At 42.9% G+C, this 63,373-nt stretch overlaps 1 protein-coding gene across 2 annotated transcripts; it reads left to right on the top strand.

Annotated features, from left to right (window-relative positions):
- The first annotated feature begins 5,590 nt into the window (after window positions 1-5,590).
- Window positions 5,591-48,572, top strand: DHX8 (DEAH-box helicase 8). Of its 2 annotated transcripts, none has more exons than XM_075846211.1 (24): window positions 5,591-5,776; window positions 11,049-11,207; window positions 14,140-14,225; window positions 15,274-15,346; window positions 15,436-15,521; window positions 18,196-18,305; window positions 18,633-18,956; window positions 19,059-19,203; window positions 20,068-20,271; window positions 21,551-21,638; window positions 21,815-21,912; window positions 22,039-22,186; window positions 23,325-23,506; window positions 37,391-37,585; window positions 38,223-38,408; window positions 38,551-38,761; window positions 39,991-40,172; window positions 40,900-41,040; window positions 45,990-46,145; window positions 46,566-46,703; window positions 46,788-46,916; window positions 47,534-47,730; window positions 47,909-48,088; window positions 48,165-48,572. In XM_075846211.1, the coding sequence occupies exons 2-24, from the start codon at window positions 11,105-11,107 to the stop codon at window positions 48,382-48,384; spliced, it is 3,582 nt and encodes a 1,193-aa protein (XP_075702326.1). In that variant the 5' UTR covers window positions 5,591-5,776; window positions 11,049-11,104; the 3' UTR covers window positions 48,385-48,572. The 2 variants fall into 2 exon arrangements, with proteins under 2 accessions (XP_075702326.1, XP_075702325.1); XM_075846210.1 differs by lacking the exon at window positions 5,591-5,776 and adding an exon at window positions 7,231-7,444.
- The last annotated feature ends 14,801 nt before the right edge of the window (window positions 48,573-63,373 follow it).

Here is a 63,373-nt window from a genome sequence, read left to right as displayed (position 1 = left end):
TATTTACAGGGGTGCTGTATGGCACAATCTACAGGGGGGCATTATCTACAAGGGGGGGGGCTGTGTGTGGCACCCAGGGGATGGGGGACCAGTCAAAAGTTTGCTATGGGGCCCAGTCTTTCCTAGTTACGCCCCTGGTTCAAATACATAAAAAACACTGCTCAAAGCTTTTTGTGTTAAAGGGGTTGTCTTATGAAGACAACCCTTGTCTATACACCCTATGGACATCATAGAAAGGAGCCCCCTTCTTAAAGGGGTTTTCCCATATTCAACATTTTTCTCCGTATAAATGAATGAAGCGGTGGCTGAGCATGCGCAGTACCGCCCCATTCCTTTGGGGGCTCACAATTGGCAAGGTGAGCTGTTTTCTCATGATCGGGGAGGGGGGGAGGGGAGGGGTCCCAGGTGTCGGACCCCACCGATCAGATATTTATCACCTATTCTGTGGATAGGTGATGAATATTGGTTATGTGAAAACTCCTTTAAGACACCCCTCTACCATGAGCTACATGCGGAGTTGCTCTGCGAGAGTGGCTGCTGCTTTGGCGGACTTGAATGGCTGCCATATAATACTACATTTCCCATGCAGCTGTTTCTTAAGAGATATGTCCTGTCAGATGTGGCTAATTGCTGGGGATTAGAGAAGCTGGACCCCACGGCCGAGCATCTATGTTTATGCCAATTGGCAGAGGGTAAAAAGCTACTGCCAGACACCTCTGCATTATATCCCTTAGGAACAAAGGATCGGGCATGTTGAAATAAAATGTTAACGGATGGCCCCCATACACATTATGGTATGTTCATACGCTAAGCAAAATACGTCTGAAAATACGGAGCTGTTTTCAAGGGAAAACAGCTCCTGGTCTTCAGACGTTTTTTAATTAACTAGCGTTTTTGCAGCGTTTTTTACGTCCATTTTTGGAGCTGTTTTTCCATTGAGCCTATGAAAAATGGCTCCAAAAACGGCTCAAGAAGTGACATGCACTTCTTTTTCGCAGGCGGTTTTTTACGCGGCCTTTTCAAAAAGGGCGTGTAAAAAAACGGCCTGTCGGAACAGAACGCTGTTATTTACCATTGAAATCAATGGCCAGATGTTTGGAGGCCCGAAAAACGGCAGAAAATAAGCCGTGTGAACATACCCTTCGAGTGTTAACCGATCCAGCTGAAATTGGCTGAGTTTTGTATTTGGGTATGTTTACACGCAGTGTTTTCAGGCGTATTTCGAGGCGTTTACGCCTCGAAAAACGCCTGAAAAACCGGAAGCTGAATGCCTACAAACATCTGCCCATTGAAATCAATGGGAAAAACAGCATTTAGTTCATACGGGGTGTCTTTTTACGCTGCTGTTTTAAAAAACGGAGCGTAAAAAGACGCTCCGTAAAAAGAAGTAGCTTGTCACTTCTTGAGGCGTTTTTTTGGAGCTGATTTTCCATTGAAGGGTATGTTCACACGGCCTATTTACGGACGTAATTCGGGCATTTTACGCGTGGAATTACGCCCGAAAATACGGCTTGAAAGCGTTGACAAACATCTGCCCATTGAAAGCAATGGGCTGACGTTTGTCTGTTCACACGAGGCGTATATTTACGCGTCGCTGTCAAAAGACGGCGCGTAAATAGACGCCCGCGCCAAAGAAGTGTCATGTCACTTCTTCAGACGTAAATGGAGCCGTTTTCCATGGACTCCATGGAAAACCAGCTCCAGTTACGTCCGTAATGGAAGCGGCGTTCAAGCGCCTGCACATGCCGTTATGGCTGAAATGACGGGGCTGTTTTCTCCTGGAAACAGACCCGTAATTTCGGCCGTTACGGACGCCTCAAAAAACACCTCTAAAAGAAACCTCAAAAGAAGCTCCAAATAAAGAAGCTTAATTTTCAGCTTCAAAAACACCTGAAAATCAGAGGCTGTTTTCTCTGAAAACAGCTCCGTATTTTCTGAAGTTTCTTGTTAAGCGTGTGAACATAGCCTAATGTGTATGGGCACCTTTACACTTGGGCTATCGGAGAAATGATTTGCTGTGTGATCTGGGCCTGCGTGTGTTGTGTTTGATCTCACATAGCACTTTTTTGCTATAGGAAGAATTAATAAAATACACAGCAGTGAGACAACAGTGGCACCAAATTAAAAATTATTAGAGGACCAGAGGTTGCAGTTGCAGCTGGGCCCTAGGATCTGAGAGAGCCCAAAGTACTGTACTGCGTCATCATGTCATCACTGTTTATTATCCCTGTATGGTGACATCATGTCATTACTGTTTATTATCCCTGTACTGTGACATCATGTCGTCACTGTTTATTATCCCTGTACTGTGACATCATGTCATTACTGTTTATTATCCCTGTACTATGACATCACTTATTATTATTTCTGTACTGTGACATTATGTCATCACAGTTTATTATCCCTGTACGGTGACATCATGTCATTACTGTTTATTATCCCTGTACTGTCTCATCATGTCATCACTGTTTATTATCCCTGTACTGTGACATCATGTCATCACTGTTTATTATCCCTGTACTGTGACATCATGTCATCACTGTTTATTATCCCTGTACTGTGACATCATGTCATCACTGTTTATTATCCCCGTACTGTGACATCATGACATCACTGTTTATTATCCCTGTACTGTGACATCATGTCATCAATGTTTATTATCCCTGTACTGTGACATCATGTCATCACTGTTTATTATCCCCGTACTGTGACATCATGTCATCACTGTTTATTATCCCTGTACTATGACATCACTTATTATTATTTCTGTACTGTGACATTAAGTCATCACTGTTTATTATCCCTGTACTGTGACATCATGTCATCACTGTTTATTATCCCTGTACTGTGACATCATGTCATCACTGTTTATTATCCCCGTACTGTGACATCATGTCATCATTGTTTATTATCCCTGTACTGTGACATCATGTCATCACTGTTTATTATCCCCGTACTGTGACATCATGTCATCACTGTTTATTATCCCCGTACTGTGACATCATGACATCACTGTTTATTATCCCGATACTGTGACATAATGTCGTCACTGATTATTATCCCTGTACTGTGACATTGATGATGATTATTATCTCGTACTGTGACATCACTGTATATATTATCCCAGTACTGTGACATCACTGTGTTTATTATCCCAGTACTGTGACATCACTGTGTGCATTTTCAGGGGCATAGGTACCGTATATGAGGTGCAGAGGTTGCAGTTGCACCTAGAAGCTGGTTCCTGAGATTGTCCAATAAGAGGATACCAATGCTATAAAGTTGGGGGCCCTGTTAATGATTTTACTTTAGGGCCTAATCAGACATTAAAACGCTGGCACTAGCTGTCTCATATAAATCTGTCCTGTTATCCAGATGTGCTGCTATGAGAGGTATACTGTGTACTACTGTATTATTCATTCCCTTTACATTACTTACAATGCAAAAAGCTTTGACAAGATCCCAAGAAAAACAGCTGATGAAATATGACGGGAAACTGGACTCGATTTGTATAACATTGTTAATAAGTAGTGTACAGTAAACAGCGGCCTGGGCCTTCTTCTGAGCGGTAAACAGAGTGCAATAAACCAATGAGGTGCGGCTGCAGATGACGACCGTATCTTACCCCTCTCCTATGCGAACAGTAGTCAAAGAAGATAAGATTTGAGGTGTTGCTTGTGGGGTCTTCACACTGAAGTGGTCACCATTAATATTTTCTTGACTAATAAAGTAGAAAAAAAAAGCAAAAAAATAGCTTTTTTTTTTTTTAAACTATAACAGTGTATTTTAGTGTTTTGTGCAACTTTGTAATTTTATTTTTATTCAAAATAATTTTTACTTTTTCAGATACAGCTGCTTTGTATCCTGGATACATAGAATCTGTATCATGCGCTTAAACCTGAATCCGTCAGGTCAGCGGGACTAACTGCTTCGGTGACAGCGGGTCCTGTTATCCACTTGTTATCGATCACATCTAACTTCATAACACGTAGGACCCGCTGTTCCCGAACCCGTGAGTCCCGCTGGCCTGATGGTGCCACGTTTCAGCACTCGATACAGATTCTATTTATCCAGGATACATAGAAGCTGTATCTGAAAAAGTAAAACCTATTTTTTATGAAAAATTTTTACTTTGAGGGGGGCTGCCTGGCTTTATCTAAGGGGGGGCGGGCTGTGTGGCTTTATCTAAGGGGGGCTGTGTGCCACTATCCACAAGGGGAGGGGCTGTGTGGCACCATATACAAGGGGTGGCTGTGGTACCATATACAATGGGGGCTGTGTGGCACCATCTACAAGGGGGGGGGGGGTGTGTGGCACCATCTACAAGGGGGGGGGGGTGTGTGGCACCATCTACAAGGGGGGTTGTGTGGCACCATCTACAAGGGGGGGTTGTGTGGCACTATCTACATGGGGGGTGGTACCATCTACAAGGGAGGGCTGTGTGGCACCACCTACATGGGAGGATGTGTGGCACAATATACATGGGGTGCTGTGTGGCACCATCTATAAGGGGGGGGGGGGGGGTGTGGCACCATCTACAAGTGGGGAGCTAAGGGGCACTATCTACAATGGGGGCTGTATGCAATTTCTACAAGGGGGGCTGTCTGTGGCACCATCTACAAGAGGGGAGCTGTGTGTCAGTATCTACAAGTGAGCGGGGGGGGGGGGGTGTTTGACACTAACTAGTGGGGGTTGTGTGTGGCCTCTTTAATTAATTTTCTTTTGACTTATTGTAAAAAGTACAAATGGTTTTATGCTCGAGTTGCATTAAATAAATGTTAAAAAAATGACACCTCATTGATTGGTAGAGAAAGCAAACCTGACGAGGGGGAAGGTGATGTCGGGAAAGAGATTGAGGGGCGGGGGCGCCAATCTGAATCTTTGCTCCGTGTGCAGGAGAACCTAGGTACACCTCTGGGTGCGTGGCAAATATTTTCACTAGCACTGAGGTCCTCTCTGCCTACTCCCAGCATCTTAAAGGGATTGTTAAAGGGGTTGTCCAGGAAACTTTTTTTTTCTAAAAAGTGTCCCTCAGCCTTGGTTTGCCTTCCCTAATACCCCCTATTAACCTTCTAACCAGTTTCTGTTTGATCTCCATCGTCACTGCTGCTCTTTCTGTTTGTTTACATCCCTCGCTTCTGGTCCTGACTGTTTCCTGTCTTGTAACCCACCATACCCATGATCCCCTGCTGCATCTGAAGAGAGTTGCACCCCCCCTTCCTCCGAAGCATCTCAGCTATTTACATACTGCCACGCCCCTCTATGTTCACAGGATGTTGCAGACAGTAATTAGGCTAATAAAAAAAAAAAAAGGGGCCATTAGCGATAGGAGGACAATAGAGGAAGAGGAGGAGGGAGCGTGGAGGACCAGATAAAAGGAGGAGGAGGAGGGGGGGGGGGTGTGTTAGGGAAGGGACAAGACGGCCAGGCAGTGCGGGAACTACGAGTGTGAAGAGGGCTGAGGAGGCGTGGACCGAGATAGGAGGGGGCGTGTACTAAGACTGATGACGCTCCGTGTCTTTGCTCAGCCAGCACTTCCTGCTGTGTAAAGACACGGCGCGTCATCAACTATATCTACAGGCGGCGGGGCCAGAGGAGGCAGAGCTCATGAAACATCCGCCCTGTCCACTGCCTGTAAATGTAGTTGATGACGCGCCATGCCTTTCTCATCCGGCAGCGCTGGCTGAGCAAATACACGGTACCTCACAGGAAATTAAAAATTAACCCTTGGTGCGGTCACGTGACGGCAGATCAGAGCAGGAGAACGCTGGCCCAGGTAAGTAGACACTATATTAGAAATGTTTTTATATATGACTAAGTTAAAATTTAAATAAAATGTATTCCCGGACATCCCATTTAAAGAGGTTCTGTCACCAGATTATCAAATCCCTATCTCCTATTGCATGTGATCGGCGCTGCAATGTAGATAATAGTAACGTTCATATCATCATATGTCCGCATCATACACTTCTATTCACAACACCCAGCTAGTAAAACAAGTAAAGAAGCCCAGATGTTACAAACACAATTCACGCCCAGTTGTCCATAAGAAAGGCTCATTTGCATAAATATAAAATTGCTCATAACTTGGCCAAAAATGATCGTTTTTCAAACAAAAAAAAAACGTTACTGTTATCTACATTGCAGCGCCGATCACATGCAATAGGAGATAGGGATTTGATCTGGTGACAGAGCCTCTTTAAGTTTAGAGTCTAAACTTTAGACCATCCCCTCTTGATAGAAGGGTCTCCTGACAATAATCTTATCAGAGAGTGTCCCATTGCTGGGACCCCCAGCAATGAGCCGCAATATAGGGGGAATCCAGCATCAAGTGTTCATTTCCACTGCAACAGGTGAACCTCAATGGGCTCTTTGTATAATGCACGGACATGCCAGATATTCCAAAGCAAGAAACAACTTATTTAAAGAGGACCTGTCACCTCTCCTATTTTATTATAACTATACGTTGTGCAGGTCCTCTGTTATTCCTCCTAGTAATGTATGAATAAATTGACAACTGGGTATCACCAGTTGGGGGTGTGTCCCTATACAGACTGATACTGTCCAATCAGTGCAGACTGGTGACACTGTAGGGACACACCCATTTTTAATTATCCATTTATTCATACATTTCTAGGAGGAATAACGGAGGAACTGCACAATACAGATTTCTAAGAAAAGATTCTCCAGAATTATTATTTCATAGGGAATACATGTATGTACTATAATAGACATGTCCGGAGAGGTGACAGGTCATCTTTAACAAGAAATAATTTTAACAGCAAGTATATTGAATAGTGGTGATGGGAAGGAGAAAGACCCTTTGGGTGACCAGATTGACGACAAATTTAGTCTGGCTGCTAATGTCAGCTAGCTACCTTCTGTCTTTCCATTACATACACCTTTATCACTGCCTATTGTCCAATCACATACCATAGGGTTTTCACACCTCTACAATACACCCCTAGACATCCTGGAGCCAGTGAACCCCCAATACTAAAATGATGACTGTTAAATGGGTTCTGTGGACCCACACACATTTTAAAATCAAATGGATTTCCCCTTTATATTGTGTACTGTACCCTTTAATGATAAAGTATCATTTAAAATCGATCTAGGACTACGACTCCACCCAGTAATATGTTATAAAACATTATTTTCGGATTAGATCTGGTGCTAACACTAGAGGGCGCTGCAACTCCCTGTGTAAATCGTGTAAAGTTTTAGTCTCACTGGTGGCGAAAGTGATGTAACGTAGAGAGGAGGAAGTGATCTCGGCCATGTCGTAGGTGGCGGAAGAAGGGACATAATTAGGTTCAGTAGCAGCGTGATTACGAATTTACGAGCATTTGACGTAACCGGAAGAGCTGTTAACAGTGAAATGGATGGAAACAGTGATCTGAAGTAAGAGACGCTGTGAAGCGGAGATCGTACGGACCGCCGGGTATGTATGCGGAACACATCGCAGTCTGTAGGGATGGACGAGTCTCCCGGAGCAGCCGCCATTGTGTCTGCAGGACTGTATATTATGTGTGGGCAAGAGAGCAGGGACTGTGTATTATGTATGGGCAGGAGAGCAGGGACTGTGTATTATGTATGGGTAGGAGAGCAGGGACTGTATATTATATATGGGCAGGAGAGCAGGGACTGTATATTATATATGGGCAGGAGAGCAGGGACTGTATATTATGTATGGGCAGGAGAGCAGGGACTGTATATTATATATGGGCAGGAGAGCAGGAACTGTATATTATGTATGGGCAGGAGAGCAGGGACTGTATATTATGTATGGGCAGGAGAGCAGGGTCTGTATATTATGTATGGGCAGGAGAGCAGGGACTGTATATTATATATGGGCAGGAGGGCAGGAACTGTATATTATGTATGGGCAGGAGAGCAGGGACTGTATATTATGTATGGGCAGGGGAGCAGGGTCTGTATATTCTGTATGGGCAGGAGAGCAGGGACTGTATATTCTGTATGGGCAGGAGAGCAGGGACTGTATATTATGTATGGGCAGGAGAGCAGGGTCTGTATATTATGTATGGGCAGGAGAGCAGGGACTGTATATTATGTATGGGCAGGAGAGCAGGGACTGTATATTATGTATGGGCAGGAGAGCAGGGACTGTATATTATGTATGGGCAGGAGAGCAGGGACTGTATATTATGTATGGGCAGGGGAGTAGGGACTGTATTATATATGGGCAGGAGAGCAGGGACTGTGTATTATGTATGGGCAGGAGAGCAGGGACTGTATATTATGTATGGGCAGGGGAGTAGGGACTATTATATATGGGCAGGAGGGCAGGGACTGTATATTATGTATGGGCAGGAGAGCAGGGACTGTGTATTATGTATGGGCAGGAGAGCAGGCACTGTATATTATGTATGGGAAGGGGAGCAGGGTCTGTATATTATGTATTAGCAGGAGAGCAGGGACTGTATATTATGTATGGGCAGGAGAGCAGGGTCTGTATATTATCTATGGGCAGGAGAGCAGGGACTGTGTATTATGTATGGGCAGGAGAGCAGGGACTGTGTATTATGTATGGGCAGGAGAGCAGGGACTGTATATTATGTATGGGCAGGGGAGCAGGGACTGTATATTATGTATGGGCAGGGGAGCAGGGACTGTATATTATATATGGGCAAGAGAGCAGGGACTATATATTATGTATGGGCAGGAGAGCAGGGACTGTATATTATGTATGGGCAGGAGAGCAGGGACTATATTATGTATGGGCAGGAGAGCAGGGTCTGTATATTATGTATGGGCAGGAGAGCAGGGACTGTATATTATGTATGGGCAGGAGAGCAGGGACTGTATATTATGTATGGGCAGGAGAGCAGGGTCTGTATATTATGTATGGGCAGGAGAGCAGGGTCTGTATATTATCTATGGGCAGGAGAGCAGGGACTGTATATTATGTATGGGCAGGGGAGCAGGGACTGTATATTATGTATGGGCAGGTGAGCAGGGACTGTATTATATATGGGCAGGAGAGCAGGGACTGTATATTATGTATGGGCAGGAGAGCAGGCACTGTATATTATGTATGGGCAGGGGAGCAGGGACTTTATTATATATGGGCAGGAGAGACGGGACTGTATTATATATGGGCAGGAGAGCAGGGACTGTATTATATATGGGCAGGAGAGCAGGGTCTGTATATTATCTATGGGCAGGAGAGCAGGGACTGTATATTATCTATGGGCAGGAGAGCAGGGACTGTATATTATCTATGGGCAGGAGAGCAGGGTCTGTATATTATCTATGGGCAGGAGAGCAGGGACTGTATATTATGTATGGGCAGGAGAGCAGGGACTGTATATTATGTATGGGCAGGAGAGCAGGGTCTGTATATTATGTATGGGCAGGAGAGTAGGGTCTGTATATTATGTATGGGCAGGAGAGCAGGGACTGTATATTATCTATGGGCAGGAGAGCAGGGACTGTATATTATCTATGGGCAGGAGAGCAGGGTCTGTATATTATCTATGGGCAGGAGAGCAGGGACTGTATATTATGTATGGGCAGGAGAGCAGGGACTGTATATTATGTATGGGCAGGAGAGCAGGGACTGTATATTATGTATGGGCAGGAGAGCAGGGTCTGTATATTATGTATGGGCAGGAGAGCAGGGACTGTATATTATCTATGGGCAGGAGAGCAGGGACTGTATATTATCTATGGGCAGGAGAGCAGGGTCTGTATATTATCTATGGGCAGGACAGCAGGGTCTGTATATTCTGTATGGGCAGGGACTGGATATTATGTATGGGCAGGAGAGCAGGGACTGTATATTATCTATGGGCAGGAGAGCAGGGACTGTATATTATGTATGGGCAGGAGAGCAGGGACTGTATATTATGTATGGGCAGGAGAGCAGGGACTGTATATTATGTATGGGCAGGAGAGCAGGGACTGTATATTATGTATGGGCAGGAGAGCAGGGTCTGTATATTATGTATGGGCAGGAGAGCAGGGACTGTATATTATCTATGGGCAGGAGAGCAGGGACTGTATATTATCTATGGGCAGGAGAGCAGGGTCTGTATATTATCTATGGGCAGGACAGCAGGGTCTGTATATTCTGTATGGGCAGGGACTGGATATTATGTATGGGCAGGAGAGCAGGGACTGTATATTATCTATGGGCAGGAGAGCAGGGACTGTATATTATGTATGGGCAGGAGAGCATGGACTGTATATTATGTATGGGCAGGAGAGCAGGCACTGTATATTATGTATGGGAAGGGGAGCAGGGACTGTATATTATGTATGGGCAGGAGCGCAGGGACTGTATATTATGTATGGGCAGGAGCGCAGGGGCTGTATATTATGTATGGGCGGGAGAGCAGGGACTGTATATTATGTATGGGCGGGAGAGCAGGGTCTGCGCGTGGTACGTGGGCGGGAGAGCAGGGTCTGCACGTGGTACGTGGGCGGGAGAGCAGGGTCTGCGCGTGGTACGTGGGCGGGAGAGCAGGGTCTGCGCGTGGTACGTGGGCGGGAGAGCAGGGTCTGCGCATGGTACGTGGGCGGGAGAGCAGGTACTGTATATTATGTATGGGCAGGAGAGCAGGGTCTGCGCGTGGTATGTGGGCGGGAGAGCAGGGTCTGCGCGTGGTATGTGGGCGGGAGAGCAGGGTCTGTGTATTGCTGTATATGGGACGCCCCTGTCTATAGGTCCTGTGTGTATATTTGTGTCTCTATTGAAGAGCATTTACACCTCATTGTGTAATTCTTACAGCTGTGTTCTCCAAGCTGTTGTTTTTCAGAACTACAACCCTCATCATGCCCTGACCGCTGCCCTTCGCAGTGGTTGTCACTTTTTTCTCCTCTCCCTTGCAATCTCCATAAAGTGCTGATTATAAGTAGAAGAGGTCTTCTTTCCGGAAGGTGACTTGCCGCTCAGTGCTGCCCCTGTGGTAGTCAGGGGTAATAATGGCGGTATGAACAGGATGATGCTTGTCCCCGTGCACACACATGTATATGACCCTCGTCTCGTCTTTTTTCTGAATGTTGTTCTCATGTCGTTCTAGATCACACTGTGCGGTCACTTTCACCATCGCGCCGTGTTCTTCTGCGAACAGCAATTATGGCGGATTTGGAAGAACTGCACAAACTTGAATATCTGTCTTTGGTTTCCAAGGTTTGCACAGAGCTCGATAATCATTTGGGGATCAATGACAAAGATTTAGGTGAGACATTTTATTGATTTTACCTGTGGAAGTCAATACAGTCGGGGAGGGTTTGAAACCACTTAAAATGTTTTCTCATGGGTGAACTCCTATAGGACTGTGCTCCACGGGGACAATTGGTTGAGCACGAGCTGCAGAAAAATCATGCGATTATTTCAATAAAAACATTGCGGCAATTACACAATTATTTTTTAATATTTTTTTTTAGACTTCTTTTTTTCCATTTTTGTTAGAGCAAGTAAATGTGTTCATGCCCGGGCCATATGTGACAGATCGCGTATATATGTATGGGGGATGTTGTGGAGGAACTCTCTTGTGCTCCGCTACAGAACAAGCGTGTTTGGTGCTAATATACAATGTCGACCTACATATTTTAAAGGGAACATCCACCCAGACAGGTTAAACCATCACGTTGGACTTGGACTATAACTGATTTCTTAAAGGTTTTCCAGCAATGATCCACTGGATAGGCGATACATTTCTGATTCGTGTGGTCTGATCTCTGGTATCCTCAAAACAGCTCCGTATTTTCAGACGTTTTTGACTCGGCATGTGAACATACCCTAAGGTTGTCACTATACAAGAATTTGGACTTCGATACCGATACTTTGTGTAGTATTGCATTTTTCGATACCAAAACGACACTTTGCCAACAGTAGTAAAAAAAAATAAGTTCTTCCATTTTCTGATGTGAGGAGCGAGGTGTGATGAGTTTTGAATATCCCTCACATTAATAGTAACCCCATCCTGTTCCTCAGTCATAATGGACAACATTGGGTTAATTTGTAAGGTACATGAAGGGGTTAATTACTATTAATGTGAGGCACTTGGAGGTTAAATTCATCACACCTCGTGCCTCACATTAATAAGTGAATTTTTTTTTTGGGGGGTTTTCTTTTTTTATAGCGCACACATCATAAAAGACGCAAAAAAATTGTTGTGCAGGTGTACGGCCGCGCCAATACTGAATGTGTGTATATTTTATATATTGAGACTTATTTTAATGTTTATTGTAAAAGAAAAAAAAAATGTGTATGTATTTTTTTTTTTAATTTAACATTACTTTGTTTTTACTTTTTTTTTATTTTTAAGCTTTAATGTCCTGGCATATATCTATATACTGATAGTACACAGGCAGTTGTTAGGACATAACTAGGTATGCCCTAACAGGAAATATAGTCAGACAGCCATGGGGTCCTTCAATGGACCCTGGGCTGTCTGTCCATATATGGTATGTTCCTCAATCGTGTCACAGGGATTCCGCGATCCAAGGGGCATCGTCTCTTTTTATTTACCCCTTTAATGCTGCGTTCATGTTTGATCACAGCATTCAGGGGAATAGCGGCGGCGATGAGCGGTTTCTCTGATCTCCGCCGTTAGTGAGGCAGCGGGTGGGGAATACAGCCATTGCCCCGCTCCTGACAACAAGTGCACGCGCGGTCAGCATGTGGTGATGCGATCAGTGCTGCACTAATGAGTGGCGGCGCCGGCACTGAAGACAGAACATGGGGGTGTTTTGCAGTGCTCCCGCCATGTTCTGTCTTCAGTTCCGCCGCACATTAGTATAGTGCTGGTTGGATCACGTCATGTTGACCGCGCGCACACTTTTCAGGACTCGGGAGCAGGGCAATGGCTGTATAACACAGCCGCAATCCCGCGCTCATACATTCATGTGTTACAATGCTAACTATTAGCACAGCTTAGTATCGAAATACATGAAATAACAGTATCGAACCGTTTGAGGGTGCACAGCATTGAAACAGTATTGAAGTTTCGATGCATTGTGCATCCCTAGTTCGGACCCCCCCCCCATCACTCACTCCTGTGCTTCATTTCACGGTCCCATTCTCCACCTGGAAGGCTTAGTAAACAGAGAATGGCGCCATCGCTCCATAGCTTTCAAAGATTGCGACGGTCAGGTTATTTGGCACTGGCACTGAATGCTTTTAGCTAATGGGTAAATATAGGAGATGCTGCCCGTATCTGCACGTCCGCTGAGTTCAGCTATGGTTCGGAGGCGGTGCAGAGACAAGACAGCCGTGGAGACGGTCACGTGTCCGAATCACCAGACCGCCGCCATCTTTGAAAGCTCTGGATGGAAAAAATTGTACCGTTTGTTTACTAAGCCATTCAAGAGCGAGAAGCGGACCCTGAAATGAAGCGCAGGGGTGAGTGATGGGGTATTTACAGTTGCCTGTGTCAGAACATAGCAATTTGGGGCATTTTAGAAATTTCATTAGAAAGCGGCCATCCTCTTAGTGTATGTTCACACAGGGCGGATACGCTGCGTAAAAGCACACAGCGTATCCACCCTTGTTGGCCTAGACTAAGAACAACAGAGTTCTGGGTATGTATAAGATTTTTGCTGTGGAATCTGTTTTTCTGCTGCAAAAATCGCAACATCTGCTATTTGTTGCAGGTTTAACCTCCATATTAAATTCAATGGGGGAAAACCCGCAACAAAAAAAGCAGCGATTACGCAAATACAATTGACATGTTGCAGAATATGTCTAATTTTTTGAGGGTTTTTTCCGCTTATCATTTATGCAGCATGTGGATGAGATTTGTTTGGCTCATCCACTCTGCTGCTACTGTATTATGCTGCAGTATTTACCCTACGTGTGAACCCGGCCTTACAGTGTATGTCAGTCTTAAGGTGGGGTATAGTTTTTATGAGACCAGACCAGACCTCCATGGACCCTTACTGTCCCCAGTAGAACAGGTTTGAAGCGTCAACATTGGAAGCAGGTGACCCCCGACACATGGAGGGACAATCCTCCTGCCTGGAATATTACAGTGATGTTTATGAGGCTGTCAGATATAAGAAGTAATAATCTGAAAATCCTTAGTTATACAAATAGTAAAACCTAAATATGACTGAGCTTGTCATTGCATAGATGTAGTAATACAGAGCCACTCTTCCCTCTTGCAGCTGAATTTGTCATCGATCTTGCAGAGAAATCCACTACTTTTGACTCTTTCAAGTCTTCCCTGGAGAAAAATGGAGCCGAATTCACGGTAAGTTTTTCCTCATTGGGTTACCTGTAACGTCCGATATATTCTACCTGGTGTAGATGTACAGATCTGTGTGTTGCTTTACTTCATTACTCTGCTTCCTGCTTTACCTCCCAACATTCCAATCTCCACTTAATTTAAAAAGGATCTGCCCTTTCGTAAAACTTTTGACATGTCAGAAATTTCATCTGTAAGTTCCTGGTGCTGCTCGCTGAAGCCAACGGGCAGAAGCACTCAGCTGAAGCTGCCATAAGTTTTATAAACGGGCAGTTACTCTATTAGCTCCGCCTCTGATTCATCTGTGAACGCCCACAGAACCTCCTAGAAAGGTGCATTGTGGGTCTCATTTACATAAGCCCTGCCCCTTCTAATAGTGATAACTGCCTGTGGAGATAGAGGAGTTTGTCACCGCTTGGTTTAGTGCACTTTTATATCAGGGAGTTCCATCTTGAGCAATTTCCTAACATGTTCTCATAGGAATTGCTCCCTATATGTGGAATGATTTAGTAGTGGTTCGAAAGTGGGGGATCAAATACACTACTTCTTCCCAACAGGTAACAAAGAATAATGCAAATGCTGCTTACACTGAAGGAAGTTGGCATGCTCGAACCCATTAATATTGTATGCTGAGAGACCACTATATATGTAAACCACTTTGGACAATTTCTGCTTGTTAGAGGGTCCCTTGACTGTAAACAAATCACCAAGTGTCCCCCTGCTGGGACCCCGAACCATCTGCTGTAATCTGTGGGGAAGCCTGGCAGTAAGTGTTAAATTTCCCTGCAGCACCACCACAGGGGAAATTAAGCATTACACGATGCCCATTCAAATAGGTTCTCTGTGTAATACAGGGCCGGTCCTCCAACGTGATAGACGCACTTTGTAACCGCTCTCCACTCTGTTCAGGATCCTCATCTCTTGGCCAGAGGACCCCCCCCAGTCTATTAACACCGAATTTCCTGATAGTGTGAATGAAAATATATATATATTTTTTTTAACGTGTACTTGCAGGTTGCATTGATTATTCACAGTTCTGTTTGTTTCTCTCCAGGATTCGCTTGTTAGCAATCTACTGCGTTTGATTCAGACCATGAGGCCACCAGCAAAGCCAACGACAAGTCAAGGTTTGTTCCAAGTCTGTTCCTAGATTTCTGTCTGCAGGGATGGTGAATATCCTCATGACTTTGATTTTTCTCTTTTTTCGTTGTTTTAGAAGCAACATTTAAGTCCAGACCTGAAAAAGAGAAGATGAAAGACTTATTTCCAGCACTTTGCAGACCAGACAACCCCCATGTTCGGGTAATGCTATATATATATATCGGTGTGGCTTTTATGTATAGGTTGTTTACGAATACAATTCCTTCCTGTTAAAATGCTTGTTTGTTTGGAGCTAACCTCAAAAGTGGGGGGAATCTCCTTATCGGGACCCGCTACTGTTATCAAAAGCATGGCTCTCTTCGAAGGAGGACCACAGACATTTATCGAAACTTTAAAAGACAAAGGATTTGTTTAGATCACAAAGATAACGGTCTGCTCTTCCAGGAACCGCGCCACTCTTGACCATGTGGTCTGTTTTGGTATTGCTTTTTAATCACTTAAAGGGAAGGTGTCATGAATATTTTTTTTTTATATCATATTGCATTTAATATGATAACATAAATTTTATTTATTTATATTCTCGTGTTCTACTTTTTACTTTGTTCTTTCTTTTACTTCTGTATGGGGGCTGATATTTTTTTTCATCTCTGTATGTGTCGATTAACGACCCATACAGAGATGGAATACGGTACATACAACCCCATGGAGAATGTGAACGGGAGCCGTTCCATTCACTGCAGCGTACGCCGTCTGTGTGGGAATGGCACATGCGCCGCTCCCACACAGACCAAAACGAAGCTCGTTCGCAGAGCGAAATCTGGCGCCATTTTTATGTGGACCGGAAGCCGCTGCTGGACAGTAAGATGACGACTTCCGGTCGCGGCTTCCGGCCATATGTTCAAGGAAGCGAAGGCGCAAGGAATAGGAGCGGAGGCGGCAGGAGCAGGTAATTTATGTTCGTGTTATACTGTCTCCTGACCACTGTATCTAATCCTCCTACACTGTGCAGTCGCTTAGAAAATGGCGGCACACAGTGTAGGAGGTTTGACGATTCAAACTCCTCCTTCTCCTGGCACTAGCCAGGATAAGGGAGGGGGGGGGGGATTGTGTGAGGACACTAGAGAGTGTGTCTACCCCAAATTTGCAGCATAAAGCAATGAGGTTGCTTTACCACATTGACCATGCTGCAATTTTGAGAATTGCTCCCTCTAGTGGCCAGCATATGGAAATGTTATAAATTAGAATCTAATTTATAATATTTCCTGACTTGTGACAAAATGAAAACAATGTGTAATCACTTAAATAATAACAAAAAAAAATAAAAAATCTAGCGACACATTCCATTTTAAAGGGTTTTTCTGGGCTTAAAAAAATAAATAAATTCTGGGAGATGCCTAGATAATAATATAACAAAGAAATGTTGCAGCTGGCTTTTCCAGTAGTTGTGGTGCTGTAGTCATGTTACCTCTGTATGGAGAATAATGTACAGAGTATGCTGCAATGGGGGAAAGGAAGAGAATTCATTTTTAGTTATTTATAATTGTCAAATTCAACAAGTATTCAATAATAAGCAAAATTATTTTGTATCATTTTAAAAACGGCAAAACAAAAACTGATAAATCCCGAACAACCCCATTAAAGGGTCATTTCAACATTAGACATGTCTTATAGATGCGGCTTCCAACTCTGGTACCTGTACCTATCTCCAGAAAGGACATAGTCGGGTAATGCCCAATCTGGTGAGGCGAATGGTTAGGTGGCCTTGCCTATGCATGGCTTTCTATTCAGTTCTATGGGAGTGAGGGAGGCAATCCAGCTAGCAGGCACGTGTGCGGCCACCTTTTCTTTTCCAAATGGGTTTTATTAGTTTTACAGGCAAAGGAACAAAGGAAACAAAACTTGTGTCATAAAAGAGAAGTAAGATAATATGGAATAACATCGCCAGTTTAGGCAAAAGCCATATTAACAAGTTTAACAAAATAGGTGTATACAAAGAATCTATGGTGCAGCCACCTTTTTCTTTACTTCTCCGCTTTGATGCGGTGGCCACCTCACCAGGTGGGACAGGGTCATGTGATCCCCATTCTGGAGATAGTTGCAGGTCCCAGAGTTGTTACCTGCATCTATCAGACATGCCATATCCCTTGGATCTTCCATAAATTTCTGTTTGGAATACCCCTTTAAGACGGGGGGTGCTGTAGATTAAACCTAATAAAGTCTGAATCTTCATTAGTCTTAATTTCTGATTTTGGGAAAACCCCTTTATCACCTATACATAGGATAATTTTCTGACTGCTGGGGGCCCCGCCACTGGGACCGCCAACGATCGTATGAACGGTGTTCCAGACCCCTGTCACTGCACCCCCTCAGTATGGAGGAGCTTGATTAGAGAAGCTGTCGAGCATGTGCCCGCTGCTCCTTTCACTGTCTGAGAATGACGGAAAACAGCTGAGCACTGTGTTAGGCTGTTTCCGTCACTGCCATAGTCCTTAAATGGAGCGGCAGGCACATGCTCGACCGCTTCTCCATTCAATGTCCTCCTTACTGTGTGCGAGTAGTGAGGAGGATCTGGGGCCCCCAGCGATCAGAAAATTAGTACCGTGGACTGTGCCTGAATACATTTGGGCTGTTGCCTAGCAACAGGTGCATCATTGAGGAGGTGACTACACAGGATAGCCTTCCCCCTGTGGAGATCAGCTACTATTCTATAGAACTCCGGTGCCACCCATTGATGACCGACCTCCAGACTTCTGGCCTCTGCATCTCAGATATGTTTATCATGCAACATACCGGAGACTGTTTGTTTAAAAAGTATTTCAGCACTTTGTATGCAGCAGAATTTAGCTAAAAGGACCATTCTATGTAATCTCTACAGACGATGCTGGATCCAGAGGATGTTAAGGTGGCAGCAGATGTCCTGGAACAGCTTGAAGCGTTAAAGCCCAGCATGGAGGGCAAGGAGAAAGAGAAGAGCAGTAAACACAAGTAAGTATCTCACACAAAATCTGTATAATGGCAGTTAGAAAAGCTGGGAGACCACTAGTACAACTCACACCGGGTAGTCACCCAACTTTCCAAAACTCCTGAACGGTAAATCTTATTCACTATGCAATGATACATCCTCTGCCTCAGTATTGCTACATGGGCAGATTTTGGCCATTCACAATTTTAAAGGGATATGGGTGATCATTGTTAAAGCTGTAATGGCGGTCATATTGGTTATCATCCAGCTTTCCCAGAGACTGCTTGTTGAGGATTTTGGGAGGGAATTGTTTTAAAGTATTTATCTTTACAAATATTATATTCTCCTAGGGATAAGAAGAAAAGAAGCCGCAGCAGAAGCAGAGAGAGGAGTCGAAAGCACAAGCACAGATCCCGCTCTAGATCCAGAGAGCGGACAAAAAAGTCAGGTAGACCCAGGTCAAGGAGTCGCAGCCCTATCCGAAATAGACACCGGAGCCCTATTAAGGAGGAACACTCCAGCAGAAACCAGCGATCTGAAAAGAACGATGAACGCTGGAGGGAGAAACATGTGGACAGGCCCCCTCCTGAAGAGCCCTCGATCGGGGATATCTACAATGGCAAAGTAACCAGTATCATGCAGTTCGGGTGTTTTGTTCAGCTAGAGGGTTTGAGGTAAGGTTAAAGATCAGATTATGGTCCGCAATTGTCTTGTCTTATTTATTAAGATTGTTGACTCATTTTGAAATGGATGTAATGGATTATGATGTTCTACAGGAAACGCTGGGAGGGCTTGGTGCACATATCTGAGCTAAGAAGAGAAGGACGTGTGGCAAATGTTGCGGATGTGGTCAGCAAAGGTCAAAGAGTAAAGATCAAGGTGCTGTCCTTCACTGGATGCAAAACCAGCCTAAGTATGAAGGTGAGTGTGAACGACCCGGACTCGTGTTCTTTGCTTCTGTGGTATAGTCCGAGCCTTTAACTCCTTCCCGACATTTGTCGCATGGATACGTCATGGAAAGCCAGTGCTTCCCGCATTTTGCCGTGTCTATACGACAAATGGTGGTGGACACCGTCTCATTACCGGAGTCGGTGTCTCCATCGCCGGATGTCAGCGGTATGTGACAGCTGACATCCGGCTGTAATGGCGGCGACCGAAATTAGCTTCGATCCCTGCCATTAACTCCTTAAATGCAGCGATCAAACGCGATCGCTGCTTTTAAGCTGTTTGCAGCTCATCGAAACCCAAGCAAAGAAATTGCTGGGGTTCCAGTGGTTGCAATAGCAACCAGAGGCCTAATACGGATTTCCCGGTGTGCCTAGCACTGAGGCCTTCCAGGACTCGTCCATTGGCGGAGCCTGAAAGGCTTCCGTAGCCGACGGCAAGATGGTGCTGGTTCTGGAGCTGAGCCGGTGTCATCAGCGGTGGATGTCCGCTGTATGTTACAGCTGACATCCACCTGTAATGGCAGGAACCGGTGCTAGCTCTGATCCCTGCCGTTAACTCCTTAGATGCAGCGATCACTGAAATTTTTCACTGAATTTTGGTGTTTTTCACAATTAAATAATGAATGTATCGAGCAAATTTTGCCAGTAACATAAAGTCAAATATGTCACGAAAAAACAATCTCTGAATCGCTTGGATAGGTAAAAGAATTCCGAAGTTATTACCACATAAAGTGACTCAGAGTTGAAAAATGAGGCCATGTCAGGAAGGTCAAGAGGCCAAAGCGGGAAGGGGTTAATGTATGAGGGTAATCTTTTACTACTTGTTTCCTGACTGCAGGATGTAGATCAAGACACTGGGGAAGATATGAACCCCAACAGGAGGAGGAACCTTGTAGGTGAGAGCAATGAGGAAGCTTCAATGAGGAACCCCGACAGACCCAGTCACCTCTCTTTGGTAAACGCCCCAGAGGTTGAAGATGACACCTTGGAAAGAAAACGTCTCACCAAAATTTCTGACCCGGAGAAGTGGGAGATTAAGCAGGTGCTGTATCTACATTAGTGTTAAGATCTATATTGTAGAGGTAAATGACTGTACAAGGAACCAATTACACAAATAGTATCCGAAATAAAGCCCTTCATTCTCATATCCATATTATTGATGCTTACAAGCGATCTTGAGATTGAAGGGGCTGCAGTGCAGGTTTAAGTGTTTGGCCCCTTTAAAAGTTTTTTCGGGAACTGCTGTGAATGCAGTCCTGATTGTAGAACTGTATTTACTTGAATAGAGCCGTGCTGCTGTTGTGTAAGGGAAAAACTGTGACCCCCCCCATTCTCAGGACCGGTGGGGGACCTGACATTTGGGCCTCCACTCTTTTTAGAAAGCGCATATACCATCAGTCTCTCTGATGGGAAAAACCTTTTAAGATCTAGAGCCTGATAGGTCTCTGAAGACGAGCCGTCAGACCTCACATGTTTCTGGGTCAGAATCTTTAGTACCACAACACTTCATTTCTGTAAAATGGGGTTCCTGGGAAACCTGTTCAGCCTATTAAAGGACTTGCCCCAATATCAAATACTACACTTCTCTGTTAGATAAGGTAACGCAAGACTTTTAATTGTAGTAATAAAAATCTGCTCCTGTCTACTTATTGCTGTTACATACTTGTTATGGTCCCCGTGTGTTCATAGTAAGAGGAAGCCGCTTCTAGTGCACAGATTCTTATCGGCTGGCCTGCACGATGGAAAGCGTCACGCCGCCACCATGTGCGAGAGGATCTGTGTGGTGTGACAGATGTGGGACCACCGGAACTCATTAGGTGGATGTGCTTAGATGAAATTGTAAATAAAAATAAATAAACACCAGGGGGCGCCATGACAAGTATGTAATGGCAATGTCTAGTAGCGTTTTTTTATTCTAATAGAAAAATACATTTTATATTTAACTGTGGGTGCATGGATGTGATGTCGTACTCCGGACCATCTTGGCTAGTGCGGCGAGCTGATAGAGGAGCTCCTGCCCTGAAGGATTAATTACACATTGTGGATATTATAGTATTTGCATCTCTAACCCACAGCAATCGGCAGATCACCCGTGGTTTGTGGTAGGGAGAGGCTGACCACTTTATTTACTGTAAATTGTATATTCTATGATGTTGAAGCACTGACTCACTGCTAGGAATCCTGCAAATGATGAGCGCCTTACTGGTCCGATGTAAGGAATCACCTGTTTGCACATCCAGACCAATAAAAACTATTTTTTTTTTTTTTTCCCCAGTTTGATTATTAGACGCAAATGTTTATTTATTTATTTTTTTTCTCAGATGATTGCGGCCAATGTCCTTTCTAAAGAGGAATTTCCTGATTTTGATGAAGAGACTGGTATCCTGCCCAAGGTTGATGATGAAGAAGGTTTGTAAGATGGTTTTGTAGCACACACTTCATTATTTTGCCAGATGCTGTATTCCAGGCTGTCGGCCCGCCACCGCACTGTTTGTTTTTTCTTGTGTTTTTGTCCATATGTCTATTCTGATTTTTATTTTTTATTTTTTTGCCCTATATTTACTTAACCTTTATTTTTGGAACAGATGAAGATCTTGAAATTGAACTTGTGGAAGAGGAGCCTCCATTCCTAAGAGGACACACGAAGCAGAGCATGGACATGAGCCCAATTAAAATAGTAAAGGTATGGAGTCGTGTTTATTAGTATCAGCGGTTTCGACAAGTCACGTTTCAGCTGCCATTTACTTATTGATAAGTATTTGTTATGGAAAATCTTTGGCCTGAATTTCTAAAAAATGTCTAATTCCAGAATCCTGACGGCTCCCTGTCTCAAGCTGCCATGATGCAGAGTGCTTTGGCGAAGGAGAGAAGAGAATTGAAGCAAGCGCAACGTGAGGCCGAAATGGACTCCATCCCGATGGGACTAAACAAACACTGGGTGGATCCTTTGCCTGATGGTTTGTATTGACTTCTATGTTCTTTGTCTTGATGCCAGCCATAGCTTATCTATAGAACAGAAAACACTTATAAATGGGCACTTTGAAAAGCAGGTTATGCCCAGCACTTGTGTAGGTGGCACTATAGGAGTGGTGAATATCGTGATTTTTCTTCATTTAGTTCATTTATTCAAGATGGCAACGTTCATTTTGAAGAAATGGGTAATCTCTCAAGTAATGCTATAAAGCGTCTTACCCGCAGCTTGGTGTTGCTGGCACTTTGCAGATACAGGGAGCATGGAAGATGTGCTTTAGGCGCTGTTCACACCTTCTAGGTGTACTTACAGGCAGGACGTATGCAACTATGCCATCGGTTGCATGTGTCAGCCATTAACTGGCAATTGGAAAAAAAAAAAGTTGAAAGCACTGTTTTTGCCGGGTACGTTTGTGTTGAAAAGTGTAGTTAACTTTGCTGTTCCAGTACAGTTAAAAGGGTTTTCCCATGAACGTTTATCACCTCTCCACATTTCTGAGCGCTCCACGTTTATGAGCTCCTCTCATTGTGACTGTGCAGTGCGGACAGTGTTAAATAGAGCGGCTGTCATTCCTGAGCACTGACTATTCAATGCCTATGGGGCTGACAAACAGCCGAGCGCTGTACTCTGCTTCATAGACTTTGTATACGTGAGCGCTGTGCCACTCAAGCTCCTCCTCACTTCGATCGGGCAGTGAGGAGGATCGTGGAGCTTAAGGAACTCATTCTAGTTGATCAGTGACGATCCCAGCGATCATACATTATTTCACATTTACATTTTCCTGTAGATAGGTAATGAATGTTCTTAGTGGGAATCCCCTTGGACACTTGGCCAATGTCTGTTCCATAGAAGTCTATGGCTATGTTTGTTGTATAGAAGTTTGGGAGCATTTCCTGGCATATATGGCAAACGTGCGTTAAAGTAGTGTGAACAGAGCCTTAAAGTTGATGCTGGAATTGCTGACAATGCATTCATATAGTGACCTATAACAAGGAAAATGCAATAGCAGGTTTGTATCCTCCGTGGCTTTATTATCACATGTATGTACCATTAGACTGGCGCAAGTGTAGAAAGATGCTTTCTGTATATAATCACCTTACTTGTCTTGATCTTTTGTTTTATAGTTGATGGGCGACAAATTGCTGCTAATATGAGGGGTATTGGAATGATGCCTAATGATATTCCTGAGTGGAAGAAACATGCTTTCGGGGGTAATAAAGCATCTTATGGGAAGAAGACACAGATGTCAATCCTTGAACAGAGGGAAAGTCTGCCTATTTACAAGCTGAAGGAGCAGCTGGTGCAGGTAACCGATGAGTCTTACCCTAGAAGAGAACAAATTCAATGTAAATGTTAGTTTCCTTGTAGTTTTCCCTTGAATTCAAGACTAACATTCATGATTTCATATCACAAGGGATATATTGTATTACCATCTAACTGGTTCATTTATCATCTTGGCATGAACAGATTGTGACAATAATATGCCTATTTCTAGTGCCTGTGCACTTTACATTGACACCATAGACGTAGTAAGGTAGATCAAAACATTTTGAATTTCTGCCTGTCTGAATAAAGTGGAATAGTAAGCACATCCACTACACTGATGACAAAAATCTATATACAAAAATATTAAAAGGTGAAATAAAAAAAATTATCTCTATCTCTCTCTCAAGAGACCTTTTTATTCAGACAGGCAGCAATTGTTTTTTTTTTTTTTTTTTTTTTTTTTAAATCTACCTTACTACGTCTATGGTGTCAATGTAAAGTGCACAGGCACTAGAAATAAAGGCATATTATTGTCACAATCTGTTCATGCCAAGATGACGAATGAACCTATAAGATAATAATCTGCCTCCTCGTACAGTCTAGGCTAGCAGTCCCTGACAGTAAGGAGATAGCTGGACTTGCTGCGCACTGAAGAACGCAGGGCATGAAGTATTAAGTTGTGACAGGGTTATTGGTAATGTCTTTAAAAAGGCCATATATGCTCACGCTCCACATCTACCCCTATATCCTATGCGGCCTTCAGTTAGGCCGACTATCCTAGTTGACCGATCAGCTTTGATCATGAAATTAAAGGGATTCTGGCAAATGCATTTCATGCACTTTAACCCCTTAACGCTCCATGACCTACTATTAGGTCATGCTAACTGTAGCGTTCGCGCTCAGTGACCTAATAGTAGGTCATGGAGTAAACACGGCGCCGTTCGCGCGGGGCGCGTTCATGAGCTGTGATAGCTGCTGTTTCCGACAGCAGACTATCACTGCTCAATGTGCCGGGACCGATCGCGGAGCTCCCCCGCCGATTAACCCCTCAGAAGCCGCGTTCAATAGCGATCGCGGCTTCTTAGGGGTTAATCCGCCATCGCCGGCCTGCTACACGATAGCGGCCGGCGATGGTGACTATGGCAACCGGACACCAAACAATGGCGTCCGGCTATGCCATAGACGGAAGCCTAGTGGGTCCTGACAACGTCAGGACCCACTATGCTTGCTGTCAGTGAGTAGCTGACAGCTCTAATACACTGCACTACGCATGTAGTGCAGTGTATTAGAATAGCGATCAGGGCCTCCTGCCCTCATGTCCCCTAGTGGGACAAAGTAATAAAGTAAAAAAAAAAGTTAAAAAAAGATGTGTAAAAATAAGAAAATAAAAGTTTTAAAAGTAATAAAAGTAAAAGTCCCACTTTTTCCCTTATCAGTCATTTATAATTAATTTAAATATATAAACAAACAAATAAACTATACATAATTGGTATCGCCGCGTCCGTAACGGCCTGAACTACAAAATTATTTTGTTATTTATCCCGCACGGTGAACGCCGTAAAAAAATATATTAATAAACCGTACCACAATCACAATTCTTTGGTCACTTCACCTCCCAAAAAATGGAATAAAAAGAGATCAAAAAGTCGCATGTACCTAAAAATGGTACTGATCGAAACTACAGTTCGTTACGCAAAAAATAAGTCCTCGCACGGCTTTATTGATTGAAAAATAATAAAGTTCTTGCTCTTAGAATAAGGTAACACAAAAAGTGAATGATTGTTTACAAAACGTATTTTATTGTGCAAACGCCATAAGACATAAAAAAAAACTATAAACATCTGGTATCGCCGTGATCGTATCGCCGTAATCGTATCGCCGCGCAGAATAAAGTGAATATGTCATTTATAGCGCACGGTGAACGCTGTAAAAAAAAAAGTATACAAAAACAATAGTAGAATTGCTGTTTATTAGTCACCACGCCACTTAAAAATGGAATAAAAACTGATCAAAAAGCCACATGCACCCCAAGAAAACTACAATGGATTCCTCAAGGGGTCTAGTTTAAAAATTGGGGTAACTTTTGGGGGGTTTCCAATGTTTTGGCACCACAAGACCTCTTCAAACCGGACATGGTGCCTAATAAAAAAGAGGGCTCAAAATCCGCTAGGTGCTACTTTGCTTCGGAGGCCGGTGCTTCAGTCCATTACCGCCCGAGGGCCACATGTGGGATATTTCTCAAAACTGCAGAATCTGGGCAATACGTATTAAGTTGCGTTTCTCTGATAAATCATTTTGTGTTATTAAAAAAATGGTATAAAAAGAGTAAATTTCACCTCTACTTTGCTCTAAATTTCTGTGAAACACCTAAAGGGTTCATAAACTTTTTAAATGCTGTTGTGAATACTTTGAGGGGTCTAGTTTCAAAAATGGGGTGTTTCATAGGGGTTTCTAATATATGGGCCCCTCAAAGCAACTTCAGAAATGAACTGGAACCTAAAAAAATAAATAAATGAGGCAATTCTTCATTTCTTACATTATACTGATAATGAGCCGTGCCCACCCCGAGATGACCCCAGTTTTGACCGTTTGTATAAATGGAGACCCCTATTAGACCGTTCCAGTGCCCGGTTTTCCCAAGCATTCACCCCCGAGAAGTGTTTTTCTATTGATGAGTCCCTGGTACATTTTAAAGGGAGGGTTCAATTCCGCGAGTACCTGCCGGGTAAGAGGGCAAGGTATGGCGTGAAGATGTATAAGCTGTGCGAGAGGGCATCAGGGTATACCTATAAATTTAGGATATATGAAGGAAAGGCCACCCGCAAACCAGACTGCATCCTGGACTACAATAGGTACATGGGAGGGATGGATTTGTCATATCAAGTCCTGAAGCCCTACAGCGCCATGCGGTGTGGTGTAAGAAGCTGGCCGGGCACATCATACAGATGGCTTTGTACAATGCGTACGTGCTACGTCGATGTGCAGGCCAGAGGGGAACTTTCCTGGAATTTCAAGATCTAATCTTTAGGGACCAGGAAGGGGGGGCACCCAGTACTTCTGGAAGCGAGGCCACACGCATCGTACCAGGGCAACACTTTCCAGGAGAAGTTCCCCAAACCGGTGGAAAGGGAAAGAGTCAAAAGAGGTGCAGAGTCTGCTATAAGAGGGGGATAAGGAAGAACACAATATACCAATGTGACACGTGTCCCGAAAAACCAGGGCTCTGTATAAAAGATTGTTTTAAAATGTATCATACATCCCTTGATTTTTAATTTACCCTGATGCACTCCGCACAGCTTACCCCCTCATCTTTCCCTTCTGAGCCCTGCCGTATGCCCAAGCAGCAAATAACAGCCACATGTAGGGTATTGCCGTACCCAGGAGAACCCACATTACAATTTAAGGGGTGTATATCTCCGGTGGCGCATGCTGGGCACAATATATTGGACACTGAAATGGCATATATATATATAAAATTGCAAATCTCACACTGCACCATCTGCTGCGCATTATCTTTTACACAGTACCTGTGGGGTCAAAATGCTCACTACACCTCTAGATGAATGTCTTAAGGGGTGTAGTTTTTAAAATGGGGTCACTTCTCGGGGGTTTCAACTGTACTGGTACCTCAGGGGCTTCTGCATACATGACTTAGCACCAGAAAAGCTCCAGTAGGCCAAATGGTGGTCCTTTTCTTCTGAGCCCTCCCATGGGCCCAAACGGCAGTTTATCACCACAAATGGGGTATTGCCGCACTAAGGACAAATTGTGCAACAAAATGGGGTATGTTGTTCCCTGTGAAAATAAGAAATTGTGATCAAAAATGACATCTTATTGGAAAAAATATCATTTTTTTCATTTCACAGCCCAATTCAAATAGGTGCTGTGAAAAAACTGTGCGGTCAAAATGATAACAAAAACCATAAATGAATTCCTTGAGGGGTGTAATTTCCAAAATGGGGTCACTTCTGGTGGGTTTCCATTGTTTTGATACCTCAACACCTCTTCAGACCTGGCATGCTGCCTAAAATATATTCTAATAAAAAAGAGGCCTCAAAATGCACTAGCTGCTTCTTTGCTTCTAGGGCTTGTGTTTTAGTCCACGAGCGCACTAGAGGCACATGTGGGACATTTCTAAAAACTGCAGAATCTGGACAATACATATTTAGTAGTATTTCTCTGGTAAAACCTTCTCTGTTACTAAAAAAAAATTGAATAAAATTGAAATTCAGCAGAAAAAATGAAATTTGCAAATTTCATTTCCACTTTGCTTTAATTCCTGTGAAATGCCTGAAGGGTTAAAAAACTTTCTATATGCTGTTTTGAATACTTTGAGGGGTCTAGTTTTTAAAATGGGGTGTTTTATGGGGGTTTCTAATACATAGGCCCCTCAAATCCACTTCAGAACTGAACAGGCACCTTCAAAAAAAGGCTTTTGAAATTTTCTTAAGAATTTGAGAAATTGCTGTTTATGTTCTAAGCCTTGTAACGTCCAAGAAAAATAAAATAATGTTCAGAAAACGATGCCAATCTAAAGTAGACATATGGGAAATGTGAACTAGTAACTATTTTGGGTGGTATAACCGTCTGTTTTTCAAGCAGATACATTTAAATTCTGAAAAATGCTATTTTTTGTAAATTTTCTCTAAATTTTGCAATTTTTCACAAATAAAGACTGAATATATCGACCAAATTTTACCACAAACATGAAGCCCAAAGTGGCACGAGAAAACAATCTCAGAATCGCTTGGATAGGTTTAAGCATTCCGACGTTATTACCACATAAAGTGAAATATGTCAGATTTGAAAAATGGGCTCTGAGCCTTAAGGCCCAAACTAGGCTGCGTCCTTAAGGGGTTAAAGAAAGCGACAGCAGATTTTTTTTTTTTTATTCCAAAGCTGCTCCATCATAAAGATTGTGTGCTCTGTCAGCATTATAAGAGGGAATATGAAATGATGTCCTCCATCAAAGCTTCTGCTGGCAAAGGCCGTCTGCTGCTTTGATATTGGAGTCATTTGCTAGAAACGACTATATTAAGTACTACATACAGTAAGATGTCTTTTATCTGGATTATGTTCACATTTCATAAGACAGAATCTATTTGACTGAGATTGCAAGAAACCAACACGCCGAATATATTATTGCTGACTTTTAACCATATCAAGCTGTCGATTTTGTTGAAGAGGTTTTCCCACAAAACACATGTATCTCTCTATCCTGTAAACTAAACCTGCAGCGAGTTGTCCTACAGAACATTGTGTTAAATAACCCAAACCTTTCAACTAAAATTAGTTTTTTATTGAGACATGATTAAAAATACAAATAGTAGCATCAAAGAAAATTAAGAGTCCACACAGTGAGGAAGTACTGAGTGGGCTACTGGCCATAACATCTATACCATAGTATAGCACATTGTAGATAATCAGTAATGGTAAGTCGGGAGACACATTTAGAACTAATGAGATGGCCATTACTGTTTATCTACTATGATGGTCAAAGTAACCAAGAAATGAAAAACAAGTAACATACCATGCAGATACACACTGAGGTAAAGAGTAGTGATGTGCCTGGAGCCCACTTACATCCAACATGTTTCGCCACCAGGCTTCATCAGGGGTAAAGATCTTTTGATCGGTGTGGGTCTGTGCACTGTGACCCCCACCGACACCAAATCGAAGTGGCAGATGCACTCGGGTGCTTACTTAGTTTGGTGGGCGGCCAGCGATTGGAGGAGTCCTGGTTGTTCCAAGCTTCTTTCATTTTAGAACTCTGAAGGCCACTGTGCTCTTGGAAAAGATCTTTCCCCCCGACTAAGCCTGGTGGCGAAACGCGTTGGGTGTAAGGGGGCTCCTGGCACATCGCTACTCTTTACCTCATTGTGTATCTGCATGGTTTTTTTCCATGTTTTTCAATTCTTTGGTTACTTTGCCATCACTGTTTCTCTACTATGATGGTCAATCTCATTAGTTCTCATTGTTATGGCCAGTAGCCCACTCAGTACTTCCTCACTTTGTGGACTCTTTTAAAAGTTTTACTTTGATGCTACTATTTGTATTTTTATTCAGGTCTCAATAAAAAAAACTATTATTTTCAATGTTTGGGTCATTTAACACAACGTTCATATTTGTGTTTAAGTTATGACTTTGGTGTTTGACCAGTTATATATTGGGGCACATTCTCTTTGCAGTTATCCTACAGCCAGACATCGAATGGTGAGGAGGGGGCGGGGGTCTACTGGGACACAGACTATAAGGGGAGAATTGCTGGGATGTTTTTTATAGTTATGTATATGCTTAGTGTTCCTTTTAAAGAAAAATGCGTACAGCAGCTCCATAAACGCTGCTGTTTGGTTCTGTATAAGCGAATACTTCTTACCTGTACAGTAGTAGCAAGGACTGTATCAAAGGGGTTTTTCCAGAAAAGTAAACCGTGAACATTTTCTGATCGCTAGGACCTTCACTAATTGTGAGAACAGGGGTCCCAAACCCCCAGGTCCTCCTCACTTCATTCCTCAGTGAGAAGCATCTCGAATGGAGCGGTAGTCAAGCATGTGGTAAGGAGGGACGGGAAGATTGGCACCCCCCATTCTCACAATCGGCGGTGGTACCAGGGATCAGACATTTTTCATCTATCCTGCGGATAGGTGATTTATGATTCTGGTAAGACCTCTTTATTTTTTTTTTAAATCTTAAATTTTTATTGAAAGATTTTTATACATTACAACCAAACAAAAATACACATAAGTAACACACACAATAATGTTCGTATTAGAATGACACTCCATATAAGTAAAACACATCTCAAATTAGCCATTTAAGATCATAATTAAATATAGTATTTTGAATGAGTCCAAGAATTCCATCTCTTTACATTCCGACCATGAAGAACTAAATCATAAACTAAATAAGTTTCATGATAACATTGGCTATTAACTCTTCTAATGACCTCCTGGATAGAGGGGGAAATCGGAGATTTCCAAGATTGTGCGATGGCCATTCTAGTGGCTATAAGAATATGATGAATAATTAATCTATCTAGCTGATCTATTTCCTCCAGATTAATATCCAAAATTGCTATGGCAGGGGATAACGGCACAGGAACCTGTACGAATTCCGAAATAAGTGTAAATACCCGAACCCAAAGGCCAGACACTGATGGACACGACCACCACATATGTAAAGTGGATCCTATTTGTCCACAACCTCTCCAACAAAGTTTAGAAGAACCCGTGATGATATGCGCTAGTCTAGAAGGTGTTAAATACCACCGCAGGTGAATTTTCCGCATTAATTCAGTATGGTTTACACATTTAGAGTGTTTTGCGGCCCAATTTGAAGCTTTAATCCAGGTATCTTCAGGAAAAACTGAACCCAGTTCCCTCTCCCATTTTAACATGTAACTTGTTTTACCCTTATTATCCAGAGCAAGGATCAAATCATAAAACTGTGGTAAACCCTTTGAATATCCCTGCCCTTTATGTAAGAATTTGTGGAATGACGTGAGATTAGTAGGTGATTGGGGAAGTTTCATGGATTGGATACAATGTCTGATTTGCAGATATTGGTAAAAAAGGTTATGGGAGAGTTGATAAACCTTCTGTAAGTCTTCAACTGTCTGAAAAGTGTCAGAGTTATAAAAATCAGAAATAACCTTCATACCTGAGGCAACCCAAGGAGACATGGAAATATGAGGAATAAAGAACTCAAGAACAGAAAGTGGAATACAATCTTTCGACACATGAACCCACTTATTTTGGCAAACATATCGTACCCACACCTGTAAAGAGTCGGCCATAGAAGTCAAAGTAAATTTTGGTATCTTAGCTCCTAATAAAGTCGCTATAAGAGTAGATTTAAATGAAACGTTAGGGTGACTATTCTCTTCTAAGACAGCCCACAGAAAAGGGGTCGTATCATTCCAAAAGGGATATAGTTGGTCTGCGATAGCCGCTACGTTATAGGCTACAACATTTGGTACACCCATCCCTCCATTTTTTATTTTGCGATAAAGGAGATTCTTAGCTACTCTAGCTCTCTTCTTATTCCAAATAAAATTAAGAAATAAGGATTGGAGTGGTGCTGTAATAGAACCTGGAAGGATATATGGAATAGTTCTGCATAGATATAAAAATTTGGGGAGCAAAAACATCTTAACTAATTGAATTCTAGCGAACCATGAAAGATGAAGATTTTCAAATTGTATACAATCCTGTTTAAGAGCCTCAATAAGAGATGAAAAATTAGTAGGGATTACCTGAGAAGGGTTGGGAGTGAGCGTAATCCCCAGATATTTCAGACCCGATTCCGCCCAAGTAAATTTAAATTTAGAGATAGACGCTCTCATTTGTGGGGAAATATGAATAGGCATCATGGAGGATTTAGCAACATTCAATTTATAAAAGGAGACTGCTGAATAAGATTCTATAACTTTAAGAATTGCGGGAATCGTTGTTAGAGGCGATTTACAAAATAACAGGACGTCATCCGCATACAACCTGATTTTGTGCTCAATAGGGCCGACCTGAAGGCCCTGGATATCAGGGGAACTACGTATACATTCAGCAAATGGTTCCATGCATAGGGTAAAAATTAATGGGGACAACGGACACCCTTGTCGAGTGCCATTACTGATTTGAATATGTTTTGAAAAGAAACCAGACGTAAAGATCTGGGCCGATGGGGAGGTATATAAAGACAGGATTGCATCCTTAATAAAGGCTTGAAAACCAAATTTGTCCAGGACCGCTTCTAGAAAATGCCATTTAACCCTGTCAAAGGCTTTTTCCGCATCCAATGAAATCAGCACCGCAGGGACCCTCAGGGAATGCGCAATTTGAATTAGATCAAGACTCCTCCTAGTTCCGTCTCTGGCCTGACGGCCTGTAATAAAGCCCACCTGGTCTGAAGCAATCAGAGAAGCTAGGCACCTGTTAAGTCTCGAAGCCAGTAATTTAGCAAAGAGTTTTATATCATTATTTAACAGTGAAATCGGCCTAAAATTAGCCAGAGAATCGGGGTTTACCAGGTTTAGGGATAGTAACAATTATGGCTTTCAACATTTCCGCGGGAGGAGAGCCATTACGAGCTATATTATTTACCAAACCCATAAAGTACGGGGACAGAACGTTAATTAAAGTTTTATAATACTCATTGGGAAGACCATCTGGGCCTGGGGTCTTATTTTGTTTCGAGGATCTAATAAGTTTCCTGACTTCCTGCTCTGAAATAGGGTTGTTTAGGCAGTTCAATTGCTGATCAGATAGTTTTGGTAAGTTCAGGGCTGACAAAAATTCCCGAGCCTTTTCTAAAGTTACTTGTGGAAGAGAAGGATCTTCCTTCAAATTATATAACTCACTATAGTAGTCTGCGAACGCATCTGCTATTTTTTGAGGATCATAAGTATCAACGCCATCTTTCGCTTTGAGGTGAGAAATTTTAGCTTTAGCGGATTTCTTTTTTACTCTATTCGCCAATAATTTGCTAGGCCTATCGCCCTGAGTGTAGAAATTCCATTTCATTCGTTTCAAATTAGTTTCATAATAGCCCAAATTCAAGGATTTCAACTTATTTTGTAAATTTTTCAATATATCAATATACCCTGGTAAAGGACTTTGTTTCATTAAACCCTCATATTGTTGGATTTTATGTAAGAGATCATCTATTTCTCGGGTTCTTTCTTTTTTGGCCCTAGACGCTACTTGTATAAATAAACCTCTCACAAAGGCTTTGTGGGTACACCATAATAATTCCGGAGAAGAAGCAGAGGGAGCATTAATTTAAAAAAACTCAGATAAGCCCTTTTCAATGTACGTTTGAACCTTTGGGGACTTCAAAAGGTGAGTTCCAAGTCTCCAAGGGGATCTAGGGGGTAAGTCATATTTGTCAGAAATTACTAGCTCAATAGGGGCATGGTCAGACCAAGTTATAGTTCCAATTTCCGAAGATATAGAATTTAAAAGCATACCTCTATCCACCAAAAACATGTCTATCCTTGAATAAATCTGATGAGGAGAGGAAAAGAAGGAATAGTCTCTCTCTGAAGCATGCTGGTATCTCCAAACATCATGGAGGTTTTCTTCTAATAAAATATCCCCTATATCACGAGACCCTCTAGCAGAGGCTACAGATCTATCCAAACGAGCATGCGTAACTATATTAAAGTCTCCACAGAAGACCAGCCCCCCTTGTTGGATAGCTTTAGCTTTTTTAATCACTTTTCTGATAAAGGAATGTTGTCTAGAATTAGGAGCATACACCGATACAATAGTGAAAGTAATGGCATTAAGTTCACAAATCAGGATCACGTATCTACCCTTTGGATCAATGACATTTTTCACATGTTTAAACGCAACTGTGTTTTTAACAGCTATGGATACTCCCACCTTCTTCTTATCAATGGAAGCGGAAAAAACATGAGGAAATCTAGAATGTATCTTTAGCACACAAATGAGATTCTTGGATACATAAAACATCACATCTAGATTTAACTGCTTCTTTCCAAAGAAGCGACCTTTTAAATGGAGAATTCAAACCATGGACATTTAAGGACAGAAACTTAATTCCCATCAATGGTACTGCAAAAGAATCAGGAAGTAGTCAATCTTATTCTCAACACACAACAGTATATAACTGATGAACAGTAGAACCAATATCCCTCTTTCAGGGAAAAAACAACGGAGGCAAAAGTCCGTGGAACTTCTTTACCCTCTGACAAAGGGCCACAAAGCGAACCAAGCAGAAAGTTACACACTTATGTGAAGCTCAGCCATCTGAAAGTGAAGTAGACATGGACAGTTTCAATCCTCAGCTCTGCACTTAGAACGAGTAACCTTTTCAGACCAGAGAGGAGTCATCATTTCTGGTCTTGTGCCTTGATTATGAATCGGACTGTTAGGTGGGGTAGAAAGGAGACCCCAGGTGTGAAGAAGATTTCTTGCTTCCGCCGGAGAGAAACACACATGTTGAGATCCATTCCTTGAAATTATTAGCTTGACTGGAAATCCCCATTTGTACAGGATACGTTTTTCTCTCAGGAGTTTGGTCATAGGTAAGTATTCCTTTCTACGTAACATAGTAGCTGCCGATAGATCTGGGTAGATTGATACCTCCTTTAAATTTATCCGGAAGGTCTGGAGAGGTTTTTAGAGCTTTCAAGAAATCATCCTTGACATGGTAGAAATGGATCCGAGCAATAGTATCTCTAGCAAGGTGGGCAGCAATATGTCGCGGCTTGGGAATCCGATGAATTCTATCAATGGTGAGGTCAAGCTCAGATCTTTGAGGAAGGACCCTGGACATAAGCTCTTTCAGGTATGGAGATAACAAATCCGGAGTAATAGATTCTGGGATGCCCCGAATTCGTACATTGTTTCTTCTAGATCTGTCTTCCAGATCTAGAACTTTGGTAGAAAGTCTCTGAACTTCTTCTTCTAAGGTAGCATTAGCATCAATCAAGGAGTTGTGAGATTTAGCAAATACCGCCATCTTGTTTTCGATATGATCTGTACGAGTAGCAATGGATTGAATGTCCGCCCTTAACTCCCCCAAGGCTTGTCTGATATCCGTTTGAAGAGAATCTCTCAGCGAGTTTAAAAGCTTTTTAATCACTGCTTCTGACACAGGGTGAGAGTCCAGGGGATCATGCATCTCCCCATCTAGAGAGTCTGCTCTAGAGGAGGGGGTAGGAGAGGATGGGGGAAGTGATATACGCCTATTCACATCCAAGGACTGAGATGAAGAATGTTGAAAGAACTCTGAGTTTCGTGGGTTTGGACTTGGTATTTTTCTTAGTTGTACCACCCATGGTGAAATGAAAACGGTAGGTCTTCAGACCGAGAGTCTGTTAGATATATAATATGTGACTTGTAAACTGGATGATTTCTCGCATTCAAATAATGACTCCAGCAGGAAGGAGTAGGACAAGACCGGTGTATTGCAGTACACTGGAATAACTTTAGGTAACAGACGCTTTGTATTGCAATGCAGACAGGTATAATGTGAGCAGACAGTGCCAATTCAAAATGTCTCAGTGCTGCATGAGAGATGTACTCACTGTGGGGATGAGGAAAGCTGTGTGGTGTTCAGTAAGACAGCAGCTGCTGCAGGCAGAGGTAAGAGCAGGGGGATGTCAGTCTCTGTTAGCCTGGAGATGGTAGTCTGATAGCAGGGGGGATGGTAGTCTCTGTTAGCTGTGTCTGCTGATGCAGAGCAGCAAGCACACTGCTCAGTGCACTCACCAAGGGCTGGTCTACAGCTCCACTTTAGTCCCTGGTTTCCAAGTGTCTGAGGCCGCAGTCACACAGAGAGGAGCTGACAAGCAGGAGAAAGCTCTGAATCACGCTGTCTCTTCACTCCACTCGTACCCAGGTAATCCCTGGTTGATATTGTCTGTCTACTTCCACTTTTGTGGTTTAGATGAGCCGTTTTGTGCTTCACTTAGAGGGAGAGAAGTAACCTAAGCTTCTGCTCTCATGCTTGTCCAGGCCACGCCCCATGGTAAGACCTCTTTAAAGAGACTCTATCACCACATAAGTGCCGTGAGATTACGCTGTAAATGCGCCGCTGTAAGTCCCACAGAAAACGTAATGAAGTGTTGGGATTGTGAATAGACGTCCTGTCCTGGCTGGAAGGAATGTTTATTCACTGTCTAAATACTTCAGTAACGTTAATATGTCAGTATAAGACAGCACATCACTATGCGCTGACTAAATGAATGGGGAGAAGTGCATCACGCTGATTGGTCACTGATTGGTCAGCGTGATACACTCCTCTGTACAACCGCCCACTTGGTCTAAAGTAAAAACACACCCACTTGGGCATTAAACTATTAGGCATAAAGCTAAAATCACTCCTAATGTGGTAAAAATTGATAGTTTTTCTAAATAAAAAGCACTGCGGTCACCTACATTATAGCAACCATGTCCTTATGTAGGAGATAGGGCACTTATAATGTGGTGACAGTCTCTTTAAAGAGGCTCCGTCAGCACATAAGTGGGAGATCTTGGTGTAAAAGACAGCAAGCGTGATGTCGCGTAAGTGACACACATTAACGTTACCGAAGTGTCGAGTTGGCTGGAAGCGATGTCTATTTACTCTCATGACGCTTCAGTAACGTTCATGTGGGTGGAAGTGACAGCATACTCTGTACTGTTTAAATGAATGGAGAGAAGTGTATGATGCTGATTGGTTACCGATTGGTCAGCGTCATACACTTCTCTCCGCAACGCCCACTTGGTCAAAAGTAAAAACACACTTAGTTGGGTATTAAGAAAGTCATTAGCATAAAGCTAAAATAGGTCATAACTTGGTGAAAATTTATTGTTTTTCGAAATAAAAAAACATTGTTACCTCCATTACAGCGCCGATCTCATTATGTACAAGATAGGGAACTTATAATGTGGTGACAGCCTCTTTAAGCTTTATAATGTAAATTGCAAATTAACGCTTCTTTTTGTACCCCTCTATTCTAGAATTATTTTCTTTGCAGTGCTATTTTTTTACCACTGTGTCAGATCCTGCCCACATGCTGGAAATATTGGAGTGAAATATTTTTTTTTTTACATTTTAATAAACTTCTAAATAAGGATCAGCAAAAAGTGACGTACAACACACTGAACTTATTTTCTTTTGAACCTCTATGGATAATTGCAGGACTTTGTTGGCTCCGATTCCTCATTTGATCAATGTTCTACGTTTGGATGTGAAATTATGTTATTTGTTCAGGCTCCGGTTTAATGGTTATAGATCGTTATAAAGGCTTTCTATTTTATGAACTAGTTTTGACAATGATTTCCACATACAACCCATCTGAATGTCCCAGTTTTTATAGTACAAATGTAGCATACCTGTAAAAAAAACTGCACCATACCTGTACTTTACAATGTTTTATTAATATATATGTTCTGTTTTATGTTTTTCCCACAAGGCTGTTCATGACAACCAGATCTTAATTGTCATTGGTGAAACCGGTTCAGGAAAGACCACCCAAATTACCCAATATTTGGCTGAAGCTGGTTACACTACAAGGGGTAAAATTGGATGCACTCAGCCCAGAAGAGTGGCTGCAATGTCTGTGGCAAAGCGTGTGTCTGAGGAATATGGTTGCTGCTTAGGCCAGGAGGTAAGTTGTGCTATTTTATATTTCTCTTATGATGGCAAGTCTTGGCTTTTTAAATTAGATCTGTCCCAGGAATTAGCTGATTGGCACAGGTTCATCTTCCGAAATCCCTGGCAATAACCTAAAGTTGCTGGGGGAAAATGATGGCCGGCCACACACTTCAGATGAAGCATTACCTTTCACCCATTAAAATGGTTTGGCAACTTGATTGGACTCTTTCCTAGTGGCTGTCTGCCCCCTTCTACTATCCAGCGTAATCAATCTGAGATTATTTGGGGTCTGACCACTCCAGTGGGAGCAGTGGTACTTTCAATGTTTATCTATGCCTTAGCAGGTTATGTATATGTGGCTGTGCGGCCCCTTCATTCTGCTGGTCCTGGGGGCTGAACCACCACTAATCAGGAAAGACCATCAATGTACAAGTATATATTTTTTTTTTGTCCCTTCTATCCTGGACTCCCTAATCTACTATTCATCTGTTTTCCCTTCCTCCTCTAACCTTTCAGTCGTTTTTCTACCTTGCCAATCCACTTCTTCCATGGTTGACCTAGCTTTCCACCAAAGATCTTTGCATTTCTGACCACTGCATGTGACCAGTTTATCTACCTGGTACGATCACACATTTTCTTTGTCCATGTAGGTTGGATACACCATTCGATTTGAAGACTGCACAAGCCCAGAAACTGTCATTAAATACATGACAGATGGTATGTTGCTTAGAGAGTGTCTGATAGACCCTGATCTGACCCAGTATGCCATTATCATGCTTGACGAAGCGCACGAGAGGACCATCCACACTGATGTCCTGTTTGGTCTCCTGAAGAAGGTATGAATCTGCGTTATGTTCTCCCTGTCTTACTGTGGAACCTGAAAGCAATGAGGCTTTTAATGATCCCTGGGTGGCAAATATTTATTGTTCTTTGTTTCTGCTTCTTCTTAAGCTTTTCTTTTCGTTGTCTCTCCCGTAGACGGTACAAAAACGGGCCGATATGAAACTGATTGTTACATCTGCCACTTTGGATGCTGTGAAGTTCTCTCAGTATTTCTACGAGGCTCCTATTTTCACCATTCCTGGACGAACTTACCCGGTAGAAATTCTGTACACAAAGGAGCCTGAGACCGATTACCTGGATGCCAGTCTCATCACAGTCATGCAGATCCATCTGACAGAACCTCCAGGTTTGTAGTTGGTTGAAGTCAATATATATAGATTTTTTTTTTTTTATAGAGAATAACTTTGTTTAAATTTTCTTTGATTGGTTGTCAAAGCCCCAGAAATGGTTGTAGTTGGGGTGGATTTGACAAGTGATATGTAACCTTCCACCTCTTAGTAGAGGTTCTCAAGCCATAGGTGGTTAAAGGAGTTATCTGGGATTTAACTTTTTTTTTTTTTTTATTGGGCTGGAAATGAAATAATAAATAAACCAAAAATACAATACTTGTCTATCTTTGCCCCCGCCAATCCTGCCCTGTTGCTCCTGCCCTGTTGCTCCTGCCGTACTCCATGTGGTTGTTTACATGTACGTAGCATGTGACGGGTGAAGGCAAACGGAGATCTCAGCTGGATCGCCTGGGCAAGGATAGGTAAGTATTGCTTTTTTGGCTTGTTTCATTTCCATCACCTACTAAAAGAAAAATTCACATTCTGGAAAACCCCTTTAAAGCAAGGACTATCATGCCCAGTCTTTCCCTTACCTGTGGTGTTTGATTACGAATACATACCTGCATATTAATCTTGGTGTTGATATTGCTTTACCTTGGAATGGATGGCGGTGTGGCTTATGAGAGTCTTGCATGCTGCTCTTGTTATACGGTTGCTGTGGCTTTCCTCGAAGACCTAAAAAAAGGGCACCACACCTGATATCCCCATAACTCTGATGAATCAATGGGTGAAGTAGGTAATAAACGCCTTAAAAGTTGTGCTTAATACAGGTGCAATACAGTTTGGAGGCACAAAAGGTAAAACAAACAAATCAGTTTGCAGCTGCTTTCAGACAAGGGTGTATATAGAATACCACTGTAAAATAATGGTTTCAAAATCGGAAGCAAAAAAAACTCTACTGATCCACAAGGACAAGCTCCATATAGGCTTTCTCGGCTTTACTGGTGACGTTTCCAAACTGAACCGATGTCTTTATACTATAAAAATTCTAGTCTGTGCTGATGACTCCTTTTCTTCATTGAAATGTGTCCCCCAATGAAGCCTTGAAAATCTATATGGAGCTTGTGTTTGCGTATCAGTAGCGCCTTTTATCTCCCAAATTGTTATGCCTTAATCATATGGATACTGTGGTTAGAAGTATCATTATGATAAGTCGCCATGTAACGCCGCAGTTATTCAGTGTAAATGCCTCCCTGGAACTTCAATGATTGTTTAGTAAAACTTTTTTTTTTTTGTCTAAATTTAGGTGATATCCTGGTTTTCCTTACCGGTCAAGAGGAAATTGACACGGCTTGTGAAATCCTTTATGAGAGAATGAAGTCACTTGGTCCTGATGTACCTGAGCTGATCATACTGCCTGTGTATTCTGCATTACCCAGTGAGATGCAGACAAGGATTTTTGACCCAGCTCCTCCGGGTAGCAGAAAGGTATCGTCAATTTTAACTTTGAGTTTTACGTCTATTTGTTGACTTAATAAAGTAACTGCACCAGAATAGCCGTTTTTAGATTGACAGGCTGGTCAAAACATGTTTTGCCCAGCATCACCCAGATTCACCCAATAACTTGCATGTTCTGCCAAACATTTATTCTAATTTCTGATAGTGCAGTGTTCTGTTGCTCTCCAGCTATTAGGGTATGTTCACACGAGGTCATTACGTCCGTAATCGACGGACGTATTTCGGCCGCAAGTACCGGACCGAACACACTGCAGGGAGCCGGGCTCCTAGCATCATAGTTATGTACGACGCTAGGAGTCCCTGCCTCGCTGCCAAACTATGATGCTAGGAACCCGGCTCCCTGCACTGTTTTAGGTCCGGGACTTGCGGCCGAAATACGTCCGTCAATTACGGACGTAATGACCTCGTGTGAACATACCCTGAGAGACCTATAACTCCAAGCATGGAAAATTATAGTGTGGCACTACTTCAAAATAGGAGTTCACCCTCTAAGGGACACTGAGGTAATTCTCACCCGCAGAGCTCTATCCAGGGTATAGGATGGCAGTAGAGCAGCTTTTCCATGTTGTGTGGGTTCCCATTTTCATTGATCCTACATCTAGTGTATGTGTAGAACATATCTGGAAATTAAGTCGCACTGACTTTCACAATTCAGTTTGTATTTCTTTGTTTCTCACTTGTGTTTTTATGTTTCCAGGTTGTTATTGCCACAAACATTGCCGAGACCTCGCTTACTATTGATGGCATTTACTATGTGGTTGACCCGGGGTTTGTAAAACAGAAAGTCTACAACTCTAAAACTGGAATTGATCAGCTTGTAGTGACTCCGATCTCGCAGGTGAGTAATGGGTGTTATGTGACATATGAGCTTATTAGCAGCCATATAGAATGCTCTGCCTTATTACTTCTACATATGAACAGCAGATAATTCATAAATGGCATGGATAATTCTAGTCGACCGGTCAGAGAAGAATGTTTAATAGTCTCTAAAATAAATTTCCAAAGGTGGAGTTTTTCTACAATGCTGTTCATGTAATTATATGTTTACTAGCTCTTAAAGTGGTTTTCCGGAACCAATTAACTAATTTCTATTTCACCGCAGATATAAAAATAATGTCGTATACTTACAAGATTAAATCAAAACACAACATCCAATTCCAGCACTGGTCACGTAATGCTTCTCCAGTAGCAAAACCCTTCTGGTGCTAGCCTGTCCACGATCTGAGTTCCGGTTTCCAGTTGGCTCAATGTACGGGTACGTAATTTCTGACGTACCTGTATACTGACGGAAGTGGTGGACCGAATACTCCCTTTCTTTTGATAGTTTCCGGTCTACTGCTATGGGAGAGAAACATTACTAGTCTCTGACCATGTGTGATTAATACACGCAGTGTTTACCACGCCTGTCTACTCCTGCGTGTCATTTTCTCCACCCTAGCAGCAGACCGAAAACTACCAGAAGAAATGTGATGGCAGGAGCCAGTTGCTAGTAGCGCTCTGACAAGGACTCCGGCACTGGGGTTAGAGCCGGAGTCTCGGGCAAAGCGCTAGTATAGCCTCTGCTCCAGGACTCTGGGGAATCCCCTGACATCACTGTCCATATATGTACAGTGATGTCAGGGGATTCCAGAGAGTCCCGGAGCAGAGCCTATACTAGCACTGTGCCCTGCTCTGGGGTCAAATGACTCCTTTTTTTATTTTTTAATCCATTCTGTAAGTGTGTTTGGTACAGCACTGATATGTTGCAGGTTTATAGTTGGCTCTCACCGATCTAATGAGAGCAGTAAAATTGCAATGGAGATGGTCTATAGCTGGGTGTAGTAGGCGTGATGAGTTCCTGCTGCCGGCACATTGCATGCTGGGTACTGTATGACCGGAAGAGCAAGACAACAAACACACAGAAGTAAACAAAAGAGAATAATGGTAAATTAAAAAGTAAAAATGTAGATGATGATATTCAGGGGGCAATTGATAGTTGTAGGGGATTCTATAATCAGGAAGACGGATAGAATAATTTGTCGCCAAGACCGCCTCAACCGAATGGTTTGCTGTCTCCCTGGTGCCAGGGTTCGGCATGTGGTGGAACGGGTGGACAAATTGCTGGGAGGGGCTGGTGATGATCCAGCTGTCGTGGTCCATGTCGGTACCAACGACAGAATAAATGGTAGGTGGAGGAGCCTTAAGAATAATTTTAAAGAACTAGGCTACAAGCTGAAGGGAAGGACCTCCAAGGTTGTATTCTCAGGAATACTGCCTGTGCCATGCGCATCACAGGAAAGACAGCGGGAGCTTAGGGAGTTAAATGCATGGCTGAAGTCTTGGTGTAGAGGAGAAGGATTTGGGTTCCTAGAGCACTGGGCTGACTTTTCATTGGGGTACAAACTGTATTCTGCAGATGATTTGCACCTAAATGGAAGGGGGTCCGCTGTGCTGGGGGAGAGAATTCTAGCTGGGGTGGCGGAGTATTTAAACTAGGGCTGAGGAGGGAGGTCAATGTAGAAAAAAAAGGGGTAGCCAGGTTAGAGAGGGGTCAGACTATATTGGTGGGGGGAGAAACAGAATGTGGGGAGAGGACTAGACAACAAGATAAGGAGATCCTTTCGTTGCAAAACATCAGTGTAAATAAAAAGGACCGATTAATGTCAAATCACATTTCTGATAATAAAAGTGAAAAACTGACAGGCAAGTTAAAGTGTATGTTCACAAATGCCAGAAGTCTAGCAAGCAAAATGGGGGAGCTGGAGGCCTTGATACTGGAAGAAAATATAGATATAGTTGGTGTTGCTGAAACATGGCTGGACTCTTCACATGACTGGGCTGTAAATCTACAGGGTTTTACACTTTTTCGTAAAGACAGGACAAATAGGAAAGGTGGTGGTGTATGTCTGTATGTGAGAAGTGATATGAAGGCGAGTGTGAAAGAGACAATAGTGGGTGAAGACTGTGAGGAGGTTGAAACCTTGTGGGTGGAACTAGAAAGGGAGGTAAACACTGAAAAAATTACTTTTGGTGTAATCTATAGACCCCCCAATATAACTGAGGAGATGGAAGGTCAGATATATAAACAGATGGAGCGGGCTGCACAGGCGGGTACTGTAGTGATAATGGGAGATTTTAATTTCCGGGATATTAATTGGTGTCATGGTTCGGCTTCAACTGCAAAGGGGAGACATTTCCTCAACCTGTTGCAGGAAAATTTTATGGGCCAGTTTGTGGAAGACCCGACTAGAGGTGAAGCTCTGTTGGATCTGGTCATTTCTAATAATGCAGATCTTGTTGGGAATGTCAATGTTCGTGAAAACCTCGGTAACAGTGATCATAATATAGTTACATTTTACCTATACTGTAAAAAACAAACGCAGGCTGGGAGGGCAAAAACATTTAATTTTAAGAAAGCCAATTTCCCCAGGATGAGGGCTGCAATTCAGGATATAGACTGGGAAGAACTAATGTCAAATAATGGAACAAATGATAAATGGGAGATTTTCAAATCTACTTTGAGTTATTATAGTGCAAAATTTATTCCTACAGGTAATAAGTATAAACGACTCAAATTAAACCCCACATGGCTTACACCTTCTGTGAAAGGGGCAATACATGACAAAAAAAGGGCATTTAAAAAATACAAATCTGAGGGTACAGCTGTAGCCTTTGTAAAATATAAAGAGCTTAATAAAATCTGTAAAAATGTAATAAAATTAGCAAAAATACAAAATGAAAGGCAGGTGGCCAAGGATAGTAAAACAAATCCTAAAAAATTCTTCAAGCATATAAATGCAAAAAAGCCAAGGTCTGAACATGTAGGACCCCTAGATAATGGTAATGGGGAGTTGATCACAGGGGATCAAGAGAAGGCAGAGTTACTAAATGGGTTCTTTAGCTCTGTATATACAACAGAAGAAAGAGCAGCTGATGTAGCCGGTGCCAGTGCTGTTAATATATCAGTTGATATACTGAATTGGATGAATGTAGAGATGGTCCAAACTAAATTAAATAAAATAAATGTGCACAAGGCTCCGGGACCAGATGGGTTACACCCTAGAATTCTTAAAGAGCTTAGTTCAGTTATTTCTGTCCCCCTTTTCATAATATTCAGAGAATCTCTAGTGACTGGTATAGTGCCAAGGGACTGGCGCAGGGCAAATGTGGTGCCTATTTTCAAAAAGGGCTCTAGGTCTTCCCCGGGTAATTATAGACCAGTAAGCTTAACATCCATCGTGGGGAAAATGTTTGAGGGGCTATTGAGGGACTATATACAGGATTATGTGACAATAAATAGCATTATAAGTGACAGCCAGCACGGTTTTACTAAGGACAGAAGTTGTCAAACTAACCTAATCTGTTTTTATGAAGAGGTGAGCAGAAGTCTAGACAGAGGGGCCGCTGTGGATTTAGTGTTTTTAGACTTTGCAAAGGCATTTGACACTGTCCCCCATAGACGCCTAATGGGTAAATTAAGGACTATAGGTTTAGAAAATATAGTTTGTAATTGGATTGAGAATTGGCTCAAGGACCGTATCCAGAGGGTTGTGGTCAATGATTCCTTCTCTGAATGGTCCCCGGTTATAAGTGGTGTACCCCAGGGTTCAGTGCTGGGACCACTATTATTCAACTTATTTATTAATGATATAGAGGAAGGGATTAATAGCACTATTTCTATTTTTGCAGATGACACCAAGCTATGTAATATAGTTCAGACTATGGAAGATGTTCATGAATTACAGGCAGATTTAAACAAACTAAGTGTTTGGGCGTCCACTTGGCAAATGAAGTTTAATGTAGATAAATGTAAAGTTATGCATCTTGGTACCAACAACCTGCATGCATCATATGTCCTAGGGGGCGCTACACTGGCGGATTCACTTGTTGAGAAGGATCTGGGTGTACTTGTAAATCATAAACTCAATAACAGCATGCAGTGTCAATCAGCTGCTTCAAAGGCCAGCAGGATATTGTCGTGTATTAAAAGAGGCATGGACTCGCGGGACAGGGATGTAATATTGCCACTTTACAAAGCATTAGTGAGGCCTCATCTAGAATATGCAGTTCAGTTCTGGGCTCCAGTTCATAGAAAGGATGCCCTGGAGTTGGAAAAAATACAAAGAAGAGCAACGAAGCTAATAAGGGGCATGGAGAATTTAAGTTATGAGGAAAGATTGAAAGAATTAAACCTATTTAGCCTTGAAAAAAGAAGACTAAGGGGGGACATGATTAACTTATATAAATATATTAATGGCACATACAAAAAATATGGTGAAATCCTGTTCCTTGTAAAACCCCCTCAAAAAACAAGGGGGCACTCCCTCCGTCTGGAGAAAAAAAGATTCAAGCTGCAGAGGCGACAAGGCTTCTTTACAGTGAGAACTGTGAATTTATGGAATAGCCTACCGCAGGAGCTGGTCACAGCAGGGACAGTAGATGGCTTTAAAAAAGGGTTAGATAATTTCCTAGAACAAAAAAATATTAGCTCCTATGTGTAGAAATTTTTCCTTCCCTTTTCCCTTCCCTTGGTTGAACTTGATGGACATGTGTCTTTTTTCAGCCGTACTAACTATGTAACTATGTAACTATGTAATAGACAAATTGAGACGCGTTACAGTGATTTAAAAAAAATAAAATAATTGGAAAACCCCTTTTAAGTCTAGTCTGAAACACTGACACGTGTAAGACGAATTTCCTCCAAATCTGATATCACGTTTTAGGTTGAACAGAATATGAGTTAGGAGACCTTTGCCTTGTTTATTTCAAGTTGCTGTAGCTGCTTCACTACTACTCTTTCTTATAAAGGCCCAAGCCAAACAGCGAGCAGGGAGAGCTGGGAGGACCGGTCCTGGGAAGTGTTACCGCCTTTACACCGAGCGTGCTTATCGTGATGAGATGTTGACTACCAACGTGCCTGAGATCCAGAGAACTAACTTGGCCAGCACCGTCTTGTCTCTCAAGGTACAGTAGACCTCGTGTGCTTCATTATATATAAAGTTATTACTTTTATACGGCGCATTGGAGTTCCAACCTTTAAGAGGTTGTACGATTAGGACAACCCTGTCCTTATAACCCTAATAGGGGCAGAATGGGGAACTGCTGCAGTGGCCCTAATTATATTATGCTGTACCTCCAAATTAGAGGTACCTTTAGCTTGCTAGGGCCCTTTTTATATAGTTTACTATTTCGTTCAGTCGAGTAATGTTTGCATGGTTGGCCTTGTCTGTATAATAATGGTATGATGATTGTGAGGGGTCCCGCACAAGTGTAGAGCATTTGAGAACTTTGCTCTTACAAACAATAAGTAGGTGGCAAAGAGACATGCAATGCTACCTACCGCTTCTTTACTTCACTTACTAATGCATTTTGTTTTACATGAAGGCAATGGGCATCAATGATCTGCTGTCTTTCGATTTCATGGATGCTCCACCTATGGAGACTCTCATCACAGCCATGGAGCAGTTATACACACTTGGAGCCCTGGATGATGAAGGCTTGCTAACACGCTTGGGAAGAAGGGTAAGCCTGGCTTGTAAATGTGAATTCTCTGCTATCTGCTGTATCCTTTTTAGATGTCCATGTTCTCATGTCCATTCTTTTCAGATGGCAGAGTTTCCCCTGGAGCCTATGCTGTGTAAGATGCTGATCATGTCTGTACATCTCGGCTGCAGCGAGGAGATGTTGACCATCGTGTCTATGCTGTCTGTGCAAAATGTGTTCTACAGACCAAAGGTACAAAATTCTAATCTTTTCTGTTGTAGCGTTACATGCCACGGCTTGTGTGATCTATAACTTAGGCTCTGTTCACATCCGTGTTAGGGGTTCCGTTCTGGCTTTCTGTCGGAACGGGACCCTGAACAGACGGAAGCCAGAGGTTTCCGTTTGTCACCATTGATTTCAATGGTGACTGATCTTGTGCCCGTGGTTTCCGTTTTTCTCTATTGTGCACCGGACCCGTCGTTTTGCCGGAAGCAATAGCGTAGTCTACTAAGTTATTGCTTCTGGCAAAAGATGGGTCTGATATACAACAGAGATAAATGGAAGCCACGGGCACAGGATCGGTCACCATTGAAGTCCATGATGATTGAAACCACCTGACATCTGTTCAGGATCCATCAGAACGGGACCCCAACGCAGATGTGAACAGAGCCTAACAATAGTACTGCTAGGATTTCATGTTTATTATATAAGCTCCAAACAGTAGTGAATACTGTAACAAATACCACTAAAAGATTCCTGTTTATCCTAGTAACAAATGCAGAGAACTTTTGTTTTGTTTGGAGGTTGTGCTGCATTATGTTACTCCCAGCTCTGGATTTGTCATTCACGATTGATCCTTCTCCATGCAGGATAAACAAGCACTCGCTGACCAGAAAAAGGCCAAGTTCCACCAGACAGAAGGCGACCACCTAACTCTGCTGGCTGTGTACAATTCGTGGAAAAACAACAAGTTTTCTAACCCCTGGTGCTACGAGAACTTTATTCAGGCTCGCTCTTTACGGCGGGCACAAGATATCCGCAAACAGATGTTGGGCATTATGGACAGGTGTGTTGGGAGAAATAGTACGGTGTATAACAATCCACTAGTCTGTTTTCTTGTGCTATGACAGCCACAATCTATGGGTAGCCTCCATATGTATCCTAGATTTATACAGTCTAGGTCTAGTGTTATACGTGCCCAATTGAATACGATTGATGGTGCAATGCAAAATCTCTTCTTACAGACATAAACTGGATGTCGTTTCATGTGGAAAAGCAACAGTGAGAGTACAAAAGGCTATATGCAGTGGGTTCTTCCGAAATGCTGCCAAGAAAGACCCCCAGGAGGGATACCGGACCCTTATAGACCAACAAGTGGTATATATTCACCCATCCAGTGCCCTGTTCAACAGGCAGCCTGAATGGTAAGTCTAACCCCCTCTACCCCATTTACCCCCTCTTTAAAAAGCCTGTTCCCATCCTTACTTTGTTTCTCTACAGGGTTGTGTACCATGAACTAGTCTTAACCACCAAGGAATACATGCGGGAAGTGACTACCATAGACCCCCGGTGGCTTGTCGAATTTGCTCCTGCCTTCTTTAAAGTCTCTGATCCAACCAAGCTGAGCAAGCAAAAGAAACAGCAGCGTCTAGAACCCCTTTATAACCGCTACGAGGAACCCAATGCCTGGAGAATTTCCCGAGCTTTCAGACGCCGGTGATTTTGCTGCAAGTGGGGAAAAAACAATCCTGACCACTTCAAAAGATTACACAGGCCATGTGACAAACTTTATATTAAACAATGGAGCTTTTATATATAGATCAATTCACAACTGGACCAGAAATTGCGTTTTTTTTCTCCTTCATGTGTTTGACCCTGTATAAAATAAATATATTTTTTAAATAGCGATTTATTGTTTAGATTGGGCTTCACTGGTTTTATAGGACATCCTGCTACAGATGAAATAATATTATGATCTCAGCAAAGTCAATTATATATTGGCACTTCTTGAAAGCAATAGGTAATGTAATTCTCACCAGGACAACGCCTTTACATGTGAGGGGGGACACCCACACTAGGGAACCCCTTCTATATACAAATTAATGTGGACAATGCATTTAACCTGCAGAGGTCACAGGGGAAGTGTATGGTCGACCAATAATCTGATTGACCAGCCTTCAATTATAAAAAAAAAAAAAAAAAAGAGGTGGTTTTGTTTCAGACAAGCCCCTTTCTGTCCTTTGCATGTTAACCGCTGTGTAAATGGTACAAACAGGCAGATCAAATTCATACAAATCCTCTGAATCTTAAGGAAGAGGTTTCAGGAATATTTTATAATTTAAGTGTCATGAACAGTATTGTCAGTGTTGGGTATAGTATTGTAGATTTCCAATGTTCTATCTATCTAATTCATCTACCTATCCTTTCTTGGCAGGACCAAATACACATTAGCATTGTCAAAGCAAGTAAGAATGAGGGATAGGGACTGAGGGGTTGGGAGATAGGGACATATCTAGGGTCGACGTATACAAGTCCATGGCATGCAGTGACATATTGTGCCGCTATGCCCATTGTGTTTTCCTCTTGTGTATAGTTTCTCTTCCTCTTCCATGGAGCTGAAGTCCGGTAAGAGATCAGAGAGTCTCCTGAAGTGAGTGTCCCTCACTGCTGAGTATTTGGAGCAGTGTAGCAGGAAGTGGGCCTCATCCTCCACGGCCTCCTGGTCGCACTGTTGGCTCTCCCTGGGCTTGTAGGTCTGTCTGTGGCGCTCGCATTCAATGACCAGGTTGTGGGCGCTCAGTCTGTAGCGGCTCAGGATCGGTCTGTCTCTGGGGTTTGGCAGTTTCTCCAGATATGGCGCCAGTTTATATTCTCTGTATGTTGGCAGTTTCTGGGATGTCTTTATGTGGTTCCTCCAGTCACCGATATACTCCTCTTGGCACTCGTTTATAGTCTTCTTGATTTTGGCTTTTGTTAGGCCGCGTTGAGTGATATTTTCATTAGGCCGGGTCAGGGTGAAATGTTTCGGGGGGCCTGGTTTACCTGGGACCCCTTGGTGTAGCAAGGCTTTATAGCGATAGCAATTTTGCCTGCTGCTATGTAGATGGGCCCAGAATGATAGCGCCCTCTTCTGGATTGTGAGGTGTATTGGGAATCTGCCCAGTTCGGCTCGACAGGCACTATTTGTGGTACTCCGACGGACTTGGAGAAGGTGTTTGCCGAATTCCATGTGGAAAATTTCTGTTGATGGAATTCCACCTTGACCAGTCTGGGTATGTGTCCGGACCCCAGACTTCACTGGCATACAGGAGTATTGGGGAGATGGAGTCAAAGATTTTAAGCCAGACCGTCACTGGTGGTTTGAGGTGGTACAGTTTTCTTCTGATGCCATAGGTTTTGCACGCATTGCCTTTCAGCATCTCAATAGCTTGCTAAAAGCTTCCCGATTGGTTGATTTCTCGGCCCAGGTAGGTGTACCTGTCGGTCGCTGTAAGTGTGGTGTTATTTAGTGTGAAGGTCGGGTGCCTGGGGGATTTTGAGTCTCTCCTCCCACGATGTTGGTTTTCTTGGCATTGATGGGTAGTGCCCACGTGCAGCGGAGTTTGTCTAGGATTTGCAGGTTGTCTCGGAGACCTTTCTCGGTTGGTGATAGCAGCAGAAGGTCATCTGCATACCACAGAAATGTCACCTGGGTGTTATGGAGGGTGAGACCTGGTGCCGAGGAGGATTCCAGAGCTGTGGCCAGTTCATAGATGTAGATGTTGAAGACTGTTGGACTGAGGCTGCAACCTTGTCTAACTCCTCGGCTCTTCTGGAAAGCAGCCGTTCTTTTCACCTTCACGCTGCATCTGTTCTCTGTGTAGGAGCTTCTGATGACATCATCGGTTTTACCTCCTATTCCGCTTTCCAGCAGTTTGAGGAATAGGCTCGGGTGGCACACTGGGTCGAAGGCCTTCTTAAAGTCCCCAAAACAGGCGTATATCTTCCCATGCTTTGTATTGTGGTCAGTGGTGCGGTGGTTTGGCATGAAGTCACCTTGGTTTTGGTTGGGGACATTGTGCTGGGTGAGGAAGCATAGGATTCTCTTATTTAGGATGCTGTTGACCGGTTTCTCCAGGTCGCTGCTGACACATCCCTCGCTAGTTAGCTGGGTCCTACCTGTCCCCACTCTTGTGGATTGGTGTTATAAGGCCTCGGTTCCAGATTTGAATAGCCGGCACTCAGCACCATATTGAATAGTATTGCTATTTTGGCCTGTATTTCTGTCGGACTGTGTTTTAACATTTCTGGTGAGATTCTGTCTACGCCGCTGGATTTTTTTTACACCTTACGTCTGACATTCTCTGTTACTTCTTGCAGTGTTATTGGTAAGAGTTTCCTCCATCCCCTCCAATTTTGATATTTTTTCTTGTTTTGGGATATCTTTGTAGAGGTCCCTGAAATATTGTAGCCAGATGTTGCCATTTTGGATGTGAAGGCCCATGTGTATCCATAATTCCCAGAATAAGTTGTCATGGAGGGCATCTTGGAGTTGGTTAAGTTTAGTGGAGATGTAACTTTGTTTTTTCTTTCGGAGGATGGTCTTGTATTGCCTCTGTATGTTGCTGTAGGCCTCCTTCACACCGGTGTCGTTTGGGTCTCGATGCTTCTTATTTGAGGCAGTTGTTAGTGTCTTCCGTACTTATTTGCAGTCACGGTCAAACCAATCGTTTGGATGTTTTTCTTGTGGCCTCTTGTAGTTACATCTTTTTAGGTCAGACCTCTCTGCCATGGTCTAAAATATATTTCGGTAATTTACGGCCTGATTTACCCCTCTTGGGTTTGTCTCGTATACCTTGTTTGTAGAGGTTGTAAAGAATCTCCTGGACTTTAGCATGGTTTGTCTCTCTATTTTTTAGTTGTCATTTGGGGGCAGGTTGAAGAGGCCGGTTCTATGTGGTTTTTGTGCAGATGGTTTGTTTGTGGATTTAATGTATAGAAGTAATTGGTTGTGATCTGACAGGTACGTTTGTGGAGTGACTGAGTGCACCAATGTTTGCAGGGTCCATGTCCGTGATGGCATAGTCTACTACACTGCTGCCTACATGGGAGTTTAGCGTATACCTTCCTAAAAAGTCTCCTTTGGTGCGGCCATTCAGTATGTGTAGTACTAAGCTTTGACATAGATTTAATGTTTTTTTCCCCACTTTTGTTGACTGTACCGTCATAGCTGTTTCAGTCTTTCTGTATGCAGTTATGACAGTTGGCCTCTGCTCCAAAGATGAAGATGCTTCCATCATTGGTCAGGTAGTCTTTTTCTCTCCCCGTTTTTGCATTGAAGTCTCCGTAGATGAGAACGCTGCCCAGGGTCTGAAAATCGTCTGCTTCATTTTGTATAATCTCAAAGCCGTCTGGGTTGGAGTACGGGGAGTCTGGCGGTGCGATATACATTGTTCAGAGGTACATGTCAGACTGGGAGGTGAGGATGGAGCTGATGTGGCTGTCTCCTCGCTTCACTGCTTTGGTACAAAAAGCAGCTCCATGAGCAGATCAGACTAATATTGCTCCTGAACACTGGCCTTGCTTGATGTTTTTATTTTTTAGGGCAGGGACAGAGATTTTCCTGTAACCAGTGGGCACCAGGGATTGATTCTTTGTTCTAGTCCATTTTTCCAGGAGGATTTGTAGATCAATATTTTTCATTCTTTGGTTGAAGTCTGGATTGTTAATTTTGCATCCAAAGGCTGAGGCGTTGAGGTTTTGAATATTATTGTGGCTGTGTAGTGTTGTAGATATTCTCGTGTTGTACAGTCACACAAGTTTTCTAGATAAAAAGTGCTGAGCAGGGTCTTTATCTCCTCCATGTCTGTGTGAGGCAGGGGGGGGGGGGGGGGTCTCCTTCATGACTTTTGCTTCTGGTGGTCTAACCTTGGGTGAAGGAGTTTTTCTCCAGAGCGTAGTAAGGTGTGTGGAGTTTGAGGTGTTTTCATGATGTTTTGACTGTTGTGGGATCCAGGTGTGGGGTGTCTGTTCAGCACAATGTCTTTTCAGTTCTTTGGCCAGAAAAAGGACACTAATTTTTGTTGTCATACAGGTGGTGATCTGCCAGTGTTGTGCCAGTCTGATGTTTGACATTGCGTTGATGTTAGATGTTGAGTAGATCTTTTCTTGGGAGCACGGATGATCTAATGATTTTACTGCCAGGGAACTTTTCTTGAGCCGTCTTTGTTAGTCGGGTCAGTTGTTCCGCAATCTGCTGTTGCTGGTCTTGGAGGTTGTTTGTACCCGTGTGTATAATGATCTGATTTGGATTGGTAAAATGTGGGTTATTGATGACTGATGTGACTTGTTGAATATTTGCACAGAGAATTTTCCTGACCCCTTTTTCCTGGGAAGAGTCTTCATGTATTAAGGTATTTGCCATTTGAGTTTATTATTAGGACAGTATCAGGACAATGTGACTTGCGGATGGCTTGTGGGATGTTTGTTTCCTGGATCCTGCTTGGTGGTATTATGTTCACAATTTAGTTTGTTATCTCTTTAATTACTTGGTTATTTGTGTTTTTGCCACTAAGGTTTGTTTGAAATTCTTTATTGAATTGATTAAAGTCTGTTTCTAATTGAGATAAACAGTCTGTGAGAGTGTCGGGATTGGGACATGAGGCAGCGGGGGTGTCTCTGGAGATGGTCTATGTATGTCCATCTTTGGTGCGTTTTGTTGTTCTTTGTAAGTTTGGGCCTGGTCTTTAATATGATAGATTTCTTTGAATTCCTATAAGTTGCCCTCATTGCCTTGTATGAGAATGGTGCCGTTATTATATCGACTTATGGTAAGGGTATGTTCATTGCCTACAATCGGTTTTACGGTGTTCTGTTCCCATGAGGTGTAATTTGACGCGTCGTTGTCTAAATACGGCGCGTAAAAGAAGTGCATGTCAGTTCTTGGGATATTTTTGGAGCGTTTTTTCATTGACTCCATTGAAAAACCGCTCCAATAACGTCAATAAAATATGTGGCAAAAAACGAGTTAAAAAAAAAACATCTGAAAATCAGGAGCTGTTTTTGCCTGAACAGCTCTGTATTTTCAGACTTTTTGGATTACTGTGTGTGAACATACTCTAATACTTGGATCATTTTCTGTGTCTTTTATTCTGATCTGTTGGCCTTTATTATATGTACGTATAGTTCTGGCACAAGGCTGTGTGCCAGGCAGTTGGGGTGCTCAGTGTAGAATGATACATTTGATTTTCTCTTGACTTCTTCTTTAGAGGTCAAGTCAGCAAAAAGTGTGTCTGGATTTTGTCTGATTGCGACAAGTTTTATGGCTTTCGTCGCTTGAATGCTCCTCTGCCCTGTGGAGTATGTGATCTCCAAGGTGCATGAGTTCCTGATGTTTAAATCTTCTATCCCAAACTTTGTCTTATGGACATACTTTATTCAGCTTTTCTTGTTCTAAATTGTGATTTTCCATTTTTTGGATAAATCCTTAGATCTATGGTGTTTTCTTTCTAGTAGGATTGTGTTGGTGTTGTAAGAAGTTCTTACTTTTTGGATGCTCCGTTCTCTGGACTTGATTCTCTCTGCAATCTATCCTCTATTTCATGAAGAAATTTTAGTCTTGCTTCCTTCTGTTTTCCATGGAGTCTGTATTATTCAGATTAAGTCTTATAGTTTGTTCATTACAAGCTATATATTGATGTAGACTCAGGAGCTCATGTTCAGTGCTGCTTACTCCTTGGAGCTAGAGGGAGATTTTTCAATATATCTCCATTTCCATCCATCTCCATCCATCTCCATCTATCTCCATCCATCTCCATCTCCATCTATCTCCATCCATCTCCATCCATCTCCATCCATCTCCATCTCCATCTCCATCTCCATCTCCCTCTATCTCCATCTCCATCTCCATCCATCTCCATCTATCTCCATCTCCATCTCCATCTCCATCTCCATCTCCATCTCCATCTATCTCCATCTATCTCTATCTCCATCTATCTCCATCTCCATCTCCATCTATCTCTATCTCTATCTCCATCTCCATCTCCATCTCCATCTATCTCCATCTCTATCTCCATCTCCATCTCCATCTCCATCTATCTCCATCTCTATCTCCATCTCCATCTCCATCTCCATCTCCATCTCTATCTCCATCTCCATCTCCATCTCCATCTCCATCTCTATCTCCATCTCCATCTCCATCTCCATCTCCATCTCCATCTATCTCCATCTCTATCTCCATCTATCTCTATCTCCATCTCCATCTCCATCTATCTCTATCTCCATCTCCATCTCCATCTCCATCTATCTCCATCTCTATCTCCATCTCCATCTCCATCTCCATCTATCTCCATCTCCATCTCCATCTATCTCTATCTCCATCTCCATCTCCATCTCCATCTATCTCCATCTCTATCTCCATCTCCATCTCCATCTCCATCTATCTCCATCTCTATCTCCATCTCCATCTCCATCTCCATCTCCATCTCTATCTCCATCTCCATCTCCATCTCTATCTCCATCTCCATCTCCATCTCCATCTATCTCCATCTCTATCTCCATCTCCATCTCCATCTCCATCTATCTCCATCTCTATCTCCATCTCCATCTCCATCTCCATCTCCATCTCTATCTCCATCTCCATCTCCATCTCCATCTCCATCTCTATCTCCATCTCCATCTCCATCTCCATCTCCATCTATCTCCATCTCTATCTCCATCTCCATCTCCATCTATCTCTATCTCTATCTCCATCTCCATCTCCATCTATCTCTATCTCTATCTCCATCTCCATCTCCATCTATCTCCATCTCCATCTCTATCTCCATCTCCATCTCCATCTCCATCTCCATCTCCATCTCCATCTCCATCTCCATCTCTATCTCCATCTCCATCTCCATCTCTATCTCTATCTCCATCTCCATCTCCATCTCCATCTCCATCTCCATCTCCATCTATCTCTATCTCTATCTCCATCTCCATCTCCATCTATCTCTATCTCTATCTCTATCTCCATCTCCATCTCCATCTCCATCTATCTCTATCTATCTCTATCTCCATCTCCATCTCCATCTCCATCTCCATCTCCATCTCCATCTCCATCTCCATCTCCATCTCCATCTCCATCTCTATCTCTATCTCCATCTCTATCTCTATCTCCATCTCCATCTCCATCTCCATCTCCCTCTATCTCTATCTCTATCTCCATCTCCATCTCCATCTCCATCTCCATCTATCTCCATCTCCATCTCCATCTATCTCTATCTCTATCTCCATCTCCATCTCCATCTCCATCTATCTCTATCTCCATCTCCATCTATCTCTATCTCCATCTCCATCTCCATCTCCATCTATCTCTATCTCTATCTCCATCTCCATCTCCATCTATCTCTATCTCTATCTCCATCTCCATCTCCATCTCCATCTATCTCTATCTCCATCTCCATCTCCATCTCTATCTCCATCTCCATCTCCATCTCTATCTCTATCTCCATCTCCATCTCCATCTCCATCTATCTCCATCTCCATCTCCATCTATCTCTATCTCTATCTCCATCTCCATCTCCATCTCCATCTATCTCTATCTCTATCTCCATCTCCATCTATCTCCATCTCCATCTCCATCTCCATCTCCATCTATCTCTATCTCTATCTCTATCTCTATCTCCATCTCCATCTCCATCTCCATCTCCATCTCCATCTATCTCCATCTCCATCTCCATCTCCATCTATCTCTATCTCCATCTCCATCTCCATCTCCATCTATCTCTATCTCTATCTCCATCTCCATCTCCATCTCCATCTATCTCTATCTCTATCTCCATCTCCATCTCCATCTCCATCTATCTCTATCTCCATCTCCATCTCCATCTCCATCTATCTCCATCTCCATCTCCATCTATCTCTATCTCCATCTCCATCTATCTCTATCTCTATCTCCATCTCCATCTATCTCCATCTCCATCTCCATCTCCATCTCCATCTATCTCTATCTCTATCTCTATCTCCATCTCCATCTCCATCTATCTCTATCTCTATCTCCATCTCCATCTATCTCCATCTCCATCTCCATCTCCATCTATCTCCATCTCCATCTATCTCTATCTCCATCTCCATCTCCATCTCCATCTCCATCTATCTCCATCTATCTCCATCTCCATCTCCATCTCCATCTATCTCTATCTCTATCTCTATCTCTATCTCTATCTCTATCTCTATCTCTATCTCCATCTCCATCTCCATCTCCATCTATCTCTATCTCTATCTCCATCTATCTCCATCTCCATCTCCATCTATCTCTATCTCCATCTCCATCTCCATCTCCATCTCCATCTATCTCTATCTCTATCTCTATCTCTATCTCCATCTCCATCTCCATCTCCATCTCCATCTCCATCTCCATCTCCATCTCCCTCTATCTCTATCTCTATCTCCATCTCCATCTCCATCTCCATCTATCTCTATCTCCATCTCCATCTCCATCTATCTCCATCTCCATCTATCTCCATCTCCATCTCCATCTCCATCTATCTCTATCTCTATCTCCATCTCCATCTCCATCTCCATCTCCATCTCCATCTCCATCTCCATCTCCATCTCCATCTCCATCTCCATCTATCTCTATCTCCATCTCCATCTATCTCTATCTCCATCTCCATCTCCATCTCCATCTCCATCTATCTCCATCTATCTCTATCTCCATCTCCATCTCCATCTCCATCTCCATCTCCATCTATCTCCATCTCCATCTCCATCTCCATCTATCTCTATCTCTATCTCCATCTCCATCTCCATCTCCATCTCCATCTCCATCTCCATCTCCATCTCCATCTCCATCTCCATCTATCTCTATCTCCATCTCCATCTATCTCTATCTCCATCTCCATCTCCATCTCCATCTATCTCTATCTCTATCTCCATCTCCATCTCCATCTCCATCTCCATCTCCATCTCCATCTCCATCTCCATCTCCATCTCCATCTATCTCTATCTCCATCTCCATCTATCTCTATCTCCATCTCCATCTCCATCTCCATCTCCATCTATCTCCATCTATCTCTATCTCCATCTCCATCTCCATCTCCATCTCCATCTCCATCTATCTCTATCTCCATCTCCATCTCCATCTCCATCTATCTCCATCTCCATCTCCATCTATCTCTATCTCCATCTCCATCTCCATCTCCATCTCCATCTATCTCTATCTCTATCTATCTCTATCTCTATCTCTATCTCCATCTCCATCTCCATCTCCATCTATCTCCATCTCCATCTATCTCTATCTCCATCTCCATCTCCATCTATCTCCATCTCCATCTCCATCTATATCTATCTCCATCTCCATCTCCATCTCCATCTATCTCTATCTATCTCCATCTCCATCTATCTCTATCTATCTCTATCTCCATCTCCATCTCCATCTCCATCTATCTCTATCTCTATCTCCATCTCCATCTCCATCTCCATCTCCATCTCCATCTCCATCTATCTCTATCTCTCTCCATCTCCATCTCCATCTCCATCTATCTCTATCTCTATCTCCATCTCCATCTCCATCTCCATCTCCATCTCCATCTCCATCTCCATCTCCATCTATCTCTATCTCCATCTCCATCTATCTCTATCTCCATCTCCATCTCCATCTCCATCTCCATCTATCTCTATCTCTATCTCTATCTCTATCTCCATCTCCATCTCCATCTCCATCTATCTCTATCTCCATCTATCTCTATCTCCATCTCCATCTCCATCTCCATCTCCATCTATCTCTATCTCTATCTCTATCTCTATCTCCATCTCCATCTCCATCTCCATCTCCATCTCCATCTCCATCTCCATCTATCTCTATCTCTATCTCCATCTCCATCTCCATCTCCATCTCCATCTCCATCTCCATCTCCATCTATCTCTATCTCCATCTCCATCTCCATCTCCATCTCCCCATCTCCATCTCCATCTCCATCTCCCTCTATCTCTATCTCCATCTCCATCTCCATCTCCATCTATCTCTATCTCTATCTCCATCTCCATCTCCATCTATCTCCATCTCCATCTATCTCCATCTCCATCTATCTCTATCTCCATCTCCATCTCCATCTCCATCTATCTCTATCTCCATCTCCATCTCCATCTCCATCTATCTCTATCTCCATCTCCATCTCCATCTCCATCTCCATCTCCATCTCCATCTATCTCCATCTATCTCCATCTCCATCTCCATCTATCTCTATCTCTATCTCCATCTCCATCTATCTCCATCTCCATCTCCATCTCCATCTATCTCCATCTCCATCTCCATCTATCTCTATCTCCATCTCCATCTATCTCCATCTCCATCTCCATCTCCATCTATCTCCATCTCCATCTCCATCTCCATCTATCTCTATCTCTATCTCTATCTCTATCTCTATCTCTATCTCTATCTCCATCTCCATCTCCATCTCCATCTATCTCTATCTCTATCTCCATCTATCTCCATCTCCATCTCCATCTATCTCTATCTCCATCTCCATCTCCATCTCCATCTCCATCTATCTCTATCTCCATCTCCATCTATCTCCATCTCCATCTATATCTCCATCTCCATCTCCATCTCCATCTATCTCCATCTCCATCTATATCTCCATCTCCATCTCCATCTCCATCTCCATCTCCATCTCCATCTATCTCTATCTCCATCTATCTCTATCTCTATCTCCATCTCCATCTCCATCTCCATCTCCATCTCCATCTCCATCTATCTCCATCTCCATCTCCATCTCCATCTCCATCTCCATCTCCATCTCCATCTATCTCTATCTCCATCTCCATCTCCATCTCCATCTCCATCTCCATCTCCATCTCCATCTATCTCCATCTCCATCTATCTCTATCTCCATCTCCATCTCCATCTCCATCTCCATCTATCTCCATCTCCATCTCCATCTCCATCTCCATCTCCATCTCCATCTCCATCTATCTCCATCTCCATCTCCATCTCCATCTCCATCTCCATCTCCATCTCCATCTATCTCTATCTCCATCTCCATCTCCATCTCCATCTCCATCTCCATCTCCATCTCCATCTATCTCCATCTCCATCTATCTCTATCTCCATCTCCATCTCCATCTCCATCTCCATCTATCTCCATCTCCATCTCCATCTCCATCTCCATCTCCATCTCCATCTATCTCTATCTCTATCTCTATCTCCATCTCTATCTCCATCTCCATCTATCTCTATCTCTCTCCATCTCCATCTCCATCTCCATCTATCTCTATCTCTATCTCCATCTCCATCTCCATCTCCATCTCCATCTCCATCTCCATCTCCATCTCCATCTATCTCTATCTCTATCTCTATCTCCATCTCCATCTCCATCTCCATCTCCATCTCCATCTCCATCTCCATCTCCATCTCCATCTATCTCTATCTCCATCTCCATCTATCTCCATCTCCATCTATATCTCCATCTCCATCTCCATCTCCATCTCCATCTCCATCTCCATCTATCTCTATCTCCATCTCCATCTATCTCTATCTCCATCTCCATCTATCTCCATCTCCATCTATATCTCCATCTCCATCTCCATCTCCATCTCCATCTCCATCTCCATCTATCTCTATCTCCATCTCCATCTATATCTCCATCTCCATCTCCATCTCCATCTCCATCTCCATCTATCTCTATCTCCATCTCCATCTCCATCTCCATCTCCATCTCCATCTATCTCTATCTCTATCTCCATCTCCATCTCCATCTCCATCTCCATCTCCATCTCCATCTCCATCTATCTCTATCTCTATCTCCATCTCCATCTCCATCTCCATCTATCTCTATCTCCATCTCCATCTCCATCTATCTCCATCTCCATCTATCTCTATCTCCATCTCCATCTCCATCTATCTCTATCTCCATCTCCATCTCCATCTCCATCTATCTCTATCTCTATCTCCATCTCCATCTCCATCTCCATCTATCTCTATCTCCATCTCCATCTCCATCTATCTCCATCTCCATCTATCTCTATCTCCATCTCCATCTCCATCTATCTCCATCTCCATCTCCATCTCCATCTATCTCCATCTCCATCTCCATCTCCATCTATCTCTATCTCTATCTCCATCTCCATCTCCATCTATCTCTATCTCCATCTCCATCTCCATCTATCTCCATCTCCATCTCCATCTATCTCTATCTCCATCTCCATCTATCTCTATCTCCATCTCCATCTCCATCTCCATCTCCATCTCCATCTATCTCTATCTCCATCTCCATCTATCTCTATCTCTATCTCCATCTCCATCTCCATCTCCATCTATCTCTATCTCTATCTCCATCTCCATCTCCATCTCCATCTATCTCTATCTCCATCTCCATCTCCATCTATCTCCATCTCCATCTATCTCCATCTCCATCTCCATCTCCATCTATCTCTATCTCTATCTCCATCTCCATCTCCATCTCCATCTATCTCTATCTCCATCTCCATCTCCATCTATCTCCATCTCCATCTATCTCTATCTCCATCTCCATCTCCATCTATCTCTATCTCCATCTCCATCTCCATCTATCTCCATCTCCATCTCCATCTCCATCTATCTCTATCTCCATCTCCATCTCCATCTCCATCTCCATCTCCATCTATCTCTATCTCCATCTCCATCTCCATCTATATCTATCTCCATCTCCATCTCCATCTCCATCTCCATCTCCATCTCCATCTATCTCCATCTCCATCTCCATCTATCTCTATCTCCATCTCCATCTCCATCTCCATCTCCATCTATCTCTATCTCTATCTATCTCTATCTCTATCTCTATCTCCATCTCCATCTCTATCTCTATCTCTATCTCCATCTCCATCTCCATCTCCATCTCCATCTATCTCTATCTCCATCTATCTCTATCTCCATCTCCATCTCCATCTCCATCTCCATCTATCTCTATCTCTATCTCTATCTCTATCTCCATCTCTATCTCTATCTCCATCTCCATCTCCATCTCCATCTCCATCTCCATCTCCATCTATCTCCATCTCCATCTCCATCTCCATCTCCATCTCCATCTCCATCTATCTCTATCTCCATCTATCTCTATCTCCATCTCCATCTCCATCTCCATCTCCATCTATCTCTATCTCTATCTCTATCTCTATCTCCATCTCTATCTCTATCTCCATCTCCATCTCCATCTCCATCTCCATCTCCATCTCCATCTATCTCCATCTCCATCTCCATCTCCATCTCCATCTCCATCTCCATCTATCTCTATCTCTATCTCCATCTCCATCTCCATCTATCTCTATCTCTATCTCTATCTCCATCTCCATCTCCATCTCCATCTCCATCTATCTCTATCTCTATCTCCATCTCCATCTCCATCTCCATCTCCATCTATCTCCATCTCCATCTCCATCTCCATCTATCTCTATCTCCATCTCCATCTCCATCTCCATCTATCTCTATCTCCATCTCCATCTCCATCTCCATCTCCATCTCCATCTATCTCTATCTCCATCTCCATCTATCTCTATCTCCATCTCCATCTATCTCCATCTCCATCTATATCTCCATCTCCATCTCCATCTCCATCTCCATCTATATCTCCATCTCCATCTCCATCTCCATCTCCATCTCCATCTATCTCTATCTCCATCTCCATCTATATCTCCATCTCCATCTCCATCTCCATCTCCATCTCCATCTATCTCTATCTCCATCTCCATCTCCATCTCCATCTCCATCTCCATCTCCATCTCCATCTATCTCTATCTCTATCTCCATCTCCATCTCCATCTCCATCTCCATCTCCATCTCCATCTCCATCTCCATCTCCATCTATCTCTATCTCCATCTCCATCTATCTCTATCTCCATCTCCATCTATCTCCATCTCCATCTATATCTCCATCTCCATCTCCATCTCCATCTATCTCCATCTCCATCTATATCTCCATCTCCATCTCCATCTCCATCTCCATCTCCATCTCCATCTATCTCTATCTCCATCTATCTCTATCTCCATCTATCTCTATCTCCATCTCCATCTCCATCTCCATCTCCATCTCCATCTATCTCCATCTCCATCTCCATCTCCATCTCCATCTCCATCTCCATCTCCATCTATCTCTATCTCCATCTCCATCTCCATCTCCATCTCCATCTCCATCTCCATCTCCATCTATCTCCATCTCCATCTATCTCTATCTCCATCTCCATCTCCATCTCCATCTCCATCTATCTCCATCTCCATCTCCATCTCCATCTCCATCTCCATCTCCATCTATCTCTATCTCTATCTCTATCTCCATCTCCATCTCCATCTCCATCTATCTCTATCTCTCTCCATCTCCATCTCCATCTCCATCTATCTCTATCTCTATCTCCATCTCCATCTCCATCTCCATCTCCATCTCCATCTCCATCTCCATCTATCTCTATCTCCATCTCCATCTATCTCTATCTCCATCTCCATCTATATCTCCATCTCCATCTCCATCTCCATCTCCATCTCCATCTATCTCTATCTCCATCTCCATCTCCATCTCCATCTCCATCTCCATCTCCATCTATCTCTATCTCTATCTCCATCTCCATCTCCATCTCCATCTCCATCTCCATCTCCATCTCCATCTCCATCTCCATCTCCATCTATCTCTATCTCCATCTCCATCTATCTCTATCTCCATCTCCATCTATCTCCATCTCCATCTATATCTCCATCTCCATCTCCATCTCCATCTATCTCCATC

The sequence above is a fragment of the Rhinoderma darwinii genome, chromosome 13, assembly GCF_050947455.1.
Source record: "Rhinoderma darwinii isolate aRhiDar2 chromosome 13, aRhiDar2.hap1, whole genome shotgun sequence".
In the NCBI taxonomy this organism is placed as follows: Eukaryota; Metazoa; Chordata; class Amphibia; order Anura; family Rhinodermatidae; genus Rhinoderma; species Rhinoderma darwinii.
The sequence above is the reverse complement of the archived record's forward strand: the minus strand, read 5'-3'. Positions and strand labels throughout refer to the sequence as shown.

Excerpts from the sequence above, each read along its gene's own strand:
- DHX8 (XM_075846211.1), top strand. The coding sequence starts at position 11,105 with ATGGCGGATTTGGAAGAACTGCACAAACTTGAATATCTGTCTTTGGTT. Across the intron at positions 21,639-21,814 it reads CAAGGTTGATGATGAAGAAG|ATGAAGATCTTGAAATTGAA; the intron begins GTTTGTAAGATG and ends TTTTTGGAACAG. Across the intron at positions 22,187-23,324 it reads GGTGGATCCTTTGCCTGATG|TTGATGGGCGACAAATTGCT; the intron begins GTTTGTATTGAC and ends TTTGTTTTATAG.